The sequence below is a fragment of the Leopardus geoffroyi genome, chromosome E1, assembly GCF_018350155.1.
Source record: "Leopardus geoffroyi isolate Oge1 chromosome E1, O.geoffroyi_Oge1_pat1.0, whole genome shotgun sequence".
NCBI lineage: Eukaryota > Metazoa > Chordata > Mammalia > Carnivora > Felidae > Leopardus > Leopardus geoffroyi.
The window spans coordinates 54,756,645-54,813,613 of NC_059330.1; the positions used below are offsets into that span (position 1 = coordinate 54,756,645).

The 56,969-nt window shown below is 47.9% G+C and overlaps 2 protein-coding genes and 2 long non-coding RNA genes across 7 annotated transcripts; 1 reads left to right on the top strand and 3 right to left on the bottom strand.

The window, feature by feature from the left end:
- Positions 1–2,132: 2,132 nt before the first annotated feature.
- On the bottom strand, positions 2,133–13,367 carry LOC123604563 (protein CD300H-like). Of its 2 annotated transcripts, XM_045490881.1 has the most exons (4): positions 13,103–13,367; positions 7,430–7,787; positions 6,506–6,594; positions 4,599–4,757 (listed from the first exon to the last, which is right to left on the bottom strand). In XM_045490881.1, the coding sequence occupies exons 1-4, from the start codon at positions 13,140–13,142 to the stop codon at positions 4,714–4,716; spliced, it is 531 nt and encodes a 176-aa protein (XP_045346837.1). In that variant the 5' UTR covers positions 13,143–13,367; the 3' UTR covers positions 4,599–4,713. The 2 variants fall into 2 exon arrangements, with proteins under 2 accessions (XP_045346836.1, XP_045346837.1); XM_045490880.1 differs by lacking the exon at positions 6,506–6,594 and having other exon boundaries at positions 2,133–4,757; positions 13,103–13,354.
- Positions 13,368–20,729: 7,362 nt separating this feature from the next.
- On the bottom strand, positions 20,730–23,473 carry LOC123604597. Its single transcript, XR_006715381.1, has 2 exons — positions 23,164–23,473; positions 20,730–21,250 (listed from the first exon to the last, which is right to left on the bottom strand). It is a non-coding gene; the product is annotated as an uncharacterized LOC123604597 (long non-coding RNA).
- Positions 23,474–28,859: 5,386 nt separating this feature from the next.
- Positions 28,860–35,362, top strand: LOC123604565 (CMRF35-like molecule 5). 3 transcript variants are annotated; one of them, XM_045490884.1, is made up of 4 exons: positions 28,863–29,199; positions 30,597–30,926; positions 32,381–32,492; positions 34,924–35,362. In XM_045490884.1, exons 1-4 carry the CDS (start codon positions 29,160–29,162, stop codon positions 35,075–35,077), a joined length of 636 nt encoding a protein of 211 aa, XP_045346840.1. In that variant the 5' UTR covers positions 28,863–29,159; the 3' UTR covers positions 35,078–35,362. The 3 variants fall into 3 exon arrangements, with proteins under 3 accessions (XP_045346841.1, XP_045346840.1, XP_045346839.1); XM_045490883.1 differs by having other exon boundaries at positions 28,866–29,199; positions 32,366–32,492; XM_045490885.1 differs by lacking the exon at positions 32,381–32,492 and having other exon boundaries at positions 28,860–29,199.
- A 2-nt stretch (positions 35,363–35,364) lies between these two features.
- Positions 35,365–40,560, bottom strand: LOC123604590. The gene is made up of 2 exons (XR_006715373.1): positions 40,274–40,560; positions 35,365–37,220 (listed from the first exon to the last, which is right to left on the bottom strand). It is a non-coding gene; the product is annotated as an uncharacterized LOC123604590 (long non-coding RNA).
- Positions 40,561–56,969: the final 16,409 nt, after the last annotated feature.

Consider the following 56,969-nt stretch of genomic DNA (forward strand, 5'->3'; position numbering starts at 1 on the left):
TATTTCACTTGGCATAATGCCTTCAGGGTCCATCTTTATTTTTGCAAATGGTAGTATTTCCTAATTTTTTTATTCCAGAACGATATTCCACTGTAAATCTATGCCATACCTTCTTTATCCATTGGACACTTAGATTTAAAAAAAATTTTTTTAATGTTTATTTTTGAGAGAGAGGGAGAGAGACAGACAGAGCATGAGTGGGGGAGGGGCAGGGAGAGAGAGGGAGACATAGAGTCTGAAGCAGGCTCCAGGCTCTGAGCTGTCAGCACAGAGCCCGACGCGGGGCTGGAACCCCGCAAACTGTGAGATCATGACCCTGAGCTGAAGTCAGACGCTCAACCGACTGAGCCACCCAGGCGCCCCTGGACACTTAGATTATTTCCATGTCTTGGCTATTGTAAACAATGCTGCCATAAACATGGAGATGCAGATATCTTTTTGAGTTTGTATTTTCATTTCCTTTGGATATATTCCCAAAAGTGGAATTGCTGTATCATGTTGTATTTCTATTTTTAATTTTTTGAGGATAATCTGTGTTGTTTTTTGTAGTGGCTACACCAATTTATATGTCCATCAACCAGAAGGTTTCCTTTTTCTCTATATCCATTGGCAACATTGGTTATATCCTGTCTTTGTTATTTTGGCCACTCTAATAGGCATGAGGTGATATCTCATTGTGATTTTAATTTGCATTTCCATAATGACTAGTGATGTTGAGGATCTTTTCATGTCTGTTGACCTTTCATATAGCTCCTTTGGAGAAATGTCTCTTTGGGCCTTTTACCCATTTTTTAATTGGGTTGTTTTTTTGCTCTTGAGCTGTATGAATTCTTTATGTATTTTGGATATTAACCCTTTATCAGGTATATGGTTTACAAATATATTTTTCCCATTCCATAGGTTGTTTCTCACTTTGTTGATAGTTTCCCATCAGCTGTGCAGAAACTCTTTAGTTCGACATAGTCCCACTTGCTTCCTTTTTATTTTGTTGCTTGTGCTTTAGGTGTCATAGCCAAAACATCATTACCAAAACCCATGTGAAGGAGCTTTATTCCCATGCTTTCTTCTAGGAGCTGCATGGCTCCAGACCTTACATTTAAATCTTTAATCCATTTTGAGTTAACTTTTGTGAGGGCTGTAAAAAAAAGAATCCAGTTTTATTCTTTTACATGTGAATATCTAATTATCCCAGCACCATTTGCTAAAGAGACTGCTTTTTCTCCATTGCAAATTCTTGGTTCCCTTGTCAAACATTAGTTGATCATATATGTTTGGGTTTATTGTTGGGCTCTCTGTTCTGTTCCATTGGTCTATTTGTCTATATGTTGGTACCATACTGTTTTGATGACTATAGCTTTATAATATAGCTTGAAATCAGGAAGCGTGATGCCTCCTGCTTTGTTCTTCTTTCTCAGGATTGCTTTGGCTACTCAGGGTCTATTGTGGCTCCACATAAGTTTTAGGAGGTTTTTTCCCTACTACTGTAAAAAATGCCATTAGAATCTTGATAGGGATTGCCTTGAATCTATAGACGGCTGGTTCTTGGCAAGGTGAATGATTTCTGTTAGATTCTGAACATTTTTGATATTATATTATGAGTCTCTTGACCCTATTTAATCTCTCTTCTTATCTTTTTATCTTATTTCTAGTTTTTAAACAAAGGAAAAATGTGGAGGGCCTTTATATGGCTATAGTGATTAGGACAATATGGAAATGAACACAGATAAGTAAGAAGCCCAGTTAAACAGAATAGAGCACCCATAACCAGACCTGTTTTTACCTGGACACCTGATATAACTCAGGTAAATGGGGGAAGAAGGAAAACTGATAAATATGTTGGAATATGTGGTTATCCATATGGAGAAAAAGGAAAATGCTTCCAACCTCAAATCATAGAAGAAAAAAATAACCCGATCCCAGTTGGATCAAGGACTTAAAATGTGAACTGCAAAAATTTTAGACTGTTAAGAAAAAATATAGGAGGTTATTTTTATAACTTTGGGATAAGAAACGTTTCTAAATTATGGAACCAAAAGCACAAACCATAATAATTTTGATGAATTCAAATACACTAAAATTCAGAACTGTATTTATGAAAAGACTCCAGAATGAAAAGACAAGCCACAAATTACGTGAGCACATGTGAAAAATGTATAATTGATAAAATTTCACCAAACAGGAGTATGATTCCAACAAGTCCTAGAATCCAGTAAGGAAAAGAGAGCTAACGCAAGAACGGTAGGCAAAACTTGAACAGAAGGAGAAATGCAATAGAAAGTGAAAAGGTTCTCAACATGATGGCAGCCAGAGAAACTTAAATTAAAACCACAAGAAGGTTGGGCATGGCAGCCTCCTCCTTGACTTCTTGCCCACAAAGAATGTGCCTGGAACACATCCTCACCGGGAGATAGGATCCCATACGGACTGTGCTGGGTTTATTGACTTTTGCGGGAATCCCTTTCAGGTTCACTGAATGCTACTTTGTTCTGCTTGAGTGCTAGAGTCAGTGACCCTCAGGCGCACCCCAGTTTCCTATATTTCAGACCTCACTGGAAAGGAGTCTGGATTCTTGTGCAAGACAACTGGGGTGCATGCGACCACACTGCCCATGCTGGCTGTAGAGTGGAAGCACCAGCCGTAGGAACAGATGCACAGCCTGGCTCCCTCTCTCTCTCCTTGTGCTGTAAGTAAACCCTGCTCCCCTTGAGCCTGGTGTGCATGTTGTCTGTTCTCAATGACCTCGAATCCTGCACTGACCTCTTTCCTGGGTCACGCTTACCTGCCTTTTGACCTTGTCTGCACAGTCTGGCCATCCTGTAAGTTGTGAAATGAAAACGATTTCAAAATGGCAAAACCCCAAAACTAAAAGGTCTGACCAACCAAGTAGTCACACAGAGGCAGAGCAATGGGGGTTCTCAGCCATTGCTGATGGGAGCATTAACTGGGGCAGTTAATGGGGTTGGAAAAATCATTTGGCATTATCTAGTGTGGTTGAGCATGCACAAACCCTAAAACCCAGCAATTCCATCCCTAGGCATCTACCTTAGTGAACTTATTTCAGGTATATATTAGGTGACCCGTATAAAAATGTTCACAGCGGCACTGGCTGTGGAAAAGCCCCAAATGGGCAACAGCCCAAAGCCATCAACAGAAAAATGGATAAATAAGATGTAATATATCTTATCTTCTTCTCTAATCTGAAGGGCTGTATGTCTGGGCAGCATATCAAAAGGCACGAAGGACTGAAGCATCTCTTAGTTGGGGTCCCCACAAAGGGGGAGGGTACCCTGAGGACAGCACTGAGCACGGTCAGGAGTGGGGGCACTTTCAGAAAGACCAGGAACTCCAGAAAGTGGACGCTGCTAAACAGGGGCCTGCGGGGAACATGGTGACGGACGGTGAGCTGCCTCCTCAAGACGAGGCCCCAGGTCTCTCCTTTCTGCCCCGCCAAGTCTCTCTGATCAAAGATCCCGTGGACCTAATAACCCACATTTGGGCTAGACTTGGATATCTGGATATACTCACCCCTAGCCTCTCAGCTCAACAGCTGACTTTGGGGGTTAGGTGGGTGATACTGAGAGGAGATAGAGGGTTGCCCCGGGGCAGGACCTGGCTTTCAGAAAGAGCTTCTTTACCCTAAGCCCCACCCCTTCTCCTGCCATCAACACTCCCAGGAACCCAGCTCAGATTGGGGTTGTTTTTGGTGATTTCTCAGAGGTCAGAGATCATTTAGGAACCAATCCTCAAGTGAATGCCTTGGCATCTTCACATCTGATCCTGGAGCCTCCTCGGCTGAAATCCTTCAGTGGCTCCCCATCTCTCAGAAGATGCAGCCCACCCGCCCCTCAAAGCTCGCCTGGCCTGTCCACATCTACCTGACTCCCCAGCTTCCTGCCCCACTGGCCTCAGTCACGGTGCTCACCTGCCCTGAGCTTTGCTTTTTCTCAGCCCTTCCACTTTCCCTCCCTCACCTGCCTGAGGCTCTTACCCAAGAGGTTGTCCCTGTGCCCTGTCACTCCATCCTCTGAACTCTTACCCTTTCTTCTCCATGACACTTATTACAAACCAGTATTATTTATTTCTTTATTTTCTGAAACCAGCTGTTAGAACACAAAGCTCGTGTTTTGTTGATTGCTCTATCCCCATAATCTAGAAATAATTCTTCACTATATAGGCTCTTGGTGAATACTTGGTGAGCGAGTGAAGAAAGGGAGGAATGTTGAGTTGAGAGGCTGCCTTGAGGGTTCTCAGCAGGACGAGGTCACCCAAAAGCGGGCCCTCGCTTTGGGATCCCTTGACCAACTAGTCTGTGCCTGGCACCAATTTCTGCTGGCAAGTTAGGGGTCCTGTGGAATGTTTCCCGCGTGCTGCCCAGCCAATCACCAGGCACATCTACATTATACACACATTTTTGTATGTGTGATATATATCATTACATGTTTTCAAGGTTGTTGTTTTGTTTTGTTTTGTTTTGTTTTGTTTCGTTTTGCTTTGCTTACAAGTTTTTGGCAATAAAGTGAGAAGAGAAATAAAGTTTGGGGGCAGAAGTTCCTCCTTCTGTAGTCTGAACAGTGATGTCTCTGGACAGGATATCGATGGGCAAGGAGGGCTGTAGGCCGTGGTCATCAGGCTGACTGTGTTTCCCACAAATTGCCCACTGAGGCCTGTTCACCCAGAGGACGGCACTGAGCATAATCAGAAGCAGGGGCACCTTCAGGAATATGAGGAGCAGGAAGTGGACGCGGTCAGGCAGGGACCTGTAGGAGGAACACGGTGACTGGCAGGAGTTTCCTCCTCCACAGGAGGCCCAGGCTCTGCCTCTTCCCCACCTGCTATTGTGCTCAGGTCCCATTGCCTCAAAAGTCAGTATCAATGTCCAAGCTGGTTGGTATCAGGGCTGGACAGCCCCGTGCTGAGGGCCACAGACTCCTGTCCTTCAGCTCAAGAGTTGACCTTGAGCGTCAGGACGCAGCAGACGCAAGAGGATGCAGTGGTGAAGAACGGAGAGGAAGGGAGACCCCCGGAAACAGCTTTCTGAACCCACAGTCCTCAACACTCACAGGAACTCAGCTCCTGCTGGCCCCGACTTCAAGGATGAAATGCCCCCTTTGAGTGAATTCCTAGCTCAAATTCATCTTGACTCACCTTCAATACTGTCCATCTTGGGAGCAGCTCTTCTGCCGAAACTGTTCAACAACATCAAGCCCCAGGAGTGACCCCCCCAAATTCAGTTCATTGGCAATCCTCTCACACCCTGGGTCCCAGTACTTAACACCACCTCAGCTCCTCACAAATGTTGTGTCCCCTCCCCCACACTGGGCCTTTGTTTAAACTCTCTACCTTCCCAACCCCTTGCCTGGCTCGCAACCTGAGGGGTTGGCTGATGCCTGCCCCTCTCCACTGATGCACTGGGCCCCTCTTGCAAACCCTGTTGGCACCCTGGTTCATGTGCTCTTTGCCTGCTTGAGCTCCAGGCAGCTGTGGGTAGTCTTGGACCCGCCAGTGGTTTCCCACCTCCAACTCGCCCATCTCTTTGCCTGAGGGCTCTCTCTAGCTATAGGAGTGTGTGCTTGCTGAGCAGAATAGGCCAGAAGTGCCACAGAATCCATGGTCCCAAGAGTGACCCTCTCTCTGCCTGCAATATTCTTTCTCCAGATTCTTGCTTGGTTGGCTTTCCTGCTTCCTTCAGGTCTCTGCTCAAATGTCTCTTCATTTGAGAGGCCTTCCTTCATTACTCTAAGAAAATAGCAAAGCCCGCCATCTTCCTCCACCATGAGAATAGATGTATGTGGATCACTACCTCAGCTTCTTCACCACTCAGTGGGAGAGTTCTGAGGGATGTCCTATGTCCTATGTGGTGTCTCCCAGGGCACCCAGTGGGACAGAGCCCAGTTGCTAGTGTGATAGCTCCTTTGTCAAAGTTACACTTTGCTGGCTTTTTCCACTTCCCAGCTCCCTCACTATACTTCCTGGGATCACCTCTCCATAAATGAATTGCACGTAAGTCCTTGTCTCAAGATCTGATTTTGAAGAAACTCAGACTGAAACAGTCTCTTGGTTATTTGTTTTCAATGAATCTTGATTCCTTTCATCATGTCCCATAATCTTCCCACATGCCCCATCACCCTATCCTTGACACCTGCTTAATTCTCCTCCGTAGGAATTATTATTAATGGACATCTTTCTTCCATCTATCTATCTATCCATCCATCCATCTGTCATCTATCCATCCATCCATCAACTATCCGTATCATCTAATTGACTGTCTTTCTATCCATCTACCCATTGTCTAAATCCACCCATTTGAATGGGACTTCCTTGAGAGCACAGGCTTGCCTTTTGTTCCCTGTCATATTCCTAGCATTTAGATCAGTTCCTGGCACATAACAAGCAAATTAAATGCTTGTTGAATAAGTGAATAGTTGAGGAAACTTGCATCTAGGAAGCCCCTCCCTAGGGAAGGAGCCAGGCAGTGGTAAAGGACACTGGGACACACGCATGTTACCTTGGTGTTGGCTGGATCTGTGCTCACTACCAGGGACGTTGGAGGTCCCAATGTCACAATGCTCTTGCTGCTGGAGGCTATCGTGAAGGCTGATGGTGAAAAACAGAGGCCCAGTGCCCGGTGCATGATTCTCCCTAGCTAGGCACCTGTCACCTGCAGGGTTCTGAGTTCACAAAGCAGGGGGAACTCAGGGAAGGGACTGGGCTGGATGTTCCAGGACCACTGTCTCCCCTTTGCCAGACCCAGACCTGGCCAGAGTGTGGCGTATCCCCACCCCACGCCATCCCAATCTGCTCTGCAGATGGACAGGTCATAAACCAGGACCAGAGAGCCATCGCCTTCCCCATGAAGCATTTCAGTGTCCCTCATCTCACTGGAAACAGGAGTGTTTGAAAGTTGGCACAAAAGTGAGACCTCAGGTGCCCCCTCTCCAGCCAGTGCAGCCATCCTGCCTGGTCTCCCTTGGCAGAACACCAGAGAGGTCGATTCAAGGAAGGTTGAAGGTGGAGACACGCAGTCTTGTGAGGACAGGAGGGCGGCAAGAGCCCCTTGGGCCTGATAGAAGCACGTGTCACAGGACCCTCTGCAGCGACACCAGCCTCAGTCCTCAAGGCTCACAAATATTGTCAGGACCTGGGGCAACAGCAAGGGCTTTGGATGTCACACTCACACTGTCCCTCACACCCTCACTCGCACACATACTCTCTCACACATGCATGCACGTGTTCTTTCACACACACACACACTCCCACCCACCCATATTTCCCACACACTCACACCCACACAGCACGCCCACTGAGTCTCTAAGGCACAAACACTGGGGCTGACTCTTTTCTCCCGAGCTGAGATTTCCTCAGGTGCTCTGCAGGCATTAATTAGCTCAGATCCCTTCTTCAGGGGCACCGGAGGAAAGTAGGGTCTTACCTGGGGGAAACAAACACTTGAACCTGGAAAAAGAGGTCAGGCAGGAAGCCATTGAGTCCTTCTTCCCGCAGTATTGTCGCGATCCCACATCTGTATTTCCCTGCATCATCTGTAGTGAGGTTCTCGAAGGTCACTGTGAAGGTGAGGTCTGCAGAATGGTCCACGATGGACACACGGCCACTCCGCACCTCTCCCTCAGACCCTCTGGTCTCCACCATCTGGTTCCAAAGTAGCAAGCATGGTTGTCGGCACCAGTATTTGGTAAATGCCTTGTATTTCTCCTCATACCGGCACTGCACGCTCAGGGATCCCCCCTCGGTGCCTGTCACAGTGCTGGGGCCACTCAGAGATGAGAAGCCTGAAAAAGACCATCAGTGCTTTCTTCACCTGAAGAGCCTCGACTGGAGGGGCCTTGAGGGTCAGGTCCCCTGGAAACCCAGAGGTCACCCTAAGGCTCAAGGAGGGAGGGGTCAGGAACCGAGAGGTATGGGTTGTAGGTGGACACAAGGGGGAGACCTCTGAAGCTCCCTGGTGTGAGATTCTGAGACACAGAGAGCCTGTGTGGGCTCAGCCAACTTAGAAGTGGAGGGAGAGGAAGACTTTGGGTGCCCTCAGATAGGTTCTGTGTCCCCAGACCTGTCAGTACCTAGAGGAAATGGTTGTGTCCATCAATTATCAAGAACTGAATGAAGCCACTGAGTATATTCTGAATAAACAGATGGATGGATGGATGGATGGATGGACAGATGGAATAGAAAACAGGAAGCAAGAATGGGAAAAAAGGAAGTCTAGATGAAGCACAGTATTGAGAGCTAGAAGGAAGCCTTCAGCTTCTGGCTATGTCCTCTTCCCAAATGATCACCTGTAAGCCCCAAGCTTATAATCCCTGCTTGTATAGGTGGGACCTCCTGTTCATATGTCTGGGTCATGCTGGAGATGGGAGTCGGCCAGGGGTAGAAAGAGACCATCAGGAAGGGGTTCATTTGGGCTCTGATTCAAGGACATTCACACTCGATGTCCTTCCTGGGACAGAAACCTGTGGCAACACTTGCCATCACCTGACATCTTTAGGGACTCCCTGCTCCACACTGCTCCCTTCCCCACCCCTCGGCAGCCACCCACCAGCCTTGCCATGCCCTGGGCCTCATCTCTAGCTCTTCTGCCAAACCCAAGGTTTTGACATTGTCCTCCCTCCCCCAGTCACCCAGGAAGCTCCAGTATGAAGTGATTAGGACCCAGCCCCCTAAACCCTGTGCTTCCTGCCTGGAGAGCCATGCTGGTCCCAGGCACCTGAGGAGGACTCATTACGCCAAGGAACAGCTATTGTCTGATCTGTTCTTTTTTTTATTATTAAAAAAATGTTTTTATGTTTATTTTATTTTTGAGAAAGAGAGAGACAGAGCACAAGCAGGGCAGACACAGAATCCGAAGCAGGCTCCAGACTCTGAGCTGTCAGCACAGAGCCCGACACGGGGCTCGAACCCACAAACCATGAGTTCATGACCTGAGCTGAAATCGACACTTAACCGACTGAGCCACCCAAGCACCCCATTGTCTCATCTGTTCTTAACAAGGAAGGAGCAACCCAGGGCAAAAGGACAGTGAGAAATTATTTGGGCAAAATACCCAACTAATTTGTGCTTCCTCATTTTAAATACCTTGCATTTTCTCACTGGATTTCCCAGCAAGCAAGCTCAAGTGGCTCACTGACCTATATTCTACATCACAAGGCTGTCTGTCTCTCCCACCAATAATCTGCAAAGCAGTGGTTCTCAGCAAGGGGTGATACTGCTCCCCCAGGAGACATTTGGGAATGTTTGTAGACATTTTTGGTTGTTCACAACTGGAGGGGTGGGGAGTTGTTCCTGGCATCCAGTGGGCAGAGGCCAGGGATGCCGCTAAACATCCTGAAGCGCACAAGACAGCCCCTCAACACAGAATGGTCCAGCCCCAATGCCAACAGTGGAGAGGCTGAGGAACCTTGCTCAACGGGGCAAAATGCCCCAGTCTGAGGCCCTCCCGACGCAGGCTTCCGGCTGGGGGGACTGGGAGCCACAACACTGAACCTTGTGCAGTTGCTGCTGTCCCAGGCTCAGGCTGTGGGGGCGCTGTTCTCTGCGTTTCTGATGGGGTCGGGGACGCTTTAGGACTGGCTTTCCACCTTACCCACTCTTTCAGTTGCTTAAGCCCTAGCCTTCGAGATCTGGAGCTGCTTCCTCAGGTCTGGGTAAGAAAACATTGTTAGAGATGCTCTGTTACACCTAGACCCTGACCTTGACCCTGAGGCAGCCCGGCATCCCCTCCCCCGCCCCCACCCCCACAACCCTCCTTGTGGTTTTTCTTCCCCACCTTCTCCTTGCTGAAGCATGAGGGCTCTCTCCTCCGCTGTCTCAGCTACCTCTGGGGTGCTGCACTGCTCCTCCCCGGCCCGGGTTCTCTCTAAGATCCTACAGGACAGTGCTTGCTCTGTACCCATCAAGCCCTAGAGGCTTCCTACAGCTCCAATTGTAAGTCGAAGCCTTTGGTAATCTTAAAAAGAAATAAATATAAAGTAAAAGAGACCTGCCTGTTAAGTGTAATGGCAAGTAACCGGGTAGACAGAGAGAGATTTATCTCCTTTAGAAGCAGGAGGATGGCGTAGCTTGAGGTCTCCACAGGCCCTCTTGTGTATGGCCATCCCGCTGGGCTTGTCTCTGTTGCTGGAAGGTCATTGTCTACAACCCTGGTGAGTGTGTTTTCCTTTTGTCTGGTCTTAGTCTTACTGGTCAACCAGCTCCTGTGCGGCCTCTTGCCATGGGGCAAGGACTTTTAGACTTGGGCTTACAGACCAATTGATTTATAACTCTTATTAAATACAGAAAGTCTCAGGGTCCCTAGGTGGCTCAGTCTGTTGGGCATCTGACTTCGGCTCAGGTCATGATCTCATGGCGTGTGAGTTCAAGCCCCCTGTCAGTCTCTGTGCTAACAGCTTGGAGCCTGGAGCCTGCTTCAGATTCTGTGTCTCCCTCTCTCTCTCTGCCTCTCCCTTCTCTCTCTCTGTCTCAAAAATAAATAAAAACATTAAAAAAATTTTTAATAAAAAATTTTTTTTAATGTTTTTATTTATTTTTGAGACAGAGAGAGAGACAGAGCATGAGCAGGGGAGGGGCAGAGAGAGAGGGAGACACAGAATCTGAAGCAGAAGCAGGTTCCAGGCTCTGAGCTGTCAGCACAGAGCCCGAAGTGGGGCTTGAATTCACAGACTGTGAGATCATGACCTGAGCTGAAGTCGGACACTTAACTGACTGAGCCACCCAGGCGCCCCCATTAAAAAAATTTTTTTTAAACAAAAATAAATAAATACAGAAAATCTCCTAAGTATTATTGAAATAAGTAGGAAAAGAGAACCTTGAATTTCTGGAGGCCACCCTTGAGACTTTAGTTTGGCTTATCAGAATTCAAGAATGAGGCTTTTTTCCCTGAACTCTTCATAATCTAAATGCCAGAGTGATAAACCAAAATGATCCTAATCAGTATGTACTAGTTGAGATTCAGCATAATTTTTTTTTCATCTGGCTGATCACATCAATAAAGGGGGAGGGGTGGGACTGTGTCTTTTCATGCCTGAGGATCACAGGGTCACTATGCAGGACACACATGCTTGATACAGGCCATTTCAGATTTATCTTAGTAAATGTAACAAATTACTTTTAGATCCTGAAATTTGTAATAAAATTACTTTAATAAAATTACTTTATCTTGATTACCAAAACTGGATGTTTAGAATGTGCATTAGTTTTTAAATTTATTATTATTATCATTATTCTTATTTTAAAGTTTATTTATTGAGAGAGAGACCAAGCAGGGGAAGGGCAGAAAGAGAGAGAGAGGGGGAGAGGGAGAGAAAGAGAATCCTTAGCAGGTTTTGAGCTTTCAACACGGAGCTCAACATGGGGGCTTGAACCCATGAACTGTGAGATCATGACCTGAGCCGAAATCAAGAGTCCGTCACTTAACTGACTGAACCACCCAGGTGCCCCTAAATTTTTTAAATTAAATAATTTCTGTAAAGCAATATTATTTAAAAGTTGGTCAAGTTTTAAAAGTCTAAAGTGTGTTTTTCTGTTCAGCTTTATCATGCAGAGTATCTTTATGTTCTGAGTTTTAGTGTCCTATTTTGGGAGTGATATTTATATTAAGGTTTTTTTTTGTTGTTTATTTATTTTGAGAGACAGGGAAAGAGCACGAGTGGGGGAGGGGAGAGGAGAGAGAGAGAGAGAGAGAGAGAGAGAGAGGGAGAGAGAATACCAAGCAGGCTCCATGCTATCAGCACAGAGCCTGACTCAGGGCTCAATCTCACGGGAGTGATATTTTTAAGGGTTTTGGTGCACCTTGATTAATACAGCTAGAGGTGGGGAAATGGGATTAATGAAATAAAGATTTTTCCTCCTTGGGCTCTGACGGTTAGCGCTGACATTGGATTACTCTGATTTCTAATTGCTACATTTGTGTTTTCACAGGATCAGAGCAAACTGGTGAGTTGTCTTGATTCTTTCCCCTTTTATAACAAAATAGTGTCCTTCCAGTGTTCAAAAACAAAAAAGAGAGAGAGAAACATCATTTATGGGAACTCTCAGACAAGGATGGACAAGTTCCCAGCAGTGTCACCCTCCAGCAGCTCACAGTGCAGGGCCCCTGGGGCAAGCCCAGACCTGTTGGAGGCACAGAACCCCCCATGGGGGGTGCGTCAGCACCTGGGATACATGAACAGGTATTCACAAGGAGGCTTATGTAGTAAGTGACCATTGTATTATTTTTAAAAAGTGATGACCTTGAATATAATTGTTATAAGAAGAGCAGTGATCTTGGCAATAAGCATATTCTCTTTGAACCTTGGTTGCCTTGCATGAATTGGTCTAGGGTAAATTATTTGCCTGTCTCTGCATCATGGTCTCCTGTTTTCATAGGATTGCAATAAAAATTGGATTAGATTATGGGGAAAACCGGGTGAACACATCGATTAGCCCAATTAGTATTAGTTCTCTGCTCCCCTCGCCCTGGCCTGGTGCATAAGACAGTATTCCTGGGGTGTCTGGGTGGTTCAGTCTGTTGAGCGTCCAACTCTTGATCTCAGCTCAGGTCTTAATCTCAGAGTTGTAAATTCAAACCTCACGCCCAACGTGGAGCCTACTTAAAAAAAAAAAGACAGGGGGTGCCTGGGTGGCTCAGTTGGTGAAGTGTCCAGCTCTTTATTTCGGCTCAGGTCATGATCTCACGGTTTGTGGGTTCGAGCCCCATGTCAGGTCCTGCGCTGGCAGCACGAAGCCTGTTTGGGATTCTGTCTCCCTCTCTCTCTGCCTTTCCTCCACGTCTGTTCTCTCTCTCTCTCTCTCTCTCTCTCTCTCTCTCTCTCTCAAAAATAAATAAATAAATAAACATCTTTTTTAAAAAAACAGCCTTCTTGATTTTCAAAATGGTGGTCATCAGGATTAAGGTAGCCAATTTCTTTAGGGCTCAGTACGTGCTCACCTGTGGGAAGCATCAACTTACCATCAACTCCTCTTCCTCTTCGTTTGGGTGAGGTTTTTCCGAGCTCACCCCCTCCTCTCTTTGCTTGTGTCCTCATCTCTTCCCTTCCCCATCACCAACCTTGCCCCACACCGTTGTCACCCAGACCTGCCCAGCCCCGCTCACCTGGGACAGAGAGCAGCAGCAAAGCCGATGGCAGCCACATGGCCCCGTCCCTCTGGGTGTCTCTCTTGCTGCGGCTGGAACCCCTCCCCCAGGGGCCGCTCACCACATCCCCCTCTTCTGCATTTCTTGGCACTTCTCTGCTTCCTTCTTCAGCCTCTTGGTTCTGTTCTCAGGACTGGTCAGAAAATGGGGGAAGCGAGGGGCTCAGGGCATCACGTGACCAGTCGATTACTTGCTAAAGTTTTCCTCAGAGACATTTGAATGCACGGTTCTGGTTTTTGCTTCCTGTGGGTATAACACCCTTACCATGACTCCACCACAGCCAACACACCCGCCTGCCACAGCAGGGAAGGGCCCAGCTGACTTCCTTCTAGATTTTCCGAACAAGCCCTTCCCTCTACGAATAGCAAATGTCCTGTGGCTGGCGTGGCTGGCGGGTACAGGCGTGACAAAGCCTCCTCTGGACAAGACCAGCCGTTTGCAGGGCCCAGTGCAAAATGAAAACACCTTTGTCCTAGAATCACCAACCATTTCAAGCCGGCAGGACAACAGAGCATTAAATCAAGCCCTTCTCAGCGGGGCACGGTGTGACCACAGAGGGGCCCCCCGTGAAGCTGGCCTCATCTCCTGCTCTTGGTGGAGCGGAGTGTGAGGCTGGGGCCACCTTTGGTGTGGGCTCTCCTCTTGTCAGTCCCCAGCTCTTGGTCTGGCCTCACCAGACCCCAGAGGCCTTGAATGGGCTCCTGCCTTGATCACATGCTCCCGACCAGCCCCCTTCACTCTGGCACCGAGCCACCCTCAAGCCTCCCCTTTAACCTGGTTAAATGGGCCGCCAAGCTTCCCACGGACAGAAAAGTTTTCAATATCTCAAACGGCAACTCGGGTGCACCTGGCCGGCATTATGCCCCATGACAGGAAACAGCCAGGGAGGACTTAGCAAGGCAGATGCCGATTTGGAATGTCTTATCCACGAACCCAGACTCACGTAAATGGAAAAGTCTAAAATTCTGGGATCCTATTGTCAAGCATCTCTTAACTGGCTGTTTCAGTAAATAAAGAAACAGCCTGCTGGTTCGTTTCTTGCTGCAGAGGGAGATCTCATGTATTCCGAGGTTTTGTGCGTGTGCGTGCACGGATGCGTGTGTATGTGTGTGTGTGTGTGTGTGTGTGTGCGCACGGGCGCGCACCTCCCTCTCCCGACATGTTCAATGATGACACAGAACAGACAGAGCTAGGGAGGGAGGAGTTTGCCAGAAGCAGAAGAATTTTCAATTTGTGAACTTCCATTTACTTGGGCTCCGCGGTTCCTGCTCAGACCCTTGGGGGTGGGGGTGGGGTGGCTACACGACCTCCTGTGTCCTTTCCTTTGCCAGGAGGGCAAAACTCTCTTCCCCGGAGAGAAGAACATGGTTGTTGTCATTGCGTGCCTCCTGTCCTTCGTCACCTCGATGGGGGGGGGGGTGTCAACCAAAAGCCACCCTGACTTTGGACACACCATAAAAAGACCATTCATTTCCTCACTAGTCCTTGTGACATTTTGTCTGCAAGTTTTCATTTTCTTTCCAACATGCCCTTAAAGAAAATTGTTCCTCCTCAGGTGGGATTTGTGAAATGCCCTGGAAAGTTCCATGTTGCTATTTATTCGCTGTGCAACCTTAGGTGAGCCACATGATTGCTCTCAGCCCAGGATTCAAACTCACCCCCTCCTTCCCAGCTCACACAGCCTGGATGCAGCTGGCAGCAGGGAGGCATGTGTGTGCAAATGTGTGCATCTCTCTTTTGGCCTCCGGAAGTGGCTCTGTCTGCAATTGGTCTGGGCCATTCAGACAGGCTGCTTAGGGACAGGCCTGTCCTTTCTGTGACTGTCATCTGCCTGTGAGAGGCCAGTCTTCCTCCACTGCCCTCTTGACACCAGCGGCCCTTTAAGGGCAGAGCCTCGGAGCCGCTCACAGCTCTGGGAACTAAGGGAAGAGTCGCCTGCTCTTTAGTCTCCCTGCAAGAGCCCCGGTGGGGCGAGGCAGACTCAGGGGGCACTGCTTACCACTTCTCCCTTGGGAGGCAGTGCCTGAGTCTGTGAAGGGGACAGTTCAGAGCTACAGACTTTCCCAGAAAGGCACACTTGGTATCCTCATCCTGGACAAGCTACCTGCTGTGCACAGGACTGTATCAGTTAGCTTTTTCTAGGTGATGCTGCTGTAACAAAACTCCCAAATCTCAGAATGCTGGAGCCATGAAGGCCATTCTCTCACTCATCTTACATGTCCGCAGTGGGCCCCATTTGCTTGGGGACCCAGCCTGAAGGAGCAGCCATTGTCTGTGACAGGAAGAGGGAAGCAATAGAGTGGCTCCTAGAGGAGCCGCTCAGAGAGGTACATGCCTCTTAGGCTCCTCCTTCATGGACCACAGCACGTCACATGGCCATGCCTGATGTCAACGGGACGGAGTCGCATAATGCCGTCCAGGGAGAGGAGGCAGGAATAGCAAACCTACTACCAGAGGCTTCTATGAGCTGGCAGTTCATCCCTGGCACACAGGCTTCATGGCTCCCTGCTGGTCTCAGGTCAAAGCAGGAAGAGGCTGCAGGGTGCACTCAGCCACCCTGTGTGTTTCTTTCTTCAGCTACGGACAGGACACTTGGCCATATGCAAAGGACACAGCAGTGCACAGGAACTGGCTTTCACCCAGAAGCCCAGCAGACCCTCCAGAAAGCCTCGGTGACAGCACCAAGGAGGGACTTGCCAGGGAGAATCGACAGTCACTCTGACAGTAGAAGCCCCGTTTTAACCTCACACATTCAATGCCTGCATCGTCCTCATGGTAACTGTGAATGTCGGGTCCCAAAGATGGTCGTAGATGGACACTTGGTCTCTGGCTGCCACCGCTTCTGGCCCCAAAGTCTTCACAATCTTCCTTGGTCGATGACATAGTTCTTGGCATCAGTATTGGTTAAAATGTGTTGGATTCCTCGTCATGCCTACAGGGCACACTTAGAGATTCTCCCACCATGGTGTCCATCACATGTGAGGACTGCTCATGGGCCAGCAATCTGAAGAAGGGGAAAGACTAGGTTCCAGCTCCCCACAGAGGCAGGTCTGGGGTGACAGCTGGGGTGCAGGTCCCCTCAAAGCCCCTGACAAGCCATTCCCCTGTGGCTGGAGGAGGCGGCAGCTGGAAAGACAAGGGTCACTCAGGGCTGGGGTCAGGACACAAGAGTCAGGAGCAGGCCTGTCATGTTTGAGGAATCACATGGAGGCATGTGAAGCTGCCGAGGAGCATATGGAGGTCAGAGAACTGGAAGGCCAGTTAGTCTGCAAATGTTCAGTGCATCGCTTAAAACTTTTTTGATGTTTATTTATGTTTTGAGAGAGAAAGAGAGAGAGAGAGAGAGAGAGAGGGTGAGAGCAGGGGAGGAGCAGAGAGAGAAGGAGACACAGACCCGAAGCAGGCTCCGGGCTCCCAGCTGTCACCATAGAGCCCGACGCAGGGCTCGAACCCAGGCAACATGAGATCGTGACCTGAGCTGAAGTTGACACCCAACCGACTGAGCCACCCAGGCGCCCCAGAGCAGCAGGATATCTTAACAGATTAGATATGAGCAAGAGAGGAATCAGGGGCCACTCCTAAGTTCAAGGCTGAGTACCTGGGGGTTTGGGAATGCAATGAACCAAAATGGGCAAAGCTGGGCTTACAGGAAGAACAGATTCTGGTTTGGAATTGAAGGTGTCTGTTAGTCACCTGCCATGGACTGCGTGTCTGTGTCCTCCCCCAAATTCATATGCCGAAGCCCTAATCAGGGGTAATGCCAAGGACCCACCCACTGAGAAGTCTTTCCAAGTGTCTAGAATAACAGTGGAGGAGATTTTGGGGGGTCCTTACCTGCATTCCACAGATCAGAGAGTGCTGAGATGAAAAGCTGAGCCTAGCATGGTGTCTGACCCCGCCTCCACACCCATGTCCGCCCCCACCCCCACCACTCTGCCCCAGCCTCACCCCATGTGGGATTTGATGTCCTACACCCAGCCACCACCCATGGAGATGCTCTTCTCACCCCTTTTGGGTTCTGCCACCCCAGCCTGGGCTGACCCTCGGTGGGGAGGGCTTCCTCAGCCGGCTTGGACCCTGACACCCATGCCGAGATGCCTCTCACTTGGATGCCCTCCGCACTTGCCTGGACTCCCAGCCCCCACAATACCATCTGATTTTGAACAACACATTAAAACTATCTCTGGACTCTGTGCCCTAAAAGACGAAGACTTCTGCATCTCACCCATGGCCCACCGTCCTCTTCCCAGTGCTGATTTTCTCAGAATGGTGTTCTTTGCATCTATGACACTTATACTCTCTTCTGTAATCGTTCCCACCATTGCTTAGGGGTTTTATGCTTAGGCTAAAACACTCATTGCTGACCACAGCTTCTCTTTTTTCACTATTTAACTTCACCCTTTGTTGGCAGACTTTGATCATGATGTATATTTTCTATTTTGAAAGGACTCATGGGTGCTGTATCTCATAAGGTCTTGCATTCACGAGACAGTTGTCAGAGCATTCTGGAATATTCTGTCATTTGCTCAGAACATATAGATTCTCCTTCACTGTGTGTTGGGATGCAGTGTTGTTATGAAGCAAGAGTATTTCTGTCACACACCATGTGATCCTTCTGGTACGACTTTCTGATGTGATCATCGTTTCTGATACCAGCCCAGATGATTCTGTTTTATCCACAAGGCTCGGTAACTTCATACCATTCTGGGTGTGGATCATCTGTATCAGTTCCTTTCCTGGGTCCCCAGCTGGGCTTTCAATGACAGCCTGAAAGATCTCTGTGTTTCCACATAGTTTTTGTTTTTTTTTTTTAATTTTTTTTTCAATGTTTATTTATTTTTGGGACAGAGAGAGACAGAGCATGAACGGGGGAGGGGCAGAGAGAGAGGGAGACACAGAATCAGAAACAGGCTCCAGGCTCCGAGCCATCAGCCCAGAGCCCGACGCGGGGCTCGAACTCACGGACCGCGAGATCGTGACCTGGCTGAAGTCGGATGCTTAACCGACTGCGCCACCCAGGCGCCCCTCCACATAGTTTTTAATTCAATTCAATTATGTTTACTTTGGGCTTCTCTTTTCTCCTCCAAGTGAATAGTCGATGTACATTTGTGGCATCACCTCTCTGTCTCCTGTACCTATGTCTGCCTCTCCACACGTTATACTGTGTTCATGTAAATGTCACTTCAGGAAATATCCACAAGGCACCACGTCTGTGCGTTTTCAGGTACGATTGTCTTTGGGTTTTGTGGTTCTTTCCCTGATTCTTTCTTTCCAGCAACATTGGCTCCTTCTCTTCCGCTCCTTCTCTTTCCCGAGGTCAGCCTGCTGGCTCTCCATCGCCCTATCTTGTACTTCACTCTCTTTACTTTTCTAGAATCCTCCTGTTGTCTATCACTTCCTTGAGACTGAGTAGAACTATTTATGTGCCGATTTTTCTATGTTTCTTTGGACATATCCTTTCATGAAGTCTGTTCTTTAGTTTGCTTTGTCTTTATATTCTTTTTTTCACTTATAAGCTTTTTTTTAATTAAAACATTTTTTAATGTTTATTTTTGAGAGAGAGAGAGAGGTACAGAGTGCAAACGGGGAGCGGCAGAGAGAGAGGGAGACACAGAATCTGAAGCAGGCTACAGGCTCCAAGCTGTCAGTACAGAGCCTGATGTGGGACTTGAGCTCACGAACCATGAGATTATGACTCGAGCCGGAGTCGGCCACTTAACCAACTGAGCCACTCAGGCACCCCTCACTTTTAAACTTTTGAAGGTGCTTTTCCCCTTTTGAATAAAAGTTGGTATTTGTCAAAGTCAAAGGGAGGGAGGTGGCTGGGAGAGTCTTCAAGCTGGAGCAAGTGATGGCCTGGAACCTTCCCCTTGTGCTGAGGGCAGGTGTCCTGTTGGTTCTTAGCTCACCCAGCATCACCTACCCAGTGGCTGTCTGCTTGGCTGCCTAGAACCACTCCTTCTCCCCTGTCTCATTCACCCCCACCCCCCACATCATTCTCCACTGCCTGGGGGCCCAGGTCATGTGCAATCAATATGCCAAGTCTGCCAATCAGAGCGTAAAGATAAAAAATTGACAACACCCAATGTTGGGGGTGGGGGATGGCCGTTTATTGTCACATTCAGACAAGGGTAGAAATGTTCCCAGCCTCTTTGGTAATATCCATCAAAATTGGGAAAATGTACAAACCACTAACACAGCTATTTTTTATAGGAGTGGCCCTGTAGGTATATTCATAAATGTGCATCAAGCCACATATGCAAGGAGATTTGCTACACAATTGCATGTAGTTGCAAAGTACCCAAAACAACTGAAATGCCTGTCATGAGTGAAACAAGTTTTTTATTTAATTTATTTAATTTTTATTTTTTGAGAGACAGAGAGAGACAGACAGACAGAGCATGAGTGGGAAGGGGCAGAGAGAGAGATGGAGACACAGAAGCCAAAGCAGGCTCCGAGCCATCAGCACAGAGCCCAACGCGGGGCTCGAACTCATAAACCGTGATATCATGACCTAAGCCACAGTCGGATGCTTAATCGACTGAGCCACCCAGGTGCCACTGAAGCAATTAAATAAATCATGGTATGTAGCTGTCATGGAATACTATGAAGCCATTGCACACAAAAATCTATAGATAGTGATATGGAATGGTTTTCAAAAGACATTCAGTGAAAATAAGCAAGATGTAGAACAATGTGTGTGATTTTTCTTTGAAGGAGGGAAAGAATATATGCACAAATACATGCTTTAGTTGCATAGGATTTCTCCAAAGGACATGGACACACACACACACACACACACACGCTCACACACACACACACACACACACACACACACATGTTACTGTCCTTGCCTTCGGTAGGGAAGTAGGGTAGAAGTCAGAACACACTGTTTTATTCTATATTTTGTATACTTTTAAAATTTCTCTTTTATGGATCCTGAGGAACTTAACAAAAGACCATGGGGAAGGGGAAAGGGAAAAAAAAAAAGAGAAGGAGGGAAGCAAACCATAAGAGACTCTTAAAAACTGAGAATGCACTGAGGGTTGATGGGGAGTGGGAGAGAGGGGAAAGTGGGTGATGGGCATTGAGGAGGGCACCTGTTGGGATGAGCACTGGGTGTTGTATGGAAACCAATTTGACAATAAGTTTCATATTAAAAAAATAAAATAAAATTTCTCTTTCTAAAAATCCACAAATAATTATAAAAGTTGGCCTATCTGCCTACTTTTCCACTAGCTCCCTCTTGCTGAGGAGATGCCAGTGGTCCATGAGGGAAGAGTACTTCCCTGGGTCAATGGTCACTTAGACCTACGGTCATCTCCAACTCTCCTAATCCCACACCAGGCTGTGTCTGCATTGACTTGCCTGAGTTCCTCCGTGTGTATTTAGAAGCCAGAGCTGGTTCATTGAATTAAGAAGATGCAGATCATGACCCGCTGCATGAGGAGGCACAACCACCCACGTGGGTGGGCAGGTAGGTAGCTCCCTCCATAGCCACACTCCCACTTTAGGGACATGAACCACCCAGGGACAGGGACATTTTAATGAAAGGCGCAGTTTCAATACACCCACACGATGGAAGCAGAGTCACAACATTTATTGTTTACAGATCCAGGGGAGAGCCTGAGGAAGGGCAGGCCCCCATCCTGGACCACGAACAAGCAGGAGACTGAGAGCAGGAGACTGAGAGCCCCTGTGACTTACAAGGGGGTTGGGGAAGAGGTCACTGATTTTTCACAGAATCAAATCCAAGTGGTTAATTTAAAAGGTGCCCCAGAAAAAGCAAAGAAGGAACTTATGGAAGAATTCTAAGCTTGGGTCCTTCTCTGAATTTCCAGATTTCACGTGTGAACAGGGATGCCATTCTGTAAAACGCCTGGGAGCAACTCAGAAACACAACAGGTCATTTTTCTCAAAAATTGTTTTACTCCCCCCATATGGTCATGGAGAATGTGTGCATTTTCTGATTGATGCACACACGGTTCTTCTTCAGCTCTGATCCAGCGGTTTGAACAAAGATGGTGCAGCTACTCAAATCAGCATCTGGACACCAGGACCTCATGTAGGTCTCCCACGTTGGGCCATAGTGACATTGCATGGTCACTTGCAGAAGAAAGGAAAAGGAAGGAAACAATGAAGAAAAGAAAAAAATTAATGAAGTAGAAAGGAAATATAAAATAGAGAAGACTTGGGGCACGTGGGTGTCTCAGTTGGTTAAGACTCCGACTTCAGTTCAGGTCATGATCTCACAGTTTGTGAGTTCAAGCCACATGTTGGGCTCTGTGCTGACAGCTCAGAGCCTGGAGCCTGCTTGGAATTCTGTGTTTCCCTCTCTCACTGCCCCTCCCCTGCTCGTGCTCTGTCTCTCTATCTCTCTCAAAAATAACTAAACATTAAAAAAATAGAGAAGACCAAAAAAGCCAACATTGTTTTGTAAAAAAAAACCCAAAACCCTCGCAAGACGTTCGTGATAAAGGGAGAGGTCTGAATAATTGATGCCAGGCCTAAAAAGGTATATCACAAATACCCTGCACATTTTAAAAAGAAAGATAAAAATGGGATGTGATAATAAAAAGATATCTAAACAAGTTTATGCCAATAAACTTGTTTCTAGCAAAATAAATTTCTAGCAAAAGTAATGTGAGATACTAAATAGGCGCAAATAGAAATAGAAAACCTGAACCGTCTTACTATTCAAATGAACCAAACCCATTACTTTTTTTAAGTTTTTACTTATTGATTGATTTTTGAGATAGAGGGAGAACACAAACAGGGGAGGGCCAGAGAGAGAGAAAGAGAGAGAGAGGGAGACCCAGGATCTGAAGCAGGCTCCAGGCTCTGAGCTGTCAGCACAGAACCCAATGCAGGGCTCGAACTCACCAACCATGAGAACATGACCTGAGCCGAAGTCGGATGCTTAACTGACTGAGCCACATGGGCGTCCTGAGACTAGCATGCTCTTAATAGCAAAACGTGACAAGGGCAGTGCAAAAAAAAAAAAAAGAAATATAGGCAAAAATCACTCATGAACATAAATACCAAAGTCTGCAACAAAACATCAAAAAGCTGAACCTAGGGATATATATGCAAGATAGTACATCATTGTCAAGTTAGCTATGACCCCAGAATACAAAATTGTTTGAACACGAGGAAATCAGTAAGTATAATATGCCGCATTGACAAACTAAAGGAGAAAAGGCATATGATCATCTCATAGACACAGGCAAAAGTATTTGATAGATTTAAGCAGCACTTTGACCATGGAGGCCATTCTGGACCTCAGGAATCCTCACAGCACCCCGACTGTGCTGGGCTCCTTCCCTCTGATACTCGATATGGAACAGGGGGTGGGAACAGCCACTATGAAGTCCTGGCCCCAAATTCCAGAAAGAGCAGGACACAAGGTACCAGAGGTCCAGGAAGGCATTGGAAGGAATTGGGGTCTCTGGTCCCATGGAAGGAGGTCCCTTTAGCCTATGGGCTGAAACTGGGACCATCACCTTGATCTCTGTGGGCAATAGACTCAGACAATGAGCTGTGCAGAGAAACACATGCCCAGACAAGCTCGATTCTGTCCTGGAGGAGAAGCCGGGAGCCATGAGAGCATCTAAGAGATGGAGAATCTTGGCTTTCTAGCACCCCACTCTCCCTGCACACCCGACAGACCCCACTCAGGCTGCGATGTGCTGACAGTGGAGGTGACCAGGAAAAGAGGAGTTGCCTTCCCTGAACAAGCCTGTCCTGGCTGAGTCTGTCTTTCTCTGCTCCCTCTGGGGAGACCAGGTGGAGACATGTGGAGTTTTGGGGGCTCACTCTTTCTTCCAGTCCCTTCCAGACTCCTGGTGTTCCCCATCCATGCTCACACATGCACACACATGTTCACACAGGCACATGCACACGTGTGGTCTCAGGTGAGTTTCGAGACTCCTCTCCATCCCATCATCAGCAGAGAAACAGTTTTGACTCTTCTCGGGGTGGGTCCCAGGGGCCCAGAGCACAGGAGGGGTAGTGCCTACCTGGTTCGACAATCACTGAAAATTTGTACCCTATATCAGTGCCGGTCCGCTCAATCCCACACCAGTAGGTGTCTTCATCGTCCCACTGGAGGTTCTCCAAGGTCATGGTGAATGTGTGTCGGCTGTGATTGTCCTGGATCGACACTCTGCCCCTCTTCACCAGTTGTTTTGACCCGGTGGTTTTAACAAGGATTTTGCAGGAATCCCAGTCATTCCCACGACACAACCATTTTTTGTGAGATTCCCATCCTGGGCAATACACATAGGATGTGGTCAGTGTGCCCCCATATGTGCCTCTTTCCACTTCCTCCTGGCAGGTGCAGAAATGGCCCAGAAAATAGAAAACCAACATGCACCTTGTCCTTCCTTGGCCCAGAGCTGACCTGGGCACTGCTGGAGCTTCTGGTCCTGCCCTGAAGACCAGCCAGGAGCCTCTGCTCTCTGTCTAATTGCCACATCTTGCTTGTCCCTTCATCCCCTGCAGGATTTGTTTTGTTGTCAATCCCCCTTGTGAATCCCCCCTGAGGTTCCTAACTGCCCAATACAGGGGCCTCCGCTCACTTGCTATCTTACTGACCACCGACCTCTCCTCGCCCTCAAGCAGCACCTCTTCCTGGTAGCTCAGAGAACACACTGCAGCCACAGGTGTATTTCTGAATCCCAGAGCTGGTGAGACAGTGTGGCCCCCTCCCCATCCATGCCCCCGACACTCTAACCCCCACACACCTATAAACCCTCAGCCCCCGAATCGACACATGACATGGAACTAAACACACACACTCACTCACCTGACAAACGCTCACTCCGTCCCACAGGTGATTGATTGATTTTTTTACCTACACACCTCGCTCTTTTGTTTCTTGATACCCTTGTACAAGCTCTTCCCTCTGCCTACAATGTGCCTTCTTCTCTGCTTGAAAAAATCAACCCTTCGCTTCTCCTTCAAGCCTTGGCTCAAATGGAGTCTCTTCTATGGTTTCTCCAGTTCTGCAGCCAACTCAGTCCCTCCCGGTGCCACCAGAGCACTTTGTCCCTGTCTTGGTAGTTGAGCTAATAACCTTGGATGCGGCCTGGTCTTTGGATCATCCAGAGCAGAGACCCAGGTAGGCTGATGTGTGGGGACGAGCAACTCTCCAGAGAGCCTTTCACCCTGGTTTTGCTGCCTGCCTTCCTCCCTGTTGTCTGAGCTCTTCAGAAGAGTGCTTCCTGGCTTGAGCGACAAATGAAGACCAGTTGTGCTTTTAAATGATGCAGATGCCTGAACCCCACCTTGACTGAGTGGCTCTCTGCTGGAGTTTGGGCACCTGTGCTTCTTCAGAGTTCCTCAGAATTTCATGCATTTATGTGTGTGTGCATATATATATGTGCATGTATGCATCTATCTATCATCCGTCTATGGATGAGTGAAAGTCTCTGCCGTTTCCCCAGGGCAGACTCTGTCTGTGTCCTGCCCTGGCCCTGCAGGGGTTTGGTCCTGAAGCCCCCATGCCACTCACCGTGGATGACGAGAAGGAGCAGAGCTGGCCCATGTCCTGCCTGCCTGGCTTGTCTCCCTGGTGCTCAGCAAATGTCAGCTGCCCTCCAGGCACTTGAACTGAACTCAGAGGCAAAGTGCCTCTATTTTAAATTTTTTCTTTTTTTAGTTTCTCTCATCTACTTCCCTTAAAATTTTCTTTCCATTACTTTCTAATTTTATTAATTAGAAGAAAATCAGTGCCTTCTTTGGGAGCATGTGGCTGACGTCATCATGTGTCTTTCGTGATTTGTGGAAGCAAAGCATCCCACTGTCCAGGGTGCTATTGCAATTGTGCGTGAGGACCTGGGGAGCCAGCTGCCAGCAAACCAGGTGACCCAGTGCAGCAGGGAAGGGACACCAGAGCCTCAGAGTTGGGTCCAAGGGGAGGATGGGCACACGTTGGGTTTGCACGTGGGGAAGAATCAGTGCTCAGGGCTCACACCCAGCCTCGCTGGCCATACAGCCCCATCCTGAACCTCCTTCCAGGCAGCCCACCTCAGTGCACCCCAGACCACCCTCTCCCTCCCTTGGTCCTGGTCCAGCCCAGATCCTGACCCGCTGCCACTCTCTCTCAGAGTCCCCTGGAGGTCCTGAGTCCCTCTGAGGCAAAGGTGCCATGGGAAGATTATAAGGAAGGAGAAGTCACCCATTCCCATAAGCCTCATTGTGCCCTAGATGCTTCCTTGGTCACCCTTGGCCTATTTCCCCTGACTGTGGGCTGTTGGTCACTTTCCAGCCCCAAACTTCTTACTAATGATTCCTACGTGACTTTCACACAAGTGTCTCCTCTTCCTTCAGGTGTCCCCTCCTCTGACTGTCCCCTGCTCCCTTTCCCTCTCCTCTCTGAATCAGTTCTTTTGTCTCCTGTTTTTCTTTTACGTTTTCCAACTTTGTGAGTTTGGTTCTACCTTTTGGGAGGTTTTTTTTTTTTAATGTAATTTTGTGCTTTTATTCTCTCTTGTAATCTTTGATGAAATATTCAGTTTAAGAATTATACTTTTATTTCAAAAGCTCCTTTTTTTTTTGTTCTCTGCTTGGTGATGTTTTCAAAAACTCTCCTCACTCTGTGGTCATGCTTTGGTTTGGTCTGGTCTGCTCTGGTCCTTCTCTTTCATATTACACACCTGCCTCAATGTCTGATCATTGTTTGTTATCTGACTGTAATTGATAATGAGCCAAAACATAGCTGGTTGGGGTTCTGAGTATGTGGGGACAAAACTCCATGTGAAATAGGTGTGTCGTATGGTGCCAATTTCTTTCAACCGTCTATCCCTTCTTGATATACAGGCTATGTCTTCACATGAGCGGGTAGAGGCATCTTCTAAATTCCAGAGTAAAGAGTTTTGAAGGTGACTTCCAGCATCCTCTCTAACTGCCTTGGTTTCCCCAAATATTTCATGAAGTTAAAGAGCCTTCTGGGGGATGGGACTGTTTGTGTCTGGATCGCAGTGCTGGTTGCATGGGTGTGTTTTCTTTGTGCAAATGTGTTGATCTTTGCACTTCTGATGTGTGCACTTTCCGTGTGTATTTTATACTCCAATAAAAAAGTTTTATGTTTTATCATGGAAATCTTCCCAAGCCATCACACCTCTGCTTACTTATTCCTTGAAATAGTTGTCTTAATGTTCCATTGTGTGGCTGTAGCACAGTGAACTACGCCTGTATTATCGGCCTTTGACCCTGTTTCCAGCATTTTACTCTTGAAAATCTATGCAGTAACCTTCCAGCTCAGGTAAAATGAAGTCAACAACACTCCATAGACCTCGTGCCCTGACTACAGCTAAGAACCCAGGCAGAATATGTGCCGCGACTGAGTATTCTGCAAAATGAGCCCTAGTTTAAGAGATTGAGGAAGGAAACCAGACCAAGTATAAGACCAATCCAGCTGTGAGTTTTTCTGATTATTTTCTGATTATATTTCCTTTTATATCCTCCTACCTGAGCGGGAACCCTGCAGCCCACATCCCGAAAGTGCACTCTCAGCAGGACCTTAAGAGCTCCAGAGGAACAGAAAAACGAAGCACTAATGGAAGGGGGCGGGAGGAGTCCCATGTTTTCTTGGTGTTCGTGTTTTCTTTCCCTCCTACCAAGTCCCCAGCAAGCAAACCTCAAGACAGAAGCTGCAATTCCACCTGCAGCCGCTGGGGGCCGACAGCTGGAACTCTGAAGGGGGAAGGTCTTTGCTGCCCAGAAGTGCTTGGGCCCCAAAAGGAGGGAGAGAGAGAGGAACACCAGTGCATCTACTCTCTTTGTTCTTCTGCTGCTTGGCCCTGGATGCAAACCCAATCACAGGAAGTACACAGCAGACTGGGGAGAGAAAAGTTTCAGCTCTCCAAGTTTCCTAGCCAAAGGACCAGGAAAGGAGGAGGTGGCGGTTCTGAAAGCTGGGAGGGAATGGGGGGGGGATGGAGAAGAGAAAGCAGCTGAAGAAAGGGACGCTTGATCTCCCGGGATCGCTTCCCAGTGGGCTCCTGATCAGACCCTGGGGAGAATACTGGAGTTTGAGACTTGGTGAAGGCCATCGCCAGTCACAGACTGGCCACTAGATGGCGCACATGGGGCATCTGGGAGCGCCTGCAAGGCTCCAGAAAGCTGAACCAGCGCGCGCAGGAACCACAGTCCACAGAAGCCACATTAGCATTTGAAGTCCTAATCTCACCAGCTGGACTACCTGCCATTAAAGAAACGGAAGTCAGAGTGAAAGACCTGTCCCGCGAGGTAATAGCATTGCTTTGCATGTCTGTGGTGGTGGTTCTGTGAAATGATCCGTGTGTTAAACACATAGAACCGAACAGCACCACAAAGTTGCACCGTATGTAAGATTCGAGAAGTAGCAAAAAGAACAAGAAAAACGTTTGAATCTTTTCACTCTAAGTGTATGTGGTTTATTTTATCCCAATTACACCTCAGTCGACCTTGAGAAAGGAAGGGAGGGAGGGAAAATTTGAGGAGGGGCCAATGTTCCCACTCACCACCCCTGCATAAATTCAGGGCTCACTGGGGTCCCAATCCCAGAAGAAGGCTCAGCCTCACACATGGACACAAACAGAATTATAGGAACTTAAGGCAGGCCCCCAGGTAGGCCACCTTGATGTGAAGATTATTCGGAGGTAAAGGCAGTCAAGACCCTGTGGGCTCCAGAGAAACTTTTGCCCCTCACTAACGACATAAAGAATCTCAATTGGAGGATCTTTGCAGAATAAGGGTTATTACGGAGGACAAGTGTTATCTGAGTAACGCAGCTGCATGGCAGGGCCAACATCTGTGCACCAAACACTTACTTTCTGGTTTCATCTTCCTGTGAATTGTGTTTCTTCCCTTAGAAATCTCAGACTCCTACCCCCTTCTCCTTCATTCAGCATGACATTTTTACCTCTTTTTGTCTGACTGCCATGTCTGTGTGGACTCCCTGCATGTATGCTATTAGATGCGATTTTCTCTTGTTAATCTGTCTCATGTCAATTTGATTCTTAGTCCAACCAGAAGGACCTTGAAGGGGACAGGAATTCTTTTTTTTTTATTTTCATTTTTTATGTTTATTTTTGAGAGACAGAGAGAGAGACAGAGGTGAGTGGGAGAGGGACAGAGAGAGACGGAGACACAGAATCCGAAGCAGGTTTCGGGCTCTGAGCTATCAGCAGAGAGCCTGACACGGGGCTCGAACCCACAAACTGTGAGATCATGACGTGAGCCAAAGTCGGGCGCCCAACCGACTGAGTCACCCAGGGGCCCCAGGGACAGGAATTCTTGTTCTGCATCCCCCCCACCCCCGCCCTGGGCTGGCCAGCCGCACCCTCTCCTACTCCTCTGGCAAAGCCCTGGGCTGCTCCAGAGCCCCCCAACCCCCGCCAAGCCCCCGACCCCTGCAAGGCAATCTGAGGGTGGCAGGTGGCAGGGAGAAGACCCCATCCTCTTTGTCTATGGAAGACTAGTGTGGTGGGGGCAGGTGGAGAGGAAGCCCCGGGCCCACGGACCACATGTTGGGACAGATTGACTTTAGGAGTGCAGATGACAAGAAATGGCATTTGGAGCACATCTGAGCCGCTAACAGGGTGGACAGCTGTACAAAGGGGGCAATAACCAATGGAGGTGGGGAGCGGGGCTGGGAGATGGGGTACAGGAAGTAGGTGTGCACAGACTGGAGGTGGTGCTAGGGAGGGGAGGGGCAGAGCTCTCCCCAGAGAGAAGGTCTTCAGGGTCACCCTCCAGGGGGTGCCGAGTTGAGCAGCCAGAGCAAGGAGAGGGGACACCACATCACTTCAGCCATAAGCTCCCAACGGACAGCACTACTTTGCAATTGATGAACGATTAGGAAGGAACAGTTAGGAAGTAACTGAAGAAAAATTATTAAGAAAAGTAGATGAGAGAAACGAAAACGAATATTTTAGAGAAAGAGAAGGCAGTTTGACTCTGAGCTCTGTTCCAGTCCCCAGAGGGCAGCTGGCATTTGCTGAGCACCAGGGAGACAACAAAGCAGGACATGTGGCTGCTCCCGGTTCTGTTCCTTCTTGTCATCCAGGGTGAGTGAGGCAGGGCTCTAGGATCGAGCACCTGCAGGGTAGAGGAGGGGAACACAGACAGGGTCTGCATGGGAGGAAGTGGCAGACTTCCTTTCATTCATCCAGACACTTATTCATTTAAAAAAAATTTTTAATGTTTTGTTACCTGACAGGTACTAAGTTAGGTGTTGGGGAAGGAAATAAAAATAAATAGCACAAATGGTGTCCGTTTTCTAGGGCACAGTTTGTCAACTTGTGGTAGATAGATCCTAAGACAGATGATGGATGGGTGGACGGATGGATGGATGGATGGATGGACAGATGGATAGATGATAGATAGTTGCATACACGCACACATATATGCACACACACATAAATGCATGAATTCCTGAGGAACTCTGAAGAAGCCAGATGCTCGGGCTCCAGCAGAAAGCCACTCAGTTAAGGTGGAGATCAGGCATCTGGATCATTTAAGCCTGTACATTTGGTCTTGAACTATAGCTTGAGCCAGGATCCTTTCTTCCGAAGACCTCAGACAACAGAGAGGAAGGCAAGCAGCAAAACCAGGGTGACAGGCTCTCTGGAGAGTTGCTCATCCCTACACACCAGCCTGCCTGGGTCTCTGCTCTGGATGATCTAAAGACAGGTCATCATCTAGTGTCCTTAGCATGATACCTGAGACAGGGACTAAGTGGTCTGGAGGCGCCAGCAGCGACCAAGTTGGCTACAGAAAGGGAGAAACTGAGCTGAGCCTTGAAGGATGAATATAAGAGTTTGATTCCTTCAAGCAAAGAAGAAAGCACATTCCTGGTAGAGGGAAGAGCTTGTACAAAGGTATGAAGACACAGAAGAACAAGGTGTATACGTAAAAAAAAAAAAAAAAGAAAACAACAACAACAACAACAAAACAAGCAATCACCTGTGAGAGAGAGAGAGAGAGAGAGAGAGAGAGAGAGAGAGTGTGTGTGTGTATTTAGTTCCATGCCAGTTCTGTGTGATTCAGAGGCTGAGGGTTTGTTGGGGGGCGCAGGTAGAGTATCAGGGACATAGATGGGGAGGGGGTCACGCTGTCTCACCAGCTCTGGGATTCAGAAATACACCTGTGGCTGCAGTGTGCGCTCTGTGCTGCTGGGAGAGGTGCTGCTTGAGGGAGGGCAGGGGACAGTGGTCAGTAGGATGGTGAGTGTGCAGACAGCCCTGTATTGGTTAGGAGAGTTAGGAGCCTCAAGGGGGACTCACAAGAGGGGTGACAGAAAAGAAATCTTGCAGGGGATGAAGGGACAGACGGGATGTGGCAATTAGACCGAGGGCAGAGGCTCCTGGCTGGTCTTCAGGGCAGGGCCAGAAGCCCCAGCGGCACCCAGGTCAGCCCTGGGCTCAAGGAAGGATAAGATGCATGTTGGGTTTCTGTTTTCTAGGCCACTTCTGCACGTGTGAGGGAAGAAAGGTGAGAGGCACATTGGGGGGCACACTGGCTGTGCGCTGTGCATACGGTCCGGGATGGGAATCCTACAAGAAGTGGTTGTGTCGCGGGAATGACTGGGATTCCTGCAAAATCCTTGTGAAAACCAGTGGGTCAGAGCAACTGGTGAAGAAGGGCCAAGTGTCCATCCAGGACAATCACAGCCGACGCACATTCACCATGACCTTGGAGGATCTCCAGCAGGATGACGCAGATACTTACTGGTGTGGGATCGAGCAATTTGGCACTGACGTGGGGATTGAATTTTCCGTGATTGTCAATCCAGGTAAGAACCACCCATCCTGTGCTCTGGGGTCCTGGGACCCACCCCCAGAGGAGTCAGGACTGTTTCTCTGCCTTCCCCCATAGAGGGAGAGGAGTCTCGAAACTTGCCTGAGACTACACGTGTGCATGTGTTTGTGTGGGTAGGGGACACCAAGATTCTGGGAAAGACTGGAAGAAAGTACAAGCCCCCAAAACTCCGCATATCTCCATCTGGTCTCCCCAGAGGGAGCAGAAAAGGGCAGACTCAGCCAGGACAGGCTTGTCCAGGGAAAGCAGCTCCTCTTTTCCCGGTCACGTTCACGTCAGCACATCCCAGCCTGCATGGGGTGATGTCAGGCATACAGGGAGGGGTGGGGTGTAGAAAACCATGATCCTGATGGTCTCAGCTACAGAACAAGTGACCTTCTCCATGCCCCCTCCCTGCTCCCCTCTCTCCTCTGGCAACATCAGCACAAGGGAGCAGGTGAGGAACCGTGAGCCCATATTTAGGAGAATGAAAAGCAGGTTCCACTATGGTACAGACACCTTCTCTTCTGCCTCTATCCTTGGAGGGACCCTGGGCTCCCCTGCAGCTGCCCCAGAAGCACTAGGCCCTCCCTGGAGACAAGGGAGAGTCAGGCTATAGCCCCCGCCCCACAGTTCTGCCTCTGGACCCCTAAGTCTTGTCTTCAACACACAGACACACAGACACTAGGGAGGTTTACGTTTGCTACAGATTGCTCCATTTCTAAAGCAGAGAAAAGTCTCTTCAAACTTAGAATATGCAAATATGGTGTGCAAATATGTGCAGTGGGGACGGATGCTGGTCTTAGAATGTTCTAGAAATTAACTGAAAAGGACAACAAAGGTGGTGGATGTGTGCAAAAGTGGAGGAGGAGCTGGTGCCAGAGAATTGGAGTCTGGACCCTTGACCCAGATGACCTTCCCCGGGGCAGGCCTGGAGAAGTAAGAAAGCAAGCCCTGGGGAGGCAGGAAGGACCGCAGGGGGAAGCAGGGGCTGCGTACACTCGGCAGTCCCAAGAGACAGGGGACCCTGGGCCTGCCAGCTCGTGGGTCACATCGCTTCAGGGCAGCTGGCACAGAGCCTGCTTCAGGCCAGGCTGAGACTCAGAAAGGAGCCTGCCTGGCTGATTTAAGGCTCCAAGGATTGGGAACATGGTTCTGACATGCTCAGCTGTGCCCAGCAGGACACTGAGATGAAACTGAATGGGAATTGCCCACATAACCAGCAACCCCAATATCTCACATGGTGGTAAACTGGTGATTCTCTGCAAATCAGCAATCGTTTGTTTGGAATAATGCCACAAAGATGCAAGAGAAAACCAACATGGCTGAGCAGTGGCACTAAGATAGAAAGGTTCTACACCCCTGGGGGTGGGGTGTGGAGACCATGGGAGCCACCTGTGACACTCACAACCATGCTCTGCTCTGTGTGTTTAGCCCCTGATCCAACAGACTCTCCCAAGCCCGTAGCGAGAACAACGCTGCCCAGTTGGACTTCCTCTCGTCTATTTCCCCAGGGCATCAACAGCAGCCACCCCATGGATTTGAATAGCCCGCTAACCAGGTGAGCAGAGCTGGACCCACAGACCTTTCCCACTGTTGCCTTGGGACAGCTCTCCTCGGGACACTCTCACGGGGACCCCCATTGGCCCCTCTGATGTTTCCTCTGCTGGGGAGAAACAGCGAGGTCTGCGCTGGGCCCCCTCTTTGTTCCTCTGAGTCCTTAAAGAGCTCCCCCTCCCCACAAGAAACCTAGGCAAAGTTGTTCAGCTGGGCTGCAGGAGAGAAGCTTCTGGTCTCCTTCTGACCTGCCTCCCAACCCCCAAGCAGCCAAAACAGGCGCAGGTGTTTTCAGCCTCAAGTTGCCAGAAGGGAAGGGCTCTGGATTAGCTCCCTGTGGCTGCTGGAGCAAATCACCACCACCCTGGTGGCTGAAGGCAAAACGATGTTATGATCTTAAAGTTCTGGAGACAAGGTCTGGGATGAGTCTCACTGGGCTAAACTCAAGGTGCTGGCAGGGCTGGCTCCTCCTGGAGGCTCTAAGGGAGGAGTGCTTCCTTGTCTTTTCCAGCTTCTGGAGGATGCTGCACCCCTGGCTCATGGTCCCTCCATCTGCACAGCCAGCAGGGGTGGTCAAGTCTTTCTCACCCTCATTACTCTGACACTGGCTCTCCTGTGTGCTTTCATTTATAAAGACACTGGCGATTCTATAGGATCCACCCAGGTATCCCAGGATCACCTCCCCATCTCAAGGTCAGCTGCTGGCAAACTTAAATCCATCTGTATCATTAATTCCCCCATGCCATGTAACATAACACATTCACAGGTCTGGGGATTAGGACATCTTTGGGGGGGGGGCATTATTCTGTCCACAGACAGTCAAGCAGGTACCTGTTCCATGGATCCAGCCCTCCCCTCCCCAAGTGCTAGGGAAATGCTGGGAAGGAATGGGAAGCTGACATTTCTGCTTTCTCACATTCCCAACATGGTCAGTCGACAGGCTGGGCCATCAATCTGAAACCCACCCCCTCCACAGGCATCCAAAGAACAATCAATTAACTCTTTCTTCAAAGGGCAAACACCCTGCCCCAGTTTCACCCCATCCGAGTTCAGGGTGAAGGTGCGTTTCCTCCCAGAAGCCACCTTCACCGCCTCCCTTCTGGTACAGTCTCTCTTCCTTCCCTTCTCAAGGATCCTATTCCTTGGAGCTGCCCTGCTGGACTGTGTGTTCGGTCATGTGTGCAGCCAGGCACTTGGTTCACGCTTCATGATCGGCCTCTGTCCTGCTCATGACTATTTAAAGACCAGTTTTTCTGTGGAGTCAGGAGAGGAGGATGTGAAACTTTTAGGGGACTGAGGGGCACAGGAGGAAGCCTGCAGGTGGAGAGATGGGGCGGCAGCTCCACAGGAAGTGGGGCGTGGGAAAAGAATGCAGTGGGTTCAAGGATAATCTAGGAAGTACAAAGCATCGTGTCTTCTTTCTCAAGAGAACCCCCTGTGAAACGAACGTGACAAATCTTGCTCAAGGCAGGTAGAAGGAGAGAAAAAGGCCAGACTGCAGGGGGGTCCTGGCACTGCTTGTAGGGGAGGGGATGAGGCAGAGGTTGAGGGGGTCAGATTCTGGATACTGATGGGCACTACCAGGGGGACATATGTGAGCAAGGGCCCAATGGTGCATAGACCATGTGTCCACTGTCCAGGGTGTATGCGATAGTACACCTGCTATGTGCTACCAGATGGGGTTCAGAGCCAGGAGAGACCCCTCCCAGGGGAAGGCAGAACGTAAATTGCCAGATTACCAGGAAGAGGTATCTCCCTCTGCTTCAAAGAGGTGATATGAGGTCTGATCTGGAAGTACAGGCAGAATTTATACAAGGTGGGACAGACGTAGATTCAAATAGGCAAAGGTAAATCTTTGGTCCTGGCTGGCCTGCTGCTGAGGCGGAGGGGATTTGGGGGAGGCGGCCGACAAGCAGGATGAAATCAGGGTGCAGAGGTGCTTGGAGCCCAGGCTAAGGCTGCTGGAGGCCCCTGAATGCTTTGCCTTGGGCAGCATGGCCGTGCCCTCAGAGGGGCTTTTGGGCAGGGACCGGGGCTGGCCTGTCCTCCAGGTCTGGGGGCGGGAGTGAGGGTGGACAGGAAGGGCCTGGAGCGGCCCCTGAAGAGGGACCCCACTCCTGTCAGCACGATCCCTGCTCAGGGCCCTGCTACACAACCTTCAGTTTGTGCTTTTGACCTTTGTGAAGTTGCCCCTGCTTGGGTCCTGCTGTGACTGTGATGTGGGGAGTCTGGGGGACTCCAGGGGAAGATACATCAGTCTGAGCAGGAGAAACACAGCCCTCTCCCCCACCATGGACACCCCTGCACCCTCTGAGCTCTGGTCAGGGAAAGGGCAATGCTTACATTTCCGAGACAGATGGGGGTCCCTGTTAGGTGAGGACTCCCCGCGTCCTGCCGTCAGGAATAAACTCTGGCTCCCTCTCTGCTCTGCACAGGTCGGGGACCATTGCCTCCACTGTGGAAGCAGAGAAAAGAAAGGGTGTATTCTCATTCCACCATCGGTCCTCAGCCGCACCTGTAATCTCTCCTGTGTGGATCCTCCTGGTACCTCCTTCCCTCGCCACCTTTGAGTTGCTCTGCCAAGGATAAATGACCCTTTCATCATTCAGGACTCTGGCCAACGATGGGTTTCCAATTCCAGTAAGCATAAAACCTGGGTTAAACCAAAAAGTTCCAGAGTGTGTCCACAGGGACAAAGACCCCCTGATGGGCCAGCTGCACAGAGTTCCTCCAATTCCACCTTCTGCTGCATCAGCGCCTCCAAGAAAGAATTCCTTGAATGTAAAAGATGGAAAGCAGGGTTGGACCATCGCCCGACCCACATCTGACCTGTTTGCCCTTTACATTTCCTATGAAATCTGTGGCTTTCTTTGCTCTTTTGAGATTATTTGGGGGGACACCATTTCAATGTTTTATATGTGAGAGGACGACCCTTCCATTCTAGAGGGCAGGAAATGACTCTAAATCCAACGCTAGAATCCGAATGTGTCCGGGAAACAGGCAGTTGTGTGTGTAAATTTGTCCATAGTGGTTGAAGTTACTCTTTCCCCCTTTGTAAATAGTGTTTTGTGGCAGGGCTTTGTAACCATGTAAATATCCTCCTGCCCCTGCATCTACATCGGTGGCCTCTAAGCACAGGGGACTCATGCAGTCATCACCAGAACAGTTCATTTCTGTCCCTCCAGTTGTCTCTTGGCCTCACTGGTCCTTAGGTGCAGGGGGGTTCCAGGGACCGTTTGGACTCTTCCATCGAGATGGAACAGATCTGTCCCCTCCTCACCCATGACACTGTCCATCCCCCAGACAGCTCAGACCCACCATCACCCACTCCTGGATTTGGCCTGACCTTCGGCCTTTACATCCCGCCCCCATGAACACTCTCACCCCCACGCCCAGCTGAGCAACATAGCCCAGGATGCCCAGCCCTTCCTTTTTAACTTCCTCTACTCAGTCATCAAAAACTAACAACATAAGCCTTTTTCTTTTTTAATTTTCAAAGTTATACATGTTTCCTCTCAATAATGATTTGGGTTTTGGGTTTGTTTGGTTTTTTTTCTCTTCCACTTACATTCTTCCTGGGCTCTGTCTGCTCTTTTTTTGTGTCCTTATTTTATTTTATTTTATTTTATTTTGTTTTATTTTATTTTTAATCCCACAAATGCAAGGTCGGTTTTTTATTAACTTTTTATTTTTTTAATATGAAATTTATTGTCAAATTGGTTTCCATACAATACCTAGTGCTCAGATATTTTATTTTGAACGATTTTGGGGACCTTTATCTCTTTTCTGAGCTCCTTCTTTAGAGAGGTCATGTTGTCCATAATTTCTCCGAGACTGAGCTGAATTGGCCAGCTGGACTTTTCCTCTGTATCTTGGGGCCCTGGCGCTCACAAAGCAAGTTCTCCAGCTGCATTTTGCTGTCACTGTGTTCCTCTCCTTGAGTCCATCAGTTAGGAAAGGTGCTGGTTCATTTTCGAGTAGAAGCTTCCTTTGAATGTGGTCGGGGCACTGCAGAGAGGGTGTGGGTGGGCAGAGGGGCGTTCTGCAGAGGCGGGTGGCTTCTTGTGGGGAACACCTCCCACCAGTGCTGACAGCTCCAGCCCACATGGTTCTGGTTCGCGCCTCTGAAAAGGGCAAGACCTCCAGACCCAGCAGCCTGTGCACGTTACCGCATGAGGAGTCCGGCCCCAGGTTTCCGCTGCAGGGCTGAGTCTCCCAGGGGCCTCCCCACCAGCCCTCTGTGCATCCGGCAGAGGCAGCATGTTCCTTGAACCATCCTGCCTGGGGCTGGGACATCAAGTTCTCTCTGCTTAGATCTTCCGTGGGGCACAAAACAGCCATATTTCTGTCATGTCATAGATTCTGTGGTCAAGAATTCGGACGGAGTGCAGCAGGGATGGCCTGTCTCTGCTCTAAAAAATCTGGGCCTCAGCTGGGAAGACATACTGGCGGTGGTGGGGGAGGGATCTAAATGGCTGGGTGCTGCTGTCATCTGGAAGCTTCTTTTCTGCGTGTCTGGAACATGCGCCAAGACTGAGTTCAATCTCGATAGTTGACCTGAGATCCTACAGGAGGCCTCTCCGTGTGGAGCTGGGTTCTGAGAGGAGAGTCTCCAGAGCAAGTGTTTCAAGAGATGGAGGACAGAGTTACAGGGTTCCTTTGGGCCTGGCTTCAGAAGTCACACAGGGTCACCATACTCTATCCATGCATTGTGACAAGACAAGTATTGGTTCTTGGAAGGGAAAAAATGCTACTCTTTAATATACAAAATATAGATGATCAATTGACAGATGGATCGATTGATTGATATATAGAACATAGGCATATATAGGCATATATCTTTGGTATTAAAATTTCATACCCATGGTGGGGATTCTAGTAAAAGAATGTCTAAACAGGCTCCTTAGGAAGATACTTATAGGGAAAAGTTGGGAATCTGCTCTAGGGTACTGACTTCACAGCCCCAGCCCACCCAGACTCAAGGGGAGGGGACACACCCCCAACTCTCAATAACAGGAGTGTCAAGAAATTTACAGTCCCCGTTTAGAGCTGCCACCTGGAAGAATCTTTTTTTTTTAATGTTTATTTATTATTTTTGAGAGACAGAGAGACACCATGAGCAGGGGAGGGGAGGAGCAGAGAGAGAGAGAGGGAGACACAGAATCTGAAGCAGGCTCCAGGCTCTAAGCTGTCAGCACAGAGCCTGACACGGGGCTCGAACTCACAAACCATGAGATAATGACCTGAGCCGAAGTTGAATGCTTAACCAACTGAGCCCCCCAGGAGTCCCAATTGCTTTTGGAAGCCTTCACATCACATTAAAGAATGAGGAGCCCAGGGGCGCCTGGGTGGCGCAGTCGGTTAAGCGTCCGACTTCAGCCAGGTCACGATCTCACGGTCCGTGAGTTCGAGCCCTGCGTCAGGCTCTGGGCTGATGGCTCAGAGCCTGGAGCCTGTTTCCGATTTTGTGTCTCCCTCTCTCTCTCTGCCCCTCCCCGGTTCATGCTCTGTCTCTCTCTGTCCCAAAAATAAATAAATGTTGAAAAAAAAAAAAAAAAAAGAATGAGGAGCCCAGAAGGGCTGAGGCCCCGGGCCCCCAGTCATAATGCCAGGGAGCAGACTTGGACCTGCCCCAAGGAGGTCCACACCGTGATCCTGCGAGTCCATCTGTGCACTGGAAAGGTCAGGTCCCAAGCCTGGGTCAGGTCCCAAGCACTGGGGCACCATGTGGCCCCAATGTAAGCACTAGGCAGACACAACAATGCTCTGCACTTTCTCTGCTTTACTCACTGGTCACAGACCACATCCGAGACTTGCATGAACTTACGAATAGGTTTTGCTTGGATCACAATATTTATTTAAGTGGAGGTTGTTGCCTACATGTACACATGAGCCATTTCACTCCTGGCTTCTCTTTTAAAAGCAGAAATGCCGGAAAACAGTGGGTCCACGACGCTACGTGCTCCACAGGGTCATCAGAGTGTTTAAGACCTTCCAGGGGCTCCTAGGGTTCTGGGACACCACTAAAGCACACAGATTAGGAAGGAAAAAATAAAACTGTGCCTTTGTACAGGCAACATGATTGTGTAGAAAATCCTAAGGAATCTATCAAAAAAATTTTACCAAACTGCTAGAACTGGTAAATTAATTTAACAAGTCACAGGAATAAAAATCAATACACACGCACATACACACATATACATGCATACACACACACACACACACACTTACATGCACACGGAGACACATGCATACACATGGACACTGACACACACAGAGACACACACATGCATGCACACACATACACACATACATACACTCACACATACACTAACACATATGCATACATACATAAACACATACACATACACATAAACACACACATATACACACCTAGACACACACAATCTTACTTGTAAACTAGCGATGAGCATGTAGAAAATGAAACGAAAAGCACCGTGTTGTTCATGAGTGCTCAAAAAGAAGACAAAATACCCAGGCATAAATCTAACAGAACACATGCAACATCCAGATACTTAAATTTACAAAACACTGGTGATAGAAGCCAAGGAATATTTAACTAAATTGCAAGAGGTACCATGTTTATGGACTGGAAGACTCAATATAGTAAAGATGTCAATGTTCCCAGTATTGATCTATAAGTTTAATACGATTCCAATCAAAATACCAGGAAAATTGTTTTGGTAGATACACACAAACTTACTTGAAAATTTATCTGGAAAGGCAAAGAAACAAGAATGCTTGAAATAATTTTGAAATAGAATAAAGTGCATCAGAAGCTTCTTTCTTGCCCGTCATTGTGTTTCCTATACCGCCCCATCTGTGTTTTATTAATAAGGTCTGGATGTGCCTCCTTGGTTGAATTTCTCCTTCAGCCAAGTCCTGGGCCAGTCCCAGCTCTCCTTGAGGTGTCACAAATGGCCCTGCCCTTGTGGGAGCCACGCCAGGGTTCAGGTTCTGAGTGTGGAGGCCCTGCCTTCAAACTCAGTGCTCCGGAGCTTGGAGTGTTTTCTGGAAACTGGCATCACTAGCCCAGGGAAGGCTTGGGCTTGGTGGAGACGAGAGGGCTGCTCCACACACAAGGAGTTGAGTGAAGATGGTGACACGTGCTTATAATAGACTGTGCGCCTCGCTGCAAACTTCAGGGAGGGAGCCGCTGACAAGCATTCAAACCCAACAGAGCCTTCTCCGGGTGTGGGGGTGGGGGGATGTGTTAGCACCTGGAATACATAGACGGTTATATACAAGGAGGCTTATGTCATAAGTGATCATTGTATTATGAAAAAATTGATGAGCTTGGAAATAAGTCTTATAAGTAGAGCAATGACTTGGATATAGAAATATTTCTCTTTGAATCTTGGCTGACTTTTATGAACTGGTCTGGAGTAAAATATATGCATCTTTGCGTGTCTCGTTTCATAGGATTGCGGTAAGAATTGGGTTAGATTATGTGGAAAACCATGTAATGCAGTGATTAGCCCAATTAGTATTATTTCTCTGCTCCCCTCCCCTTTACTGGACATAAAACAATATTCCTGATTTTCAGAATGTGATCATCAGGATTAAAGTAGCCGATTTCTTTAGGGCTCGGTACGTGCTCACCTGTGGGAAGCATCTTACCATCAACTCCTCCTCTTCTTCGGCTGGGTGAGGTTTTTCCGAGCTCACCCCCTCCTCTCTTTGTTTGTGTCCTCATCTCTTCCCTTCCTCATCACCAGCCTTGTCCCACACCATTGTCACCCAGACCTGCCCAGTCCCGCTCACCTGGGACAGAGAGCAGCAGCAAAGCCGATGGCAGCCATATGGCCCCGTCCCTCTGGTGTCTCTCCTGCTGCAGCTGGAACCCCTCACCCAGGGGCCACTCACCCTGTCCCCCCTCTTCTGCAATTCTTGGCACTTCTCTGCTTCCTTCTTCAGCCTCTTGGTTCTGTTCTCAGGGCTGGTCAGAAAATGGGGGAAGCGAGAGGCTCAGAGCATCATGTGGCCAGTTGATTACTTGCTAAAGTTCATCCTCAGAAACATTTGAATGCACTGTTCTTCTTTCTGTTCCTGTGAAGATCATGCCCTTACTATGACTGCACCCGCAGCAGCCAACACACCCTCCTGTCACACAGTAGGGTCTGTCCCAGCTGACTTCCATCTAGATTTTCCCACCCCGTCCTCCTATCTAGGAATAGCAAATGTCTTGTGGCTGGCATGTTTGAGAAATCATGTGGAGGCATGTGAAGCTGCTGAGGAGCATATGGAGGTCAGAGAACTGGAAGGCTACTTAGTCTGCAAATGTTCAGTGCATCAGTGGTGACAGGCACTCAGTTAAGAACAGTGGGCAGAACAGTGGGCAGGTGGAGGCATGGTTAGATTCTGGACATTGATATTTTGAAGAAAGAGCAGCAGGATAGCTTAAAACTTTTTTGATGTTTATTTATGTTTTGAGAGAGAGAGAGAGGGGGACAGGGTGAGAGCAGGGGAGGGGCAGAGAGAGAAGAAGACACAGACCCGAAGCAGGCTCCAGGCTCCCAGCTGTCAGCACACAGACCAACGCGGGGCTCAAACTCAGGCAACATGAGATCATGACCTGAGCCAAAATCAGGTGCCCAACCAACTGAGCCATCCAGGTGCCCCAGAGCAGCAGGATATCTTAACAGATTAGATATGAGCAAGAGAGGAATCAGGGGCCACTCCTAAGTTCAAGGCTGAGCACCTGGGGGATTGGGAATGCAATGAACCAAAATGGGCAAAGCTGGGCTTGCAGGAAGAACAGATTCTGGTTTGGAATTGAAGGTGTCTGTTAGTCACCTGCCATGGACTGCGTGTCTGTGTTCTCCCCCAAATTCATATGCCGAAGCCCTAATCAGGGGTAATGCCAAGGACCCACCCACTGAGAAGTCTTTCCAAGTGTCTAGAATAACAGTGGAGGAGATTTTGGGGGGTCCTTACCTGCATTCCACAGATCAGAGAGTGCTGAGATGAAAAGCTGAGCCTAGCATGGTGTCTGACCCCGCCTCCACACCCATGTCCGCCCCCACCCCCACCACTCTGCCTCAGCCTCACCCCATGTGGGATTTGATGTCCTACACCCAGCCACCACCCATGGAGATGCTCTTCTCACCCCTTTTGGGTTCTGCCACCCCAGCCTGGGCTGACCCTCGGTGGGGAGGGCTTCCTCAGCCGGCTTGGACCCTGACACCCATGCCGAGATGCCTCTCACTTGGATGCCCTCCGCACTTGCCTGGACTCCCAGCCCCCACAATACCATCTGATTTTGAACAACACATTAAAACTATCTCTGGACTCTGTGCCCTAAAAGACGAAGACTTCTGCATCTCACCCATGGCCCACCGTCCTCTTCCCAGTGCTGATTTTCTCAGAATGGTGTTCTTTGCATCTATGACACTTATACTCTCTTCTGTAATCGTTCCCACCATTGCTTAGGGGTTTTATGCTTAGGCTAAAACACTCATTGCTGACCACAGCTTCTCTTTTTTCACTATTTAACTTCACCCTTTGTTGGCAGACTTTGATCATGATGTATATTTTCTATTTTGAAAGGGCTCATGGGTGCTGTATCTCATAAGGTCTTGCATTCACGAGACAGTTGTCAGAGCATTCCGGAATATTCTGTCATTTGCTCAGAACATATAGATTCTCCTTCACTGTGTGTTGGGATGCAGTGTTGTTATGAAGCAAGAGTATTTCTGTCACACACCATGTGATCCTTCTGGTACGACTTTCTGATGTGATCATCGTTTCTGATACCAGCCCAGATGATTCTGTTTATTTTATTTTATTATTTTTTATTTTTTTTAATGTTTATTTTTGAAGGAGAGAGAGACAGAGTGTGAGTGGGGGAGGGGCAGAGAGAGAGGGAGACACAGAATCGGAAGCAGGCTCCGGGCTCTGAGCAGTCAGCACAGAGCCGGACGTGGGGCTCGAACCCACGAACTGTGAGATCATGACCTGAGCCGAAGTCGGACGCTCAACCGACTGAGCCACCCAGGCGCCCCAGATGATTCTGTTTATCCACAAGGTTCGGTAACTTCATACCATTCTGGTTGTGGATCATCTGTATCAGTTCCTTTCCTGGGTCCCCGGGTGGGCTTTCAATGACAGCCTGAAAGATCTCTTTGTTTCCACATAGTTTTTAATTCAATTCAATTATGTTTACTTTTGGCTTCTCTTTTCTCCTCCAAGGGAATAGCTGGGGTACATTTGTGGCATCACCTCTCTGTCTCCTGTACCAATGTCTGCCTCTCCACACGTTATTCTATGTTCACGTAAATGTCACTTCAGGAAATGTATACAAGGTACCACGTCTGTGCATTTTCAGGCACGTTTATCCTTGGGTTTTGTGGTTGTTTCATTCTTTCTTTTGGGCAATATTGTCTTTCTTTTCTGCTCTTTTTCATTCTTTTAATGTTTATTTACTCTGATTGAGAGAGAGAGAAAGAGAGAGAATCCCAAGCCTGCTTGGCACAGAGCCTGATGTGGGACTCGATCCCACAAACCGCAAGATTGTGACCTGAGGTGAAATCAAGAGTTGGATGCTTAACCAATTGAACCACCCAAGCACCCCATTGTCTTTTTCTCTTCTGCTCCTTATCTTTCCTGAGATCTGCTGTCTCACTTTCCATCACTCTATCTTGCACTCCACTCTCTTTATGTTCTAGATTCATCCTGTTGTCTATCATTTCCTTTAGACTAAATACAGCTACTTATAGGTACTGATTTTCCTATGCTTCTTTGGACATTTCTTCTCACGAAGTCTGCTTTTTATTTGCTTTGTGCAAAAAAAAAATGTTTGTTTTATTGTTTTTCACCTATCAGCTCTTGAAAGTGTTATTCCCCTTTTGAATTAAAGTTGGTGTTTGCCTAAGTCTAGTGTGGGGAGGGAGATGGCTGGGAGCGTCTGCAAGCTAGAGCAGATGGTGGCCTGGAACCTTCCACTCGTGCTGAAGGCAGGTGTCCTGTTGGTTCTCAGCTCACCCAGCATCACCTACCTGGTGGCTGTGTGCTTGGCTGCCTAGAACTACTCCTTCTCCCTTGTCTCATTCACCCCCACCCCCACATCATTCTCCACTGTTTGGGGGCCCAGGTCATGTGTAATCAATATGCCAAATCTGCCAATCAGAGTGTAGAGATAAAAAATTGACAACACCCAATGTTGGGGATGGGGGCTGGCCATTTATTAACAAATTCAGACAAGGGTAGAAATATTTACAACTTCTTTGGTTATATCCATCAAATTTGGAAAAATGCACAGACCTGTGGCAGAGCTATATTTTCATAGGAATGTACTCTGCAGGTATATCCATAAATGTGTATCAATCCACATATGCAAGGAGTTTCATTGTACAATTGCATGTAGTTGAAAAAACTCAAACAACTGAAATGTCCATCATGAGAGAAAAAAAATTCAACAAGTCATGATATGTAGATATCATGGAATACTGTGAAGCCATTACAAACAAAAATCTACACATACTAGTATGGAATGATTTTTAAAATACACCCAGTGAAGAAGACAAGGTGTAGAACAAGACGTGCGATTTTTCTATGAGGGAGGGAAAGAATATATGCTGATAAATATGTTTTAGATGCATAGGATTTCTCCAAACCACACACATGCACTGGCTATAGTCTTTATACCTTTGGGTAGGGGACTAGGGTAGAAGTCAGAACACACTTTTTTTTTATTCTTCATTTTTGTACTTTAAAAACATTTCTCTTCCTAAGTATTCACAAATAAATATAAAAGTTGGCGTATCTGGGGGCGCCTGGGTGGCGCAGTCGGTTAAGCATCCGACTTCAGCCAGGTCACGATCTCGCGGTCCGTGAGTTCGAGCCCCGCGTCGGGCTCTGGGCTGATGGCTCAGAGCCTGGAGCCTGTTTCCGATTCTGTGTCTCCCTCTCTCTCTGCCCCTCCCCGTTCATGCTCTGTCTCTCTCTGTCCCAAAAATAAATAAACGTTTAAAAAAAAATTAAAAAAAATAAAAATAAAAATAAAAGTTGGCGTATCTGCCCAGTGTTTCACTAGCTCCCTCCTGCTGAGGAGATGCCACATGGTGCACAAAGGAAGAGTTCTCCTCTGGGTCAATGGCCACGTTAATTTTGACCCATAGTCATGATCCCAGGGTTGTGGGATTGAGCCCTGAGTCAGTCAGACTCCATGCTGGGCATGGAGCCTCCTTAAGATTCTCTCTCTTTGTCCCTCTGCCCTCTTCCTCCTCCTCCTCCTCTTTCTCCTCCTCCTTCTCCTTCTTCTTCTTTTCCTTCTTCTCCTTCTCCTTCTTCTCCTTCTTCTCCTTCTCCCCCTCTTCCTTCTTCTTCTTCTTCTTCTTCTTCTTCTTCTTCTGTCTTTCTTGCCTTTTTCTCTTAAAAAAAACAAAAGAATATGCAGATCACGACAAGCTGGATGAGGAGTCACAGCCACCCACATGGGTGGGCAGGTAGGTAGCTCCCTCAATAGCCACACTCCCACTTTGGGGACACGAATCACCCAGGACATTTTAATGAAAGGCCCAGTTTCAATACACCCACACAATGGAAGCAGAGTCACAAAATTTATTGCTTACAGATCCAAGGGAGAGGCATTCAGTGAGCCTGGGGAAAGGCAGTCCCACATCCCGACCACAGAGAACAGGGGACTGACAGTGGGGTGATGGCCCCTGTGACTTACAAGGGGATTGAGGAAGAGGTCACTGATTTTCCACAGAATCAACTCCAAGTGGTTAATTTAAAGGATTCCCCAGGAAAAGTAAAACAGGAACTTATGGAGGAATTCTAAGCTTGGGTCCTGATCTAAATTTCCAGATTTTGGGTGTGAACAGGGTTGCCATTCTGTAAGATGCCTGGGAGCAACTCAGAAAAACAACAGCTTATTTTTCTCAAAAGTTGTTTTACTCCCCCCTTATGGCCATGGAGAATGTGCCCTTTCTCTGATTGATGGACACAAGGTGCTTCTTCGGCTCTGATCCAGCAGTCTGAACAAAGATGGTGCAGCTACTCAAATCAGCATCTGGACACCAGGACTTCACGTAGGTCTCCCACCCTGGGCCATAGTGACACTGCATGGTCACTTGCAGACGAAAGTAGAAGGAAGGAAATAATGAAGAAAAGAAAATATTAATGAAATAAAAAGGAAATATAAAATAGAGACCAAAAAGCCAACAGTTGTTTTCTTAAAGAAAAAAAACCCTTAGCAAGATATTAGTGATAAAAGGAGAGGTCTGAGTGATTGACACCAGGAATGAAAACAGGTATTTCACACAATATCCTGTGCATATTAAAAACAAGGTAAGATAATAAGGAATAGGATAATAAAGGAAATCTAAACAAATTTATGCCAACAAGTTTGAAAATTTAGATGGAATAAACAAATTTCTAGCAAAAATAATGTGATATACTAAAATAGGTACAAAAAGCAATAGAAAATCTGAATCATCTTACAACTATTTAAATGAATCAAATCCATTGTTATTAAAGACCACTCACAGGGAGCACCCTCCAGCTCAGTGGGTACAGCATGTGACCCTTGGTCTCTGGTATGTAAATTCAAGCCCTATGTTGGGTGTAGAGCTTACTTAAAACCAACCACCACAACAAAAACATACCTTTCCTAAAGAAACCTCCAGACCCATACAGCTTCAATGGAGACATCCCTTAAACATTTAAGGAAGAAAGAATGCCTATCTTACGTGAAAAATTCCAGACCATATGGGTACCTGGGTGGCTCAGTTGGTTGAGCGTCCGACTTCAGCTCAGGTCATGATCTCGCGGTCCGTGAGTTTGAGCCCCACATCGGGCTCACTTCTGTCAGCCTGTCAGTCTGTCAACGCAGAGCCCACTTCAGATACTCTGTCCCCCTCTCTCTGCCCTTTTCCCGCTTGCACTCTCTCAAAAATAAATACTTTTTTTTTTTAATTCCAGAGCATAGAAAAAGAGGATGAAATACCAAATCCATTTATGAGACTAGCATACTCTTCGTGGCAAAACCTAACAAGGACAGTGCAAAAAAGAAATATAGGCAAAAATCACTCATGAACATAAATACCAAAGTCTGCAACAAAACATCAAAAAGCTGAACCTAGGGATATATATGCAAGATAGTACATCATTGTCAAGTTAGCTATGACCCCAGAATACAAAATTGTTTGAACACGAGGAAATCAGTAAGTATAATATGCCGCATTGACAAACTAAAGGAGAAAAGGCATATGATCATCTCATAGACACAGGCAAAAGTATTTGATAGATTTAAGCAGCACTTTGACCATGGAGGCCATTCTGGACCTCAGGAATCCTCACAGCACCCCGACTGTGCTGGGCTCCTTCCCTCTGATACTCGATATGGAACAGGGGGTGGGAACAGCCACTATGAAGTCCTGGCCCCAAATTCCAGAAAGAGCAGGACACAAGGTACCAGAGGTCCAGGAAGGCATTGGAAGGAATTGGGGTCTCTGGTCCCATGGAAGGAGGTCCCTTTAGCCTATGGGCTGAAACTGGGACCATCACCTTGATCTCTGTGGGCAATAGACTCAGACAATGAGCTGTGCAGAGAAACACATGCCCAGACAAGCTCAATTCTGTCCTGGAGGAGAAGCCGGGAGCCATGAGAGCATCTAAGAGATGGAGAATCTTGGCTTTCTAGCACCCCACTCTCCCTGCACACCCGACAGACCCCACTCAGGCTGCGATGTGCTGACAGTGGAGGTGACCAGGAAAAGAGGAGTTGCCTTCCCTGAACAAGCCTGTCCTGGCTGAGTCTGTCTTTCTCTGCTCCCTCTGGGGAGACCAGGTGGAGACATGTGGAGTTTTGGGGGCTCACTCTTTCTTCCAGTCCCTTCCAGACTCCTGGTGTTCCCCATCCATGCTCACACATGCACACACATGTTCACACAGGCACATGCACACGTGTGGTCTCAGGTGAGTTTCGAGACTCCTCTCCATCCCATCATCAGCAGAGAAACAGTTTTGACTCTTCTCGGGGTGGGTCCCAGGGGCCCAGAGCACAGGAGGGGTAGTGCCTACCTGGTTCGACAATCACTGAAAATTTGTACCCTATATCAGTGCCGGTCCGCTCAATCCCACACCAGTAGGTGTCTTCATCGTCCCACTGGAGGTTCTCCAAGGTCATGGTGAATGTGTGTCGGCTGTGATTGTCCTGGATCGACACTCTGCCCCTCTTCACCAGTTGTTTTGACCTGGTGGTTTTAACAAGGATTTTGCAGGAATCCCAGTCATTCCCACGACACAACCATTTTTTGTGAGATTCCCATCCTGGGCAATACACATAGGATGTGGTCAGTGTGCCCCCATATGTGCCTCTTTCCACTTCCTCCTGGCAGGTGCAGAAGTGGCCCAGAAAATAGAAAACCAACATGCACCTTGTCCTTCCTTGGCCCAGAGCTGACCTGGGCACTGCTGGAGCTTCTGGTCCTGCCCTGAAGACCAGCCAGGAGCCTCTGCTCTCTGTCTAATTGCCACATCTTGCTTGTCCCTTCATCCCCTGCAGGATTTGTTTTGTTGTCAATCCCCCTTGTGAATCCCTCTCCTGAGGTTCCTAACTGCCCAATACAGGGGCCTCCGCTCACTTGCTATCTTACTGACCACCGACCTCTCCTCACCCTCAAGCAGCACCTCTTCCTGGTAGCTCAGAGAACACACTGCATGCAGCCACAGGTGTATTTCTGAATCCCAGAGCTGGTGAGACAGTGTGGCCCCCTCCCCATCCATGCCCCCGACACTCTAACCCCCACACACCTATAAACCCTCAGCCCCCGAATCGACACATGACATGGAACTAAACACACACACTCACTCACCTGACAAACGCTCACTCCGTCCCACAGGTGATTGATTGATTTTTTTACCTACACACCTCGCTCTTTTGTTTCTTGATACCTTTGTACAAGCTCTTCCCTCTGCCTACAATGTGCCTTCTTCTCTGCTTGAAAAAATCAACCCTTCGCTTCTCCTTCAAGCCTTGGCTCAAATGGAGTCTCTTCTATGGTTTCTCCAGTTCTGCAGCCAACTCAGTCCCTCCCGGTGCCACCAGAGCACTTTGTCCCTGTCTTGGTAGTTGAGCTAATAACCTTGGATGCGGCCTGGTCTTTGGATCATCCAGAGCAGAGACCCAAGCAGGCTGATGTGTGGGGACGAGCAACTCTCCAGAGAGCCTTTCACCCTGGTTTTGCTGCCTGCCTTCCTCCCTGTTGTCTGAGCTCTTCAGAAGAGTGCTTCCTGGCTTGAGCGTCAAATGAAGACCAGTTGTGCTTTTAAATGATGCAGATGCCTGAACCCCACCTCGACTGAGTGGCTCCCTGCTGGAGTTTGGGCACCTGTGTTTCTTCAGAGTTCCTCAGAATTTCATGCATTTATGTGTGTGTGCATATATATATGTGCATGTATGCATCTATCTATCATCTGTCTATGGATGAGTGAAAGTCTCTGCCGTTTCCCCAGGACAGACCCTGTCTGTGTCCTGCCCTGGCCCTGCAGGGGTTTGGTCCTGAAGCCCCCATGCCACTCACCGTGGATGACGAGAAGGAGCAGAGCTGGCACATGTCCTGCCTGCCTGGCTTGTCTCCCTGGTGCTCAGCAAATGTCAGCTGCCCTCCAGGCACTTGAACTGAACTCAGAGGCAAAGTGCCTCTATTTTAAATTTTTTCTTTTTTTAGTTTCTCTCATCTACTTCCCTTAAAATTTTCCTTCCATTACTTTCTAATTTTATTAATTAGAAGAAAATCAGTGCCTTCTTTGGGAGCATGTGGCTGACGTCATCATGTGTCTTTCGTGATTTGCGGAAGCAAAGCATCCCACTGTCCAGGGTGCTATTGCAATTGTGCGTGAGGACCTGGGGAGCCAGCTGCCAGCAAACCAGGTGACCCAGTGCAGCAGGGAAGGGACACCAGAGCCTCAGAGTTGGGTCCAAGGGGAGGATGGGCACACGTTGGGTTTGCACGTGGGGAAGAATCAGTGCTCAGGGCTCACACCCAGCCTCGCTGGCCATACAGCCCCATCCTGAACCTCCTTCCAGGCAGCCCACCTCAGTGCACCCCAGACCACCCTCTCCCTCCCTTGGTCCTGGTCCAGCCCAGATCCTGACCCGCTGCCACTCTCTCTCAGGGTCCCCCTGAGGTCCTGAGTCCTTCTGAGGCAGAGGTACTATGGGGAGATTATACTTTCCTTTCAGCCCTATTGTGTCTTACATGTTTCCTCCATCACTCTTGGGTGTATTTCCCCTGGGTGTGGGCTGTGGGCCACATCCCAGCCCCAAGCTGCTTATGCTAATGATTCCTACGTGATGTTCCCACAGGTGTCCCCTCCTCTGACTGTCCCCTGTCCCTTTCCCTCTCCTCTCTGAATCAATTCTTTTGTCTCCTGTTTTTCTTTTACATTTTCCGTGTTTGTGAGTTTGATTCTACTTCTTGGGAGTGTTTGGTTTGCTTTTGTGTGTTTACTTTCTCTTCCAATCTTTGCATGAAATATTTAGTTTAGAAATTTTATTCCCTGCTTGTGGATGTGTTCAAAACTCTCATTTGTGGTCATGTTTTGGTTTGGTCTGGTCTAGTTTGGTCCTTCCCTTTCCTATTACACACCTGCCTCAAATGTCTGATCATTGTTTGTTATCTGATTGTAAGTGAGGTTGAACCAAAACGTAGCTGATTGGGGTTCTTAGTATGTGGGTGCAAAACAGCATGTGAAACAGGTGTGTAGTATTGTGCCAAGGTCTTTGAGCCTTCCAACCCTTCTTGATATACAGGCTATGCTTTCACATGAGAGGCTGAGGGATCTTCTAAATACAGAATGAAGATCTCTAGCTGCCTTAGTTTCCCCAAATATTGTATGCAGTTAAAGAGCATCCTAGGGGATGGGACTGTTTGTTTCTGGATTGGGGTACTGGTTGCATGGGTGTGTTTTATTTGTGCAAGTGTTTTGATCTTTGCACTTCTGTTGTGTGCACTCTCTGTGTGGATTTTATACTCCAATAAAAAGCTTTTAAATTTTGCTGTGGAAATCTTTCCAAGCCATTACATCTGTACTTATGTAATCCTTAAATAGTTGCTTTAATGTTCCATTGTGATTGTAACATAATTACCTAGTCATGTAGGGATGGTGGCTGAGCCCATTTCCAGCTTTTTGCTCTTGAACATCTATGCTGCAGGCTTCCAGCTCAGGTAAGATGACGTCAACACACTCCACAGACCTCTCCCTAGACTACAGTAAAAGCTTAGACAGAATATGTAGAGCCACTATCTGAGTATTCCCCAGAATGAACCGTAACAGGAATTGGGGAAGGAAACCAGGCCAAGTATAGGACCAACCCAGCAGTGAGTTTTCTCATATTTCCCAGTATATCCTCCTGCCTGAGCGGGAAACTTGCAGCCCACATCCTCAAAGTGCATGCTCAGCAGGGACCCTAAGAGCCCAGGATGAGCAGAAAAAGGAAACCCTAAAGGAAGAGGGGGTCAAATTGCCAGAGTTTTCTTGGTGCTCGTGTTTTCTTTCCCTCCCACGATGTCCCCAGCAAGCAAGCCTCAGGACAGAAGCTGCAATTCCACCTGCAGCCGCTGGGGGTCGACAGCTGGAACTCTGAAGGGGGAAGGTCTTTGCTGCCCGGAAGAGCTTGGGCCCCAAGGTGCGGGAGAGAGGAATACCAGTGCATCTTCTCTCTTTGTTCTTCTGCTGCTTGGCCCTGGATGCAAACCCAATCACAGGAAGTACACAGCAGACTGGGGAGAGAAAAGCTTCAGCTTTCCAAGTTTCCTAGCCAAAGGACCAGGAAAGGAGGAGGTGGCGGTTCTGAAAGCTGGGAGGGAATGGGGTGGGGGGGGGGGAAGATGGAGAAGAGAAAGCAGCTGAAGAAAGGGACGTTTGATCTCCCGGGATCGCGCCCCAGTGTGGGCTCATGATCAGACCCTGGGGAGAATACTGGAGTTTGAGACTTGGTGAAGGCCATCGCCAGTCACAGACTGGCCACTAGAAGGCGCACATGGGACATCTGGGAGCGCCTGCAAGGCTCCAGAAAGCACCTGCAAGGCTCCAGAAAGCTGAACCAACGCACGCAGGAACCACAGTCCACAGAAGCCACATCAGCACTTGAAGTCCTAACCTCACCAGCTGGACTGCCTGCCATTAAAGAAGTGGAAGTCAGAGTGAAAGACCTGTCCCACGAGGTGATAGCATTGCTTTGCATGTCTGTGGTGGTGGTTCTGTGAAATGATCCGTGTGTTAAACACACAGAACCGAACAGCACCACAAAGTTGTACCGTATGTAAGATTTGAGAAGTAGCAAAAACAGCAAGAAAAACGTTTGAAACTCTTCACTTTAAGCGTATGTGGTTTATTTTATCTTAATTACACCTCAGTCGACCTTGAGAAAGGAAGGGAGGGAGGGAAAAGTTTGAGGAGAGGCCAATGTTCCCTCTCACCACCCCCGCATAAATTCAGGGCTCACTGGGGCCCCAATCCCAGGAGAAGGCTCAGCCCAGCCCTCACACGTGAACACAAACAGAGCTACACAGGCTGAAGGCAGGCCACCCCAAGATGGGCCACTTTGAGCACGAAGATTGTTCGCAGGTAATGGCAGTCAAGACACTGATGTCTGCAGAAAAACTCTGCCCCTCCCTTTACTATATAGAAGAACCTCAATTGAGAGTCTTTGCAGAATAAGAGTTATTACCAGGAATAAATCTTATCTGAGTAACCCAACTACATAACAGGGCAAGCATTTGTGTAGCAAACACTAACTGGTTTTCATTTTCCCACGAAATCCTTTCTTTCCCTTTGAAGTCCCAGACTCCTGCCCCTTCTCCTTAATTCTGGATGACACTTACACCCCATTATGCCCGATCGCCCTGTCTGTGTGGGTTCCCCACACATATACTATTCAGCTGGATTTTCTCCTGTTAATCTGTTTCATGTCAATTCAATTCTTGGTCCAACCAGAAGAACCTTGAAGGGGCCAGGAACACTTCCTCCTCAAGAACGGGATGGGATATCCTTGCTCCTGGACAGCTGGCATAGTCGGCAGGACTAGCTGGACACCGCTCACCCCAGGCCCTGCCACAGCTGAGACGTCCCTGGGACATCTGACAGATAGCTGGCAGAAGGTAAGATTTCTCATCATGTCAGCCTCCTGGAATCGCCATCTATAGAGGCTGAGAAAACGAGAGTGAAAAGTCTTTTTTCTGTCTCCATTCAGATGAACAGGAGAAAATATTTGTGGACCTAGTTCCTTGGGCTTAGTGGCTTTGTGGTTCAACCAGTTCAATTTGGCTGAGTGTCCTTTCATTACTGATCCATTTCATCCCAGAAATGCTCTTTGTTTTTCTCTGTCTATATGATTTCTGATGTTTGTCATCTGTTGCTAAGGGACATCTTGGAAGCCAGAGCTGCAAAATTGGTGGGCACAAGTCGAGTACTTAAAAGCCGTTTGAGCTCTTGTCACCTGAAGAGGATTCCCGTGATAGGATGAGCTGGTCATGGAATGGGGTAGACTGACACTAGGTCACCCACCAGCCTCAAGAAACCTCTATGTGAGCAGGTACACTGTAAACAACACACAGTCCCCAACCCCATGACACATCCCTCCAAGGTGTTATTGTGGCTCCAGGAGGCCCAAGGCTTAGATAAAGCTCTTAGATTTTCCCTTTTGCTTTGTTCTATGCCCTAAGAGTTTGACTTTATGGCCAGTGAGAATTTTCTCTTTGGTCTTTAAAAAACATTTTTTTGGGGGGGTTGCCTGGGTGGCTCAGTCGGTGGAGCATCCGACTTCAGCTCAGGTCATGATCTCGCACTTCACAAGTTCAAGCCCCGCGTTGGGCTCTGTGCTGACAGCTCAGAGCCTGGAGCCTACTTAGGATTCTCTCTCTCTCTCTCTCTCTCTCTCTCTCTGCCCCTCCCCCACTCGTACTTTGTCTCTCTCTCTCTCAAAAATAAATAAAACATTAAAAAAATTTTTTTAAGTTCATTTACTTAGTTTTGACAGATAGCATGAGCAGGAGAGAAGGAGAGTGAGAGAGAGAGAGAGAGGAGAGAGAGAGAGAGAGAGAGAGAGAGAATCCCAAGCAGGCTCCACACTGATAGTGCAGAGCCCGATGCAGGACTTGAATTCATAAAACCACAAGATCGTGACCTGAGCCGAAGCTGAGAGTCAGACGCTTAGCCAACTGAGATACCCAGGCACCCCTCTCTTTGGTCTCCACCATCCAGAGGGAGCACTTACTGGGGTACACCTGGTGACCAGTCAAATAGGCTGGGTGTCTGAATCTCTTTCTCTGTATCAGGCTGTGCCAGTCCTCAGGGGTCAATGTCATGAGAGGTTTCAGCCCATGAGAACCTTTATGTCCCAACCCACATTGCTTGTCAATGCTGGGAAGCCCCATTCCAGAAGCATCGATGTGATGTCACTCATTAGTGGGTCTGTGACTGGGGGCATCTCACGTTTTTGTGGGAGACTGGAGACACCATTTCCACTACCCCATCTTACCTCCTGTGCACTGAAGGCCTTGGCTTTCTTAGTTCAATGTCAGGAGTAAACTTTTGGATCATGGAGACTGCATCACCTCTGCCCTCTTTGGTCACCTCTTGTGACCTGAGTTAAGTCGCGAAAAGTCTTACTGATTTGAGTTGCTAGTAATAGATACTACCCATTAATGGCCGGATGATGGAGGTTCCTTTAGGATGCACTCTATTTTGAAAAAAATGTATAATTTATAAAGAACTTTCCATTGTCCTATTATTATCATGGCTAGCTTTAAGGACTCCCTTGACAAGACGGAAGAAGTTCTACTTTAAGACAAAATAAATGTCCACATACAGTGTAAATTCCCTTTGTTTCTTCCTTTGTTTAAGTTCATTGAATTGTTTGCTGTCACTACAGTTATTTTTTTTTTTAATTCTGTACATTATTCAGTGCTCATAAGTGGACTCTAAATGCCCTTCACGTATTTCGCCCAGTCCTGCATCCACCTCCCCTCTGGGAACCATCCAATTGTTCTTTGTAGTTAAGAGTCTTTGTGATTTTCTGGTTTGTCTCTTTTTGTTGTTGTTGTTGTTTTTGTTGTTCATTAGTTTCATTTCATTTTCTTAAACTCTGGCCTCATGTGCCTGTCGTAACCTCCCTTTCCCTACTGGATTTATAGAGATCACCCTGGCCTGATCTCTAGGTCCAACGTATCCAGGATGCTCCTATAAATGCTAAAAGCCAGAACGTGAAATTAACAAAGGCACCCGAGACTGGTAATAAGACTCGCTTTGCTCCCACCTTCCAGGGCTCTGTAACAAGACTCTGTCAGACTAAGGAATTCTTTTTTTTTTTTTTTTACATTTATTTATTTTTGAGAGGCAGAGAGAGACAGCGTGAACAGGGGAGGGTCAGAGAGAGAGAGGGAGACACAGAATCAGAAGCAGGCCCCAGGCTCCGAGCTTACCACAGAGCCTGACGCAGGGCTCGAACCCACGAACTGTGAGATCATGACCTGAGCCGAAGTCGGACGCTTAACCAATTGAGCCACCCAGGTGCCCTCAGACTAAGGAATTCTTATACAATGTGTTTGCAGGTGTATCCTAGACCTCTCACCACCACAAAAAAGTCATGTCCCCTGGACAGCAGCAGAGCTTTTAAATTATAAAGCCCCTTACCTCTACTCTCAGAAGCTCCCACATAACTTAGAGAGGATTTACAAAGTTATTTGACTATATTTATAACCTTCCCTTCACAGAGGAAACAAATGACCAAATTTCTCCTAAGCCCTCCTACAAATGGTCAGTTGAAGGCCAATATTGAGGGGCTTATAGAAGCCCCACTTACATTTTGTATCTAGAATAAAAGGCTTTTGTTAAAATGCTTTTGACGGACTTAACAAAGGCATAAAACTATTGGTTTCCATTTTAGCTAAAATTCTCCCTCATATAGAGAAGCAAATTTAGTTAAAAAAAAAAAGGGGGCAGTTGCTTGATATTCAGGCTGTAATCCAGGTCTTGAGGAATTAGGAACAATGGTTCTTATTTTGCAAATCTCTACAAAACCAGAACTACAACTCCAGGGACAAATAAAAGCCCACTTAGCTCTATTGATCTCCAAACCTTGCCTGTTCCTTTCAGAATGTTTGTGAATATTATAAAATATCAAGATGTTGGAGGGAAAATGTTCTGTTATTTTTTTTTAAATTTTTTTAACGTTTATTTATTTTTGAGACAGAGACAGAGCATGAATGGGGGAGGGTCAGAGAGAGGGAGACACAGAATCTGAAACAGGCTCCAGGCTCTGAGCAGTCAGCACAGAGCCCGACGCGGGGCTCGAACTCATGGACTGCGAGATCATGACCTGAGCCAAAGTCGGACGCCTAACCGACTGAGCCACCCAGGCCCCCCTGTGTTATTTTTTTTTAAAAAAAAGGTAAATTTTAAACAGCAATTACCCTGAAATTCTAGAAAAAAATTTATATTCTTTTTAAAATATTTATTTTTGGGAAAGTGCATGCAGAGGACGGGCAGAGAGATGGGGACAGAGGATTGGAAGCAGGCTCTGCACTGATAGTCTGACGGCAGAGAGCCCCATGCGGGGCTCGAGCTCACAAACCAGGAGATCATGACCTGAGCTGAAGTTGGACACTCAGCTGACTGAGCCACCCAGGTGTCCCCCAAATTTTTATATTCTTCCTATCCCCCATGAAAGTATAAATCTTACCATGTCTTTGAAATGTAAACACAGCCCACAATCTCCTGAGAATGAAGAACAAGAAAAAATAAAGAGGGAAAGTGGCCCTTTTAAAATACAAACTGTTGGCAGGACTCACGTGCCCAGACTCCAGCCCCTCTGATGACAGGCAGAGAGGCTCCAAGGATCCTCCCTGGAGAAAAGTGAGACCCTTGCTCTGTGCTTTTGTGATACAAATTCTCTATCCCCCATTTTCACTAAGATCTAAGGGCCATTTTTTGACATGTGAACTTTAGGGGAAAGTTTTTCACTAAAACAAAACAAAAAAATAGAGAGAAGTATTTAAAAATTGGGCCTGTCATGTCCTCTCCACAAATAGTAGTACCAACAAAATTAAGATTTTGTTTGCGTCTTGTCTGTGTAGTGTGTGTGTGTGTGTGTCCATGTATGTTGTAAATGTGAGATGTTTTCTCTACCTCTGGGTGGTACTGTTAAAATTAATTTGCAAAAGAACTCTATTTAGGTAGTTTGAAGGCAAGCACTCGTAAGGATTGGGCATTCTAAACTCAGAAAGGTAAAAACTCGCCCAAACGTGTTTCAAATTCACACGATCTGGGAACATATTTGGTAGTATAGCTAATTTAAGATTGATTTACTTAAAACAGATATATCTGTAGACTTCTCGGTTTTAAATATAAAACTTCTATTCTGCTTGTATTTACTAAAAGTCAAGTGAGGTTGTGGTATGGCTATTGCAAACTTGATCAGGAGAAAAAGAAACCTTAGAATAATCGGTGT

Coding starts and splice junctions, on each gene's coding strand:
- LOC123604563 (XM_045490880.1), bottom strand. CDS start 13,142: ATGTGGCTGCCATCGGCTTTGCTGCTGCTCTCTGTCCCAG. Junction 7,788..13,102: donor GCTGCTGCTCTCTGTCCCAG/GTGAGCGGGGCT, acceptor GGTCTTTTTCAG/GCTTCTCATCTCTGAGTGGC. Junction 4,758..7,429: donor CAAGTGTTTGTTTCCCCCAG/GTAAGACCCTAC, acceptor TTCCTCCTACAG/GTCCCTGCCTGACCGCGTCC.
- LOC123604565 (XM_045490883.1), top strand. CDS start 29,160: ATGTGGCTGCTCCCGGTTCTGTTCCTTCTTGTCATCCAGG. Junction 30,927..32,365: donor TTCCGTGATTGTCAATCCAG/GTAAGAACCACC, acceptor CTGTGTGTTTAG/CCCCTGATCCAACAGACTCT. Junction 32,493..34,923: donor TTGAATAGCCCGCTAACCAG/GTGAGCAGAGCT, acceptor TGCTCTGCACAG/GTCGGGGACCATTGCCTCCA.